General features: G+C 37.2%; 1 protein-coding gene and 1 pseudogene across 1 annotated transcript; both read left to right on the top strand.

Annotated features, from left to right (window-relative positions):
* The first annotated feature begins 31,749 nt into the window (after positions 1–31,749).
* Positions 31,750–32,900, top strand: LOC145007262 (putative mitochondrial protein AtMg00240). Its single transcript, XM_078966232.1, has 2 exons — positions 31,750–32,083; positions 32,845–32,900. The coding sequence occupies exons 1-2, from the start codon at positions 31,750–31,752 to the stop codon at positions 32,898–32,900; spliced, it is 390 nt and encodes a 129-aa protein (XP_078822358.1).
* A 29,484-nt stretch (positions 32,901–62,384) lies between these two features.
* On the top strand, positions 62,385–65,816 carry LOC145007261 (14-3-3 protein 7-like; annotated as a pseudogene).
* Positions 65,817–72,089: the final 6,273 nt, after the last annotated feature.

Raw genomic sequence — 72,089 nt, 5'->3', positions numbered from 1 at the left:
TACCATCCTCTCTTTCCTGATCTTTTTAGATCAACATGCCTCCAAGAAAGAGACCCAGTTCAGAGAACAACAACAACCCTCCGCCGCCACCTCCTCCACAATTTGATCCTGTTGTGTTCCAGGCAGCTATTGCTGCCGCAGTGGCAGCCACCATGTCTCACATACACCCCGGTGGTTCAGGGGGTGGTACCCAAACCCAAAACCAGGAAGGTAGCCAGGGACACCGGAAGGAGTGTTCCTATAAGGACTTTATGAACGCGAAACCCACATTCTTCGATGGCACAGGGGGTGTCATTGCTCTAACTTGGCGGTTAGAGAAAATCGAATCTATCATCGAGATTTGTGCCTGTTCAGAATCCAACAAAGTGAAATTCGCCGCCTGCACATTCACCGATAAAGATCTGACTTGGTGGAATGGCCAAGTCAAATCTTTAACCCTACCTGTAGCCAATGCTATGGGTTGGGAAGTCATGAAGGAACTTCTGTTCGTGGAGTACTGCCCTCGGGACAAAATACAGAAGCTGGAGCATGAACTCTGGAACCTGAAGATGAAAGGTTTTGATATCGCCACTTACACTTCAAGGTTTGACGACTTGGCACTTCTTTGTCCGGGGATTGTTACCCCGTAAAGAAAAAAGGTTGAGAGGTTCATCTGGGGTTGACCCAGCCAACTGAAGGGAATGTCTTGGCTGTGAAGCCAGACACATATGACAGCGCCAAATGCTTAGCGCAAATCCTGATTGGCCATACTGAGGACACAGAGGAAGCAACCACCACTTCTGAGTTGGCAGAGAGAAGTGGTGAGAAAAGAAAATTTTAGGAGATAAAGGAGAAAAGTCAGCCTTCACACGAATTCTCAAAGAAACAGCAGATAGTGGCAGTCCACGCCGCCATTACACCTGCTGCTATTTTTGTCGTCGGTTTCCCAACCCAAGCACCTATCACCGGATATGCCAGTATTCTCCCATGGTGTACCAATGCAGTTACCACCACCGCATCCCCGGTCCCTTTCGTGTGAAATTTTGCAAAAATTATGGCGAAGAGGGTCACCTTGCGCGAAGTTGCAGAATATCAACCAATCAAATCTCCGGAGCAGGTATCAGTCAAGCCTGCTACGGTTGCGGAGATATCGGGCATTATAAGAGAAACTGCCCCAAGACAACAACAGTTGGCAACACTGGAAGAGTCCTGGGTATAGGACAAGGTGAAACGGCTGCCGATCCCACTGTTGCCACATGTATATTCCTCTTCAACAACCCTTATGCTTGCAATCCTTTTTCAATTCGTGTACTGAAAGATAAATTGTTAGCTATTCATTCAAACATCTTCACAATCATAGTCCTCAACTAGTAACCGAAATGTTTACCATTGAGATAGCTAACGGTGAGAAAGAAGGCATGTTAGATTCTGAAATGCGTATCCCGAGGTACATAGAACTTTTCGAAATCCTCATTAGGATTGATGATGTAGCCTACAAACTCCGACTACCCCCAGAACTTAGCAGCATCCATCCGATATTCCTCGTCTCTGTCTTTAAGAAGTGCCTATTCGACGAAACCCTAGTAACTCCTTCGACGAGACCGAAACCAACAAAAGTCTGAACCCCATAATAGAACCAATTGAAATCATAGGTCGATGGATTAAACGTACGAAACAAAGTTATATCCCAACAGTGAAGATTCGCTGGAAAGCCACACTAGGACTCGAATTCACTTGAGGGCGCGAAAATCCAACAAAGTAGAAGTATCCATATTTCTTTCTGAATCCATAAATTGTATCTAAAGTTTGAATTTCGGGACGAAATTCCCTCTAACGGGGGGGATAATGTGACAACCCGATGTTGTTCCATCGCCGTAACCCGTTCCGCCCGTAAAACCCATCTTTAGCAATTCGTTCAGATTCCGTTTTTGGGCTAAGTTATTTAAATTTATATGTTTATTATAATCTCATGAGTGTCAAAACTCCCTAGAAACTCATGTAAACGACGCAAATTATTAGTTTGAAAATTTTTAGAATTGGTCCCGCCGGGATACGACAACTTAATCGGGTGCGACCAAAAGCCCCATTTAACATCGGTATCGGATAGAATTCCACCGTGTCCCAAACCTAAACCATATATAAAGTTGATTAAGCCTCATTTGAAGCTTTTTCACTCTCTCTCTAACCTCTCTCTTCAAATCCAAACTCTAATTCCAAAATCATCAAATTAAGGCTCCAGATCATCAGGGTAACTATCCTAGTTCCTAGTATAACATCTTTAGCTTTCAAATTCGTGGTTAATCTATGAAATAGGACCATTATCATGATTTTACGGCCCTAGAACAGTCCTAGGCCGTGAACTCACATAAAATGGGTTTTGGAGCCCAAAAACCCTTCCAAACCACCTTTGGAGCTTAGATATGGCTTAAGGACTTATTGGAATGGACTTAGAACACCTTAAACTCATTTTTTAGAGGAGTAAAGATGAGTTTACTGCCCAATATCATGCTTGGGCCGTAAACACCCATTCATGGGTAGTAAACTCTTTCTAAAGTGTTAAATTGCCACTTACACACCTCCTAAGCCTTGGATTAAAGTCTAGAAGCAACCAAAAACGAGTTAGAGGCCTTAAACTTAATGAAAACCACCACCATAGGAGCTTACGGATGTAAACCCCCCAAGGATGGGTTGCTAGGCCGTAAACTCCTATAACTTAGTCAAATGGTGCCTTAAATTCATTGTATGGCTTGTAGATTTAGCTATAAACACTTGTAAATAACCTAGGATCACCAAAACATCAAGGGAAGGTGTGTGGGGGAGCTTACGGCCGTAAACTCTTAGTTTACTATCGTAAACTCCATTAGATGGTCCATATGATGGTTTAATCCATTCCTATACCTTAGATTTGATCCTAGCCAATCTTCCCAAGTGATATAAGACCATTTAGCACCATAGAACACCCCACCATCAGTTTATGGCTGTAAACTCATGTGGAGTGGGTCATTAGGGCTCTGAACTCCCTTATGAGTTTACTCTTGAATGGTAAACTCCATATCCAAGTCATACACGTCCCTAGATGTCACCCGGGTCACTCCAAACACTTATTTTGAAGTGTTTTCGCGACTAGAAGTGTATATCCTCAACTAATTATTAGTACATAGCCTAATTAGATACAAATGTGTACCTTTTTTTATATTACATAGGTACCTCACATGCGTTCAAGGCTCGAACAGACGTTTAGGACCCAAACTGACACGCTTCTCGACTGGTGAGTTCATACCGCTACCCTTTTTCAATGTTTTTCAAATGTTTTCAGGGGGTAATACAAGCAAAAGTACAAGAAAATCTTGTACTTAAACTTATTATTTTTAGTTCAAATGTTTCATAAATTGTATGTTGTTATTACCAAAAAATGTATTAACCAATGTTCGAATTGCAGAGTGAACTTTCAGACTAAATGTAGATTCCTTTAGAAAGTGTTATAATCTATGTTATATTTCATAATTTACAAATAATTTATACTAATCATCAATTAGGATTGATAAGAATACGAATAAGAAAGTACAGCTAGGAACAGAGCGAATACGAAAGTACAAGTAGGAACAAAGCGAATATGAAAGTACAAGTAGGAACAAAGCGAATACGAAAGTACAACTAGGAATAGAGCGAATACGAAAGTACAACTAGGAACAGAGGGAATACGAAAGTACAGCTAGGAACAGAGCGAATAGGAAAGTATAACTAGGAACAGAGCGAATACGAAAGTACAACTAGGAACAGAGCGAATATGAAAGTACAGCTAGGAACAGAGCGAGTAGGAAACTTCAACTAGGAATAATACGAATACGAATACGAATATGAATACACATAGGCATAGGAATACGAATACGAATACGAATGCGAATACGAATACGAATACAAATACGAATACAAATACGAATACGAATACAAATACAAATAGGAATAGGAATAGGAATACGAATACGAAAGCACGCCTCCAGATACATTCAAGTGTAAAATAACTAGGATATCGGAATACCTAGCTAATACAACAAGTATGTTAGATAATTGTACATTACTTTTGGATTCCACAACTGAACTTTACTTTTAAGGAAAATAAGGGTTTTTTCATGGGATAACGAAATGTTTCAAATTAAAATATAGGATAACCAAATAACTAAACTTTACTTATAAGAAAATATGAGATTTTCTTGGATAACAAACTTTTTCAGAAAACCAAAGGAAACTTGTACATTTTCAGAAAACAAACCTCTTATGAACTCACCAGCTTTATGCTGATTATCAACCTGCTTGTATTCTCAGGTCCATATTAGACTGGTACATCGCGATCTTTTGGAGAAGACGGAGCGTATAGAAGACTCGTCTTAACTTTTGTTCATATGATATATGTATAACCTTTGTAACACTTTGCTTTCAAACAAATGTAATTATTCATATGTAATGTAATTTTTTGTGGTTACTATGATTACTATGTACATTGGTTGCGATATTTATGACGTCCTCCACCTCGGAACGTTTCTGCCTTCGGTTTTGGGGTGTGACACCTGATTCGCTGGTTATATGTTATCTAGGTAAATGCATGTTATTACATGTACCTGTTAGTTGTATATTTATCTCTACATATGTCGACATAGTTTGGATGGGTTGAGGCATTACTGCGTTATGTTGTAAGCCAACAAATCCGAGGCAATCCAGTCGGGAGATTGTGGGCCAATGGCAATTCAATCGGGAGTCTGTGGGCTAGATGGGCACTACAGTTGGGAGACTGTTGGCCAGGGCCAATTCAGTCGGAAGAGTATAGGCTAAGGGAAATCTATTCGGGAGACCGTGGGCTAGGTTAATCCTGTCGGGAGACTATGGACCCAACATGCATTATGTGTATATGTTCTGTTGTCTGGATTACTTTGGGGAACCCACTAAGCTTTGACTTACATTTTAATTTTATAGTTACAAGTAAATCACAGGACAGGGGCAAGGCGAAGACATGATTGTGCACAACATTCTAGGTTTTCTTTGACTTATCATGATTTGTGCACATCATTCTAGGTTTTATTTGACTTATCATGGTTTGAAAAACTAAAAATTTGTTATGATTTTTGGGATATTACACGTTGATTACTTATACTTGATGCTTTAAGAGTTTTACCAAAATATATTCGTATGTTTTTAATTTGTTTGTGAATTTTTTGTATATTTACAATATTTTATGAATTAGTTTTATATGTTTTTAGTTAATTTGTATTTTTTTTAAATTAAAAAAAAAATTAAGTGAGTTTGGAAAGATGTGAAAGTTGGGTTTACATGCGTTGTGAACTAAGAGAGATGAACGAGAGATTATAGAGAAAAATTAATATGGCAATAATATAAGAATTTACTTTGAAACGAGCAAGAACCTACACCAAAAAATCATACTCTTGTATTTAAACACCTTTCATAATTTAACTCATTGAAGAAATGATAAAAAAAGGTTTCTCATATTAGCATCAAATTAACCCCATAATTATTTTATTAGCTAACGTTTGCTAGGCAGGACTATATAGGATAAAACATAATGTACCAACTTCATGACTGTTTAGTGGTCATAGAACATAGACAATGATATAACATAGACTAGGTGAAACAATAACCATGCCCAATGAGACTAAAATTCTAAGTTTTAGTTCCACTAAAAAACATGGAAGAGAGTGCAACAAACAATTATTAACTAAAATGCCATCAAATGAAAACCAAATTAATTCTTACATACTTGTCTTCAAATATCAATAATCAACTTAAATAATCAACTTAAACACATGTTTTCCATCTTAAAATCAAACTTGAATCTAATTCTTACTGGGATTGCGGCAGTCTCACATAAACGTAACCACACACACACACACACACACACACACACACACATATATATATATATATATATATATATATATATATATATATAGCAATGATCAATAAAAAATGCATAAACCTTGGAAACCTTAAATTCCTTATAAAGTCTAAAATAAGATTAGACATGTCAAAGTATTTTTTATATATTTCCAAGTCTTTTTTGTTCTTAGGTTTATACGATTTCTATTGATCCTCCCAATATATATATATATATATATATATATATATATATATATATATATATATATATATATATATATATATATATATATATATATATATATATATATATGGGAAATCTCCAGAAAAGTCCCAAAATTTTAGTCCAATTTATGAAAAAGTCCCAAAATAAATTTTATTTACAGAAAAGCACAGAATACCGGTTAAAACTTCGAAAAAACCCTTTTCCAAAAATTACATAATAACCAAAATATTGGGACTTTTTTGAAAATTACCATGAAATTAATGGATATTATTATTAACAAATCTTTTATAAATTACATAATAACCAAAATATTGGTGGCCTAAGTACTCCTCTATTGTTTCCTGACCACTCAAACTCTCTATGTTCTTCCTATGCATTGTTGTGGGTATGATGGTGAGATGAAGTTAGTTAGCATTCCTATAATGTTGGTGTTCTTCTTATGTTGTTTAACCTAACTACCAACCAACATTCATACCTTACATGTTAACAATCATCGACTAACACCCATCTATAAAAAGTGAAAACAAGTGAAGGGTGATTATCTATTTAAATTGTCATTCAAAGTTTACTTTTCACTCTCGATAGATATGTGTAATTTTATGGTTGTTACCTGGTAATGTTTGGAGGTTAGGTGGTAGTTAGGTTAAAGAACATAATGAAAGATCTATATGTTCGTGTAATGACATTTTCTAATAACACATGATCATATAGCATCATGCTTAATAGCAAGTAGAAATTTATTGATTGTGTATTAAGAAATATTATCAACTCTTGTATTGGTTACGCCTAATAGATTACTTCTCACTATATCACCCACAACGATACATATGAAGAATATAAAGACTTTGAAGTGGTCAACAAACAATTGAGAAGTACATAGTCGACCATTCTATTTCTAGAAATTAACAACAAATGTATTTCCTTTGTTTATAATAAAAAAATATTTTTTATGTTTATAAATGATTTGTTAATAATAATATCCATTAATTCCATAGTAATTTTCAAAAAAGTCTCAATATTTTGGTTATCGGGTAATTTTCAAAAAAGTCCTAATATTTTGAGCAAACTAACGAAAAAGGACAGAACATCGGCTAAATCTACGAAACCGGCCAAAAAGGGTTTTTTCGAAGTTTTAGCCGGTATTCTGTGCTTTTCTGTAAACAAAAATTAGTTTGGGGCTTTTTCATAAATTGGACTAAAATTTTAGAACTTTTCTGGAGATTTCCCTATATATATATATATATATATATATATATATATATATATATATATATATATATATATATATATATATATATATATATATATATATATATATATATATATATATATATATATATATATATCGTTCTCTAATTGTCCACTTGGCAGGGGTGAAAATTGAACTAATTTTGATAAAATATTAAGATAATTTTTTTTCTCAAAATACCCCTATTAAATTGATAATTATTTAAACGTAAAAACACATACTTAGGACAATTTAGTGAAATATAATTGATGTGTTGGTTGAGTTTTTCTTAATATTAAAGTCTTGTTGCAAAATATTTCCAAGTTTTTTTATTGCATCCAATATTATTAAATTATTTTGAAAATCTTTTTAAATCAGTAAATATAAATTTATAATTTAGCATTAATTAATATCTCTATAAAAACATTTTCGATACCATCATAGCGAGAATACTAAACTACCCATTGTTTAATATAAATAGATTTCTATTTCATTCGAAATATATTTTTATCGAGAATCGTAATGATTCTAGATTAACACAATTGCTTTGGAAATCGCGGAATTTATATTTAAATTGGAGTACACGAGAATGTTTGACACGGGTCCGGTCATAAGTCGGGCTGCCAGGAATCGCCGCCCTTTCTCCAAAACCTAATTTTACCACTTTGGTCCGAGAAATGCTCGAACCCACCACCTCCAGGAGAAAACCCCACTAGGGGAAAAACCTCGTTGCATCACACACCTGAGCTAGAGATCATTTTAGTATTGGCAATTGATATTTGGTAGGTGAGATGTTAAGGTAATGGTGAGTAAACCAATTTTTGTCAGCCAAAATCAACTTCAATGCCATAAAAAAGAATCAATTGGAGAATGGGAAAATGTTGACGGACAAACAGGAATCAATGATGTCTGTTCTTATCAAAATAGTTTTTAAATAACACATTTGATAAAAGATTATATGTATTTCATAATTAGGATATGTTTTTCTGAAAGGTAACACATAGCCTAGTCAAAATTTTGTTTACATCATTCCCTGGTGTTAATTTTATATTAATTTTAGTTGAGTAAGGTGCACTGCGAATTGAGGCATTGTGGTTGACAATACGGTCGATACCATCGACGACACATTTACATCGGAGCATTAATCTCGCAAACAAAGAATCTAGCAGGTTGATATACCCGCCCCTTCCCTCTCTCGCTTTTCTCTTGTACATTGTGCTTGTTTACTTGTAGCATATATTGTTTTGTGTGTTTTTAATTTACTTCTTTGGGAAAGATAGAGTGTTCATGTGCTGTGAGTTGGGATAGATGAAAAAAATGATGAAAGAGAAAAGTTGTTATGGGGTTGAAGTGAAAAGTGAGTTGGAAATGGTCTCTTCCCTTCACCTTCAGGGTGGACAACATCCAGTTAGTTTTGATATTAACATCAGAGGGACCATGTGTAACTTTATCATGATGGTTCCTCCTTATTATAGTACCGCTTAAATGATAATTTCATAAGGTTCTACAAACCGATCCATTATTTTAAGACCATGCATCTTATACTTGCAAATCATGCTTATATATTTGCACCAAATCAATTTTTGTATGTTTTTAATTAGTTTGGTATGTTTTTGTTAATTAAATTTTGTATGAGTTTAAATACTTTGTATTTATTTCAAATTTAAAAATTGAATGGTTATGAGGGTTAAGAAAGATAGATTTCTATGCATTAAGGGATGAGGAAGATGGATGAGAGAGGAGAAAAAAACTAATATGGCATTGATGTGAAAAGTGGTTTGAAAGGGAGGAATACCCTTACGGTTAACTCAATCTAAGGGTGAGGGGACTTTATTTTAAATTTAAAAATTGAGTGGTTTAGGAAGGATGAGAAAGATATGTTTCTATGTGTTATATGATGAGAAGGATGAAATATAGAGGAGATAGAAAAAAGTAGTGTAACATTGATGCTAAAAGTGGGTTGAGAGGAATGAATACCCTCACCCTACGGGTTGATGGTATGACATGCGGCTTGAAAGAATTTTACGGAGGTACCACAGTACCTCCAGGCAACGAAATCTCCTTCAATAGGGTGAGGATGGTGGCTTTGCCACTTACATAACTGCTCAAACACTATGCATTATGTAACATTTGGTTTTGAAAAGTCTCTTATTTAGGGATTTTGGACATATAATGGATCATGTAAAGGCATTACGCTTCATGGGAATGGGTTTTAAATGTTATGTGATGATGATAATGTTTGACAAGTTATTAAAGCATAAAAGGGGCGTTGGAAGAAAATTGGTAAAATGGGAAAACTATATTCTCGGATTTAGTTCAACATGTATTAAGTCGAAAGTAATTAGATAGAGTTTTGGGACTCATGAATACCTTTCCGTTCATATAAAGATCAACGAAAACGGAGTAGAAACAAAGAAAGTATGATTGTTTGAAGTTAGAGTGGAATTGGGTGAAAACCCATCCTCACAAGGTAAGAATATATTCTCATGACGTGAAAACTGTACAACACAATCCCACGAGTTTTAAGGGTTTTCAAGGTATTTAAAGGTAAGGATTCATGTTTTAGGGTATTTTCTTAGCATCCATCATATCTAGAACCCCATTGGAGAACCATAGCCTCCATTTTCAAGATTTGAGCCTCCCTTCTCGTCTCTTAGCATCCATCATATCTAGAACCCCTTAGGAGAACCATAGCCTCCATTTTCAAGATTTGAGCCTCCCCTCTCGTCTCTCATTCATCTTTTCGTGTTTTTGGAGCAATGTTTTAATGTAGGATTGATTCTTGAAGCATGGTAATTGAAGATCTACACTTTCATCTACCTTTTATACCTTTGTCAGTTATAAAGTTTCAAGCTTTATTATATATTCATCTTGGATTTTAGTTTATTTAGTATTTAGGCCCAGTTTAATGAGTTTATACTCAGAGTTTAGAATAAAGTTTGCAATTTTATTACTCTCTTATGTCCCAAGAACATTGTATGTTTCATATATGGACTCCAACAACTTTTGATCAATATAAAAGAATTTCTTGGACCTCAGGGACTAGGAAAGTTTTGATCTTTTGCCTTCCCTTTCAACCATGCAAGTTATTTTGGTTATTTAGGTCATTTTGTTATATTAAATTTTAGATCTTGAAATCTTGAGAAATTATGATGGATAAAGTTGCAAATCCATCTATACTTCATGTTGATTCAAATATGAAGTTTGGTGACTTGGACTTAATGGATTTAGCTGAAAAATATGTATTAAATATTTGGCTTTTGACTAGAAGTCTGATGTGACATAGGATGTGACATGAAGTGACTGTGCCCATAATTGTAATTGTTTTGTCGTTGCATTCTCACGATGTAACCAACGAATGGACTCGATGTGATGTTGACTTTGACTAAGCTGATTGTTGACCTCATTTGCTTTGACCATTAAATTTTTGACAAGTTTGAGTTTTGGTGAAACTTGGGTAGCTTTGGGTATTTGACTAAGGATTGGCCTTAGTTTGGTGTTAGGAAATTTAGTTGGGTAGTTCTGATGCTAAGGTAGTTATTGGGATTTTATTGAATAGTTCATGTGAGTTTCATTGTTGTACTCATAAATCGAAGGCACAAATGTTGGCCTACTAGGTTAAGTATCTTGTTATATAGGATAATGTTACATTGGTTAGATGTTAGACTAGTAGATCTGTATGATTACCCAATTCGCTGGTTATATGTTATCTAGGTAGATGCATATTATTACATGTACCTGTTAGCTGTATATTTATTTCTTGCATATGTCGACATAGTTTGGGTGGGTTGAGGCATTACTGCTTTGTGCAGTAATCCATCAAATCCGAGGAAATCCAGTCGGGAGATTGTGGGCTAGTGGCAATCCAGTCGGGAGATTGTGGGCCGGACGAGCACTACAGTTAGGACACTGTAGGTTGGGGGTAATCCAGTCTGAAGACTATAGGCTAAGGGCAATCAATTCGGGAGACCGTGGGCTAGGTTAATCCAGTCGGGAGACTGTGGACCCAACATGCAATGTGTGTATATATTCTGTTTTTTTGGATTACTTTGGGGGAACGCACTAAGCTTTGACTTACATTTTAATTTTATAGTTACAAGTAAATTACAGGACAGAGGCAAGGCGAAGGCGTGGTTGTGAATATCATCCTAGGTTTATTTGACTTATGATGATTTGGGATACTCTGATTGATGATATGGTATTTGGAAACTATGTTTTTGTATAATTTAGGAATTTTGGAATGGTTTTAAAAACTAAAAATTTGTTAGGATTTTTGGGATATTTCATGTTGATTACTTATACTTCATGCTTTAAAACTTTTACCAAAATATGTTCATGTGTTTTTAATTTGTTTGTGAATTTTTTTGTATATTTTTTAATATTTTATGAATTATTTTAAATGTTTTTAATTAATTTGTATTTATTTTAAAATAAAAAATTAAGTAAGTTTAAGAAGATGTGAAAGTTGGGTTTACATGTGCTGTGAACTGAGAGAGATGAACGAGAGATTAGAGAGGAAAATTGATATGGAAATAATATAACAATTGACTTTGAAACGAACAAGAACCTACACCATAAACTCATACTCTTGTACTTAAGAACCTTTCACAATTTAACTCATTGAAGAAATGATAATAAATGTTTCACACATTAGCATCAAATGAACCTCATAATTATTCTATTAGGTAACGTTTGGTAGGTAGAAATAAATAGGACAAAACATAATGTACCAACTTCAGGACTCTTTGGTGGAATGGTTTTAAAAACTAAAAAATTGTTATGATTTTTGGGATATTATACGTTGATTACTTAATTATACTTCATGCTTTAAAACTTTTACCAAAATATGTTCGTATGTTTTTAATTTGTTTGTATATTTTTAATATTTTATGAATTAGTTTTATATGTTTTTAATTAATTTGTGTTTATTTTAAAATAAAAAAATTAAGTGACTTTGAGAAGATGTGAAAGTGGGGTTTACATACGTTGTGAACCGGGAGAGATGAAACAGAGATTAGAGAAAAAAATTAATACCATAATAATATAACAATTGATTTTGAAACGAGCATGAACCTATACCATAAACTCATACTCCTATATTTAAACAACTTTCACGATTTAACTCATTGAAGAAATTATAATAACGGTTTGTCACATTAACATCAAATCAACCCCATAATTATTCTATTACATAACGTCTGCTAGAAAGGACTAAATAGGACAAAATATAATGTACAAACTTCTTGATGGTGATGGAACATAGTATGTGATGTAACCTAAACTATGTGAAAAAATGATCATATCCAATAAAACTAAAATCCTAAATTTTAGTTCCACTAAAATAAATGGAAAATAATGGAACAAAGCCATCATATCAAAACTAAAATAATTCTTACATAGTTGTCTTTAAATATCAATAACCAATTTAAATAATCAACTTATACACATGTTTTTCATCTTAAAATCAAACTTGAATCTAATCAAATTATTATTTCATAAACATTCAAACCTACACTAATGCGTGATTGTGTTTTATTATGCAATCCACGTCGATATTTTTAAGATTTTATTAACGAATATGATTTAAATCATGAACGAATTGAAACAATTATATCCCACCGTCATTAAAGATATAAAATTGCATTTAAGAATCATCCAATATCTAAGAAGATATGGATCTTCATTTGTCAAACCCACACCACTTTTATATATATATATATATATATATATATATATATATATATATATATATATATATATATATATATATATATAAAGAGTAAATAGAGTTGTAATTAGTGGAAGGGTTTCATGTCTTCGAATGTACTGAGTCTTCATATCTTTTGTAATCTATTTTACTAAGGCATTGTATTCAAAGCTTAACACTTAGTCCTTAGTATATTTTTTGTACGCTTTCATCTCCTATAAATAAGAGTGTTTACTAGAGTCATAGATACGAGTCTTTACAGAATTGCCATTTTGTACTCTGTAAAACTTGAAAGCGTAATAGAGCTTAAACAAGATCATATTTACATTTGTGTTCTAATCTAGCAATCTTACATTGATCGTTAAACTCTGATTCATTTCATACTTGATTCATTGCTTCTTCATTTGGTATCAGAGCAGGAATCATATCTCTGATCTGATTTTCATCTTTTGAAAAGTTTTTAAATCAACTTTTTGGTTTAAGAAATTCCGCACTTTTTGAAAGTGAAAATTTCATTATATCTAAGTCTGTAATTCGATTTTGCATTTGAATCATTGAATCGAGTGTTCTACTAGTGATTCTAGTTTGAATCATATAGTTTGTTGTCAAATTATCAAAGTTTCTTAAAAAATTCTCAAGGTTTTATTCCGTACATCAATGGCGCCTTTCAATCTAAATTCCATGACTTTATTTTCTCATCTTCTAGGATCATCCACCAAAATTCCTATGCTAATCCCTGAGTATTACGATCAATGGGTTGATCGTATGCAGGATTATGTCAACGGTTTGATGAAGAACTGTGGAATTGCATTTCTGATAATCTCAATCCACCAACGAATATTCAACCAATTGGATCATCTTCTGGAAGTTTCGTAGTTGAGAATCAGTCTGATCGTTTGAAAAAGCTATAGAAGAGATGCGTGAGAGAGCTAAGAGGAGCTTTGCCTCCAGTTGTTTACAACTATGTAAGGAGTTGTACAACTACAAAGGAGATTTGAAACAATCTCAAGGAGAAATTTCAAGGAAGTGAGAAGACGAAAGTTAACTCTGTAAAGCAATGCTTAGTGGAACTGAAGGACTTCAGACAGAAAGATGGTGAAACGATTGAAGTTTACTACGATCGTCTTAATGAATTAATCTATCGATGCAATCGATATAGAATCACCAGATCGGCCATGGAGTTCAATTTAACTTTTGTTATGGGTCTTCGTAAGGAATGGTGTAGTGTGAGCATGATGGTTAAGAATTAAGAGAGCTTTGGGAAAGCGAAGTGAATGAAATTGCTGAAGTATCATGAAAGCGAAGTCTCATGAAAGCGAAGTGAATGAAATTGCTGAAGAATCAAAGGCAAGTTTGGGAGGGCCACTAGCTTTGGTTTCAAAGATCTCTAAAAGGGAAGTTGAAAAAGATGAATCGGACGAAGATGAAGGGTTCATCATGAGCTTAGATGATGAGGCAATCGCTATCTATTCAAACAATCATGTGAAAAAGTTCTTCAAAAAGCCATTCAATTTGAAGGCAAAGTCATCTGAGATAAAAGGGAATTTTGTGAGTAAAATTTTTGGGGATGAGAAGAAGAAGGAAGAGAAGAAAGATATCAAGGTTGTTGAGGGCAAAACAGAGAAAAAGTTGAAGGGAGATGCTGGGATTGATTGTCATTATTGCAATGAGGCTTATCATTTAGCTAATGATTGTAGGCTGAGGAAGAGAGATGAGAAAAAGAATAAGATGAAAGATGAAGCATAATATGTGGAAAAGTTAGAGGAGGTGCATGCGAAGGAAAGGAATATTTCATTAGTTGCTCATAGTGAACAAGAAGAAGATGGAACTTATCAAATTTGGTCATCTGGATCAGATGATGAGGAGATGCGAAATCCAACCCACGGAGAAATGTATGCGAAGATGGAGGAAGAATTAGATGAGGAGGCATACATAGTTCATGGGAGATGCTTCGTATCAAAAGTCGCTGACAAATCTCAGATGACTACAAAGGTACGTAATATTCTTGAATCTTTCAATATTCCAGTTCATGCTTATAATTTTGAATTAGTATTTTTCGATGAAACCGTTACTTATTTTGATTCAATTATGATATCTGCTAGCAATGAGGCTAAGAAGCTGTATGTGCAATTGCTAGAGACACAAAAGAAACTAGATTCGAAAATTACTAAGATAGATTGTTTAGAACTTCAAATAACTAATATAATTGATAGGGATAATTTGTCGAGTGAATCTAAATTGTTGTTAGCCTAGACGAACATTTACTGTAATTCGGCTAAAAGATTGTATGGGAAATTAACTAAACTACATCATTTATGTGAACTCAGTAAATAACAACATAGAAAATTGTTGCCATTTTTAGCTTATGAAACAGCTACGGTAGATAACATTTCGTATGACTGTGAAAAAGAAATAGTTTATTTTAACAATGTTCTTAATGATAAGTATAGATATGGAATAGTCAAAGTAGATGAATGTCTTGATTCAACTGAATTGGTTAATATTGTAAAAAACACTTTGACTAAGTCTGAACAAATTCACATCTTGAAAAAGATTGAGAATTTAACATCTGATTATCAATCTAATTTTGCTGATATTGAGGATTATTCTGACAATATAAGTGAAATCAGTGATATAGAGGATGTTGATTGTTCTTAGTTGTCTATTATAAATGTTGCATCATCATTTAAAGGAAAAGAAAAAGGTAAGTATTTGTTGGTTGAGATTGACACTGATCAACCCTCAACTTTGAAAGTTTGTGATGTGGATTTTGTGGAAGTAAAAGACAGCCTAACAGATGATAGTGATGATGAGAAAGAAGAAAAACAAACAAAGAAAAAGGAAGTTACAAAGGAAAAAGAAATTCCTCGTATAGTTGTTAACCAAGTTTATGGAGATACACAAAAGTTCGAAAAAGTGCTGACTGAACTAGGTGCTCATTACCTAGAAGCAAATACGGTAGTTTACCCGATTTTCAATTGTACTGATGATGTTGTTTTTTCCAAACCAAGTCTTCGTAACAACTGGAAACGTTGAAAATGTCAAACCGGAATTCAAGAAATTGGTGGAATAAGACAACCTGAAAACCTCAGAGGATGGGTTCTTTGCAAATCCAAGTACAACTGAAAACAATCTAACAAAAAATCCGTATGTTTTTCAACGACAAAAACCAAAGAGAAAATGGATTGAAATATCAAAATTTGAGAAAGAAGTCGTTAAACCAGTCGTTGAGGAAATTAATGATGAAGTAAAACTAAATTCAAAGGAATTTAAAGAAAAAATTGTCAAATTTTCGAAAGAAAAAAATGTTTCAAAAAGACAAGCACGAAAGAAAATATTTTGGCAAACAATTGAGTCTCGAAAAATGTCAACTCAATTATCAAAACCATCTTTTTCAAACAAAAATGTGTCTGAATCAAAGTCATCAAAATATATTTTCAAAGTGAAAAATTCATCTTTTTCAAAAGTAAAACAAGTTTATCGTCCAAAAACACATACGAAGTTTGAAGAGAAAACAGCCCAAAGTTTTTGAAAGAGTCAAAATCTAATATTTAAAACAAGATTTCTGATAATTCATTGAATTCTCATTCAACAAAGTTTTTTACTCCTCGTCAACATTTTAAATCAAAAGTTGATACTTCCTATGCTGAATCATATGTTTCAAAACCAAAAATTGATTTTGTTCCTCAAAAGCCAAATTTTCCTAAACATACGAAGAAACAAATATAAAAGGCTTCGCATGAAAAAGGCATAACTTCAAGGAAAAATATAGATCATTGGCTTGAAGGACGAGGAAAAGTTTATCAATCAAGCAAATACTCAGAGGAACAAATCGACGAAGCTTATGAAAAGTATGTTAATACTTCTTTGAATGGAAGTTCATCCTCAAAAGATTCAAACATCTCCATGAAACCTTGGAGACCAGTCACAAAAGCGAAGACAGTTCAGTCACAAACTCAAAGTGCAAAGGGTAAAGTCAGTGTCCTTCCGAAACCAACAAAATGTTATATTTCGGCTCCTACAAATGATGATGTGGACATTATTAATAGTCTCAAAACTAATGTTTGTGACTTGGTCAAAAATTCTTCATTTACTTCCATGTTGAATTCTAATTTCAAAGGACCCAAAAAGCCTTCGGTACCTAAATTCTTTTAATGATCGCAGGTACTATGTGATGAGCAATACGATAACAAATGGTTTACTGATAGTGGTTGCTCTTGTCACATGACTGGAAAGAAGGAGAATCTATGAGAATTTCGAAGCTTACAAAATGATGGAGTTGTCAAATTTGGAAACAATCAGAGGTGCCAGGTCAAAGGATATGGGAAGATTACAAATGGTCAATTTACTGTGAATCGAGTTGCTTATGTTGAATGTCTGCAACATAACTTGATAAGTGTTTCACAACTAGTTGTGGGCACTGGGAATCAAGTTCTTTTCAATGAAGAAGGAAGTATTATTTTTAATGTCAATACAAAAGAAGTTCTGCTCAAATCAAAGACAAAAGGTGATATGTTTACATTGGATATCAATCCAATTGTCGGCAAACCTGCTGTATGCCTTCTTTCGAAGACTTTCACATCTCAACTTTCGAAACATCAACGACCTTGTTATTCAACATCTGTTAAGAGGTTTACCTGTGCTTAAATATGGTAATGATTCTTTATGTGAAGCTTGTGAAATTGGCAAGCAACATAAACAAGGTCATCCGATAACAATTGACTCAAAGTTTGTTGAACCATTGGGACTATTAGATATTGATTTATGTGGTCCTTCGACTGTTTCAACACTCAACAACAAAAAATATATTTTAGTTATTGTTGATCATTTTTCTAGATTCACATGGGTTTATTTTATTAGAAAAACATTCGAAGTGGCACAAATCATGATTGATTTTATCAAGAAAATGGAAACAACATTGAAAAAGACTGTTCGCAAAATCATGGCACTGAATTTAAGAACAATGTTCTTGATTCATTTTTGGTGGAAAAAGGCATTTCACATAATTTTTTCTTCTCCATATACTCCGAAACAAAATTGTGTTGTTGAACGAAGAAATCGCTCACTATGCGAAGCAGCAAGAACCATGTTGCATATGCGAATTTACCTCAATATCTTTGGGCTGAGACAATATCCACTGCATGTTTTACTCAGAAAAGATCTTTCATGCACAGGCATTTTAATATTGCACCATACGAAATTCTGAATAATTGTAAACCTAATGTGAAATTCTTTCATGTTTTCGGATGTAGGTGCTTTATTATGAATCTCAAGGATCATCTTTCGATATTTCAAGCAAAAGCTGATGAAGGGATTTTTCTTGGATATTCCAACAATTCTGTCGCATATCGTATGTAAAATAAGCGAACACGAAAAGTGGAAGAAACTTTCAATCTCACATTTAATGATTACTATGTTAAAAAAAATGAGCATACATTTGCAAATCATCCAATTTTACAAGAAACACAAGTTGAAAATGAATCTTTACAAATGAATGATATTGATTATGATTTGATTTTTGGAATTTCAGATCATGTAGTCAATGCTGAAATTCATGCTCCTGATAATCAAATACCAGAACTTTCGAAGTTTACTGATGAATCAACATCAAATCCTCAAGAAATAGACGGACATATGAAAAATGATCCAGTGGTGGAGGAGCATGTGGATTCAAATACTCTATGTCACACCCCAAAACCTGAATGGCGGAATCGTTCGGGGGTGGAGGACGTCATGTATAGTATCACAACAATGCAATGTATTAAACAAGCAACAACATCATCCATTGCATTAATAATATAATTTCATACAAGTGTGTTCTGTCAAGTTATATAGATACCAAAAAGTACATCAAAATAAAATAGGAGTCTTGAAAAAGCTCCATCCTCTCAAAAACCTGGCACCGGTACCTGTCTACTAGCGACTTGAGAATACAATTTATTTTGAAAGCGAGTATCAGCTTTAAAGGTGGTGAGATCATAAGTATATTAGTGTCTGAGTTTTTATGAAAGCATTTGTAAGATGTTTGTAAGATGTAATGTATAAGTTTTGTAAAGTTTGTATTTGTTTGAACTATCCTAGAAAACCCTATGTTTCCTACTAAGAGTAGCCTTTTACCAAGGAATCTAGTAACTGTGTGCATCTCTTGTAAGAGTGTGTATTTTCCCAAATCCGACTATCATTAACCAAAAATATAGTTTTTACATTACCGTGCATCGTGTGAATGTTCACGAAGTGAATGTAATAGGAAAAATACTATAGTATTGTAGTGTTGTATTAAGTAACTACTACTGTACTAAACTACCTTAAACCAATTATTATGTAAAGTACCATGTGATTGGCCTGTAACCTGCTACCGATTCAGTAGTAAAACGACGATGTAAGACGCCGTAAGAAATGACATTTGGCACCCGTAGAATTGTAAGTCCCACTGTAGCGAGCAGCAAGGTGGAGGATAGTCAATCCAGTATAGATCTATACGCAAACTCATAAGCTCCCCAATTAAGGAGATTATGGACATAAAAACGGTCATGGTAAATAGTGCCATGACCCGTTTAATGGCTCACATAACTGAATGTAATGTATATGTAATGTATGTGCTAGCTGTATTGTGTGTTCTTTCTCTGTCTAGCCTGTATGTTTGTTTCTCATCACTATGTATTATGTTTGTTTCTCATCACTATGTATTATGTTTGTTTCTCATTACTATGTATTATGTTTGTTTCTCATAACTATGTATTAAGTTTGTTAATTATCAATATGTATTATGTTTGTTTCTCATCACCATAAGTTATGACTCATGTATGAACTGACTCTTTGTATGATTCATTATTCTAGTGTTAGTATTAGTAAAACGCTAAACTACGCCTATTGTAGTTTACTAGTATTATAACTTGTACATATGAAAATGGGAGTATATCCCTGCTACCCAGGGTATTGAATTGACTGGAAGAACCTTTATGTCTAAATATGTACACATGATATATAACTAATAGTTAAACGACCTTCGGATGGATACCCGATATCCTACCAGACCACATCCCAACGGGGAAATGGAAATAAGGCGGGTTAGCCTTCCAAAGTCCTTCAGACATTACTTATATAACTATACATATCTAGGAATGCAATTTACAAAATGAAAGTACAAAAGAATTTTCGTAAAAGCATTTGATATGTAAAAGAGTTTTTAAGACAGTTTGAAGTGAAACAGTTTGAAAGTAAGAGATTCACTTGTTGATAGTTATTAATCACATGTGATTGAGATAATAACTATCATAACATTACTTGTATTCCCCCCCATAAAGGTATTTATAAACATTTGAAAACATTTAAAAGGTTAATTTAGGGGTGTGAACTCACCTGTAGTGAGTGGATTGGATTAAAGTGTTGGATACGATGCTTGGTGACAAGTGGAGACTTGTACGCACACAACAAGCCTAGTTATCATATAATCAATATATAAATAACTAATTAAGCACTTTATCTCTAATAATTTAAGTTAAGACACTCTAGAACTTGCTAACACTTTGTTTCAAGTGTTAAAGATCATAAGGGTTGCAACCAAGTGTTGTAGGGCATAGCTAGTGAGTGTAGGGTTCAAGAAAAACTCGCTAACGGAGTTTACGGCTCTTAGGCACTCAAAAAATGAGTTTACGGTCCTAAACGCATGAGTTTATGGTCGTAAGATCATATCGCTTTAACCATTTTATGATTTGATGCTTTATAAGGCCCTTAGAAGCATTACTAATTGATGGTTAAACCTTTGCAAGAGATTAGGGCACAATTCTCCCCCTTTGGAGAGTTCACATCCCTAAGACCATATTCTTTTGGTTTTACTACCATAAACCCTTTAGGGTTATGGTATTTTGATGTTTTCTAGTCCCTAACTTAACTAGGAATGAATCTAGGCTAGTGTCCAAGGCTTAGGAAGCATTTAAAGCACACTTTGGCACCTTTATTTGGTGTTCACGGTCCAAGAACTTCTTGGGCCGTAAACACCTTACTCTTGGTGTTCTTGGGATGTTTTCTTGGTGTTTAGCGAGGTAATAAGTTGTTCAATACACTAGGGTTGGAGTACTTAATAGTTAGAAGCTTGAAAAGATGCTAAGAGCCCAAGAACACTAGTGTGTGTTCTTGGTGTTTTGGAAATCTTATCAAAACACAATAATGGATGGATGAAAAGGTGTGTAATCACTAGTTGTTATGTTATATCAACTAATCAAGTCGAGAAAGACTTACGTTTTCAGGAAATCGGGTGAAAATTGGGATGATACTTGAGAGAGTTTGGAGGTTACTCTTGAGGTTGCAATTGAGAAATGAAGTGTTTTGGGGAGTAAAATCATGCTTAAGTATGACTTTATGGTTTTTGGGGTCCAAACATAAAAGTTTAGCCGCGAACTTCTAAGCTGCGTGGTATTCGCGATTTTGAAATTTCAAGACTCGAGGCGGCACATCTTTTCAACCGTTCGTTTAAAGAATAATTATTATAATAGTCAAACAAACTTTAAATTTGTTAAAAATAAATAGAAATGAAATTGACTTATAATATGAAGTGATTGACTTTTAGGGTTTGACCGAATGAAAATTTCCGGTTGTCACATCGTCCCCCTGTTAAAGGGAATTTTGTCCCGAAATTAAAGTTGAAGCAATTAAGTTATTACAAATAACTAAGTAAAAAGATGATGATATTTTAGTTTCATCTAATCCTCTCGCTCCCAAGTGAATTCAGGTCCCCGCTTGGCGTTCCAGCGAACCTTCACTATCGGGATACGGCTTTGTTTCGTTTGCTTGACCTCTCGGTCCATGATCTCTACTGGTTCTTCCACGAAGTTGAGGCTCTTGTTGATCTTACTGTCGTTGAGTGGGATTACAAGAGTCTTGTCGTACAGACACTTTTTCAAGTTCGATACGTGGAAGGTAGAATGTACATTACTGAGTTCGCGCGGTAAGTTAAGTTTGTAAGCTACTGGGCCGATTCTTGCGAGAATCTCGAAAGGCCCAATGTACCTTGGATTTAGCTTTCCACGCCTTCTGAAGCGTATCAAGCCCTTCCATGGTGAGCCCTTTCTGTCATTCTATGTAGGCTTTCAATCATTCACGGATCTGAACAATCCTCTCTGTCGTTTCCCGTATGATCTCTGGACTTGTGAGAGTGCTATCAGGAACTTGTCCTTTAGCTAACTGGTATCACTCACTTCAGCCCAGCACAGAGGGGATCTGCACTTTCGGCCATAGAGGGCCTCGAATGGAGCAACCTTTATGCTCTTGTGATAATTGTTGTTATAGGAAAATTTGACAAGGGGTAAATGATTATCCCATGCTTTCCCAAAGTCGATCACACAGCCTCGCAACATATCTTCCAAGGTTTGGATAGTTCTCTCACATTGCCCATCTGTCTATGGATGGTAGGTTGTACTCATGTCCAGCCTAGTTCCTAAGGAACTTTGTAGCGACTGCCAGAACGTCGAAGTTAATCTACTATCTCTGTCCGAGATAATGGATAAGGGAACACCGTGCAGTCGTATAATCTCCCTAATGTAAGTTCTTGTAAGCTTCTCCATCTTGTTTGTTTCTTTAATCGGCAGGAAGTGTGCAAAATCGGTCAATCTATCAACGATGACCCATATGGTATCGAGTCCACCCATTGTCTTGGGAAACTTGGTTATGAAATCTATAGTAATCCACTCCCACTTCCATTCCGGTATCTCCGGCTGTTGTAGTAGACCGGAGGGTTTCTGGTATTCGATCTTGACCTTGGCGCAAGTAAGGCATTTACTCACGAAGGTAGCAATTTCTGCTTTCATGTTTATCCACCAGTATAACTTTTTAAGATCTAGATACATCTTATCTGAACCCGGGTGCACGGAATAATGATTGGTGTGCGCCTCGTACATGACTAAGTCTCTGAAGCCACCTAGCTTCAGGGTCCAGATCTGGTCCATGAAATAATGAGCTCCTCCACCCTTAACCTCCAAGTTCTTATCCATCCCTCTTAGGGATTCACCCACCACGTTTTCAGGCTTCAAAGCGTCGAGTTGAGCCGCCTTAATTTGCTTGGACAAGTGTGAATGGATAGTCATAGTTAATGATTTGACTCTACGACCAGAATATTCTTTCCAACTTAGGGCGTCAGCTACTACATTGGCTTTACCCGGATGATAACGAATTTCGCATTCATAGTCACTAAGTAGGTCGACCCACCGTCATTGTCTTAGGTTGAGCTCCTTCTGGTCGAAAATGTGTTGCAGACTTTTGTGGTCTATAAAGATAGTGCTCTTTGTACCGTATAGGTAATGTCTCCAGATCTTCAGAGCAAACACAACTGCTCCTAGTTCAAGATCGTGGGTCGTGTAGTTGACCTAATGTGCCTTCAGTTGTCTTGAGGCATAGGCGGTGACCTTACCTCGCTGCATCAGAACACATCCGAGCCCTTGATTCGATGCGTCGCAAAAGACTACAAAGTCTTCTATCCCTTTAGGGAGGGATATTACTGGTGTAGTGCACAAGGCTCATTTGAGCGTTTGGAATTCTCTCTCCTGCTTCTCTTCATAGCCAAAGGCCACGCCCTTCTGGGTCAGTGTTGTAAGAGGTTTCGCTATGCGGGAGAAGTTCTGAATGAATCTTCAGTAGTAGCCAGCGAGGTGTAGAAATTGATGAATTTCTGTAGGCATCTTTGGTGCTGACCAGTTCTCAATGGCTTTGATTTTGGAAGGGTCCACGTGTATTCCCTCTTCGCTAACCACGTGCCCTAAGAATTTGACTCGTCAAATCCAAAATTCGCATTTCGAGAACTTCGCATAGAGCTTCTCCAAACGCAATGTTTCGAGGACTTGTCACAGATGTTGACTATGCTCCTCCTTACTACGAGAGTAGATAAGTATGTCATCTATGAAGACAATGACGAACTGATCCAAGTAACGACGACACACCCGATTCATTAAGTCCATGATTACTGCGGGTGTGTTTGTTAATCCGAACGACATCACTACGAATTCGGAGTGCCCATAACGAGTTTGAAAGGCTGTCTTCGGAACATCCTCCCCTAGCACTTGTAGTTGGTGATATTCGGATCTTAAGTCGATTTTTGAAAAGAATTTCGCCCCTTGAAGTTGATCAAATAAGTCGTTGATCTGAGGCAACAAATAACCATTTTTGACGGTAAGTTTGTTGAGCTCCCTGTAGTCGATGCACATACGAAACGATCCGTCTTTCTTCTTGACGAACAAGACTGGAGCTCCCCAGGGTGAGAAGCTTGGTCTTATGTAGCCCTTGCTGAGCAGTTCGTTAAGTTGACATGGCAATTCTTGCATCTCTGCAGGTGCTAGACGATAGGGCGATTTGGCTACGGGGGTAGCCCCTGGAACTAAGTCGATTCGGAATTCGACTTGACATTGCGGAGGTAATCCCAGGAGTTCTTATGGAAAGATGTCGGGAAGGTCGCATACTATTGGAATGTTCTGAATGTCCTTTTTTTCTTGGCTCACATCAACCACATGAGAAAGGAATGCTCGACATTCCTTTCACAAGAATTTCTGAGCTTGAATGCTCGAAATGATACGAAGGTTCGTGCCGGGTTTCTCACCATAAACTACTAAGGTTTCGCCAGACAACAGACTAAGGCAAACAACCTTTTCATAACACATGATATCGACACGATGAAGACTCAACCAATCCATGCCGATAATGACATCGGAACTTTTAATTGATACCAGCATGAGATCGATCGAAAATGAATGGCTAGCTAAAGTTAGGGTACACCCTATGAAAATGTTGCTAGTGCTCTTTGTGTTTCCATTAGCCATTTCAACAGTGAACGATTCTTTAAGTGCGTGTGATTTTTGCTTAAGTAAATAAGCAAATTTTTGGTTCATGAAACTTCTCCCCTGTCCACTATCAAATACAATGCATCCATAAGCGTTATTGAGGAGAAACTTACTAGTGACCACTGTGGGGTCAGCTACCGCTTCCTCATGACCTATGGGCAGAACTCTTGCCACTCCACTGGTATACCCTACCTTTGGGCAGTTCCTTTTGTAGTGGCCTACCTCGCCACATCCGTAGCAAGCCTGGCCCACTCCTGCACCAGGGACTTGGTTGATTTGCTTCGCCAGAGCTTTACAAAAACGGGTAGTGTGCCCCTTCCTATTGTAGTTCATATACTGCATTTCCCGGCAGGCGCCGACGTGATGGAAGTTGCATTTGTTGCACTCGGGTAAACTTCCCGCATACTGATTTACCAGAGCAGCAGTGGCAGGTGCTATCGCAGCATGTACTGCCACGACCTGATGATTTTTGGCAGCCTTTGCCTTCTTTTTTTCATCCCAAAACTTCCACTTGGAATCATCGATTCTTGTGGGTTCTGATATGGCCAGGGTAGTTGTTGTTGCGGATGGGGTATGAACCCCATGGTCTATAAGCCGTTGTGCCAATCGCTTGGCACTATCAAATGTAGTGGGGTGCGATGCCAAGACATTTCCCTAGTACGGTAGTACCAACCCCTATATGTATCTCGATCTTGATTCACTCGGTATGAACCATGTTGGGAAAGAGGGCCACCAGTTCGCAGAATCTAGCGGTATAGGAGGTTACGTTGGAGCCTTTCATGGTTAGGCTCCACAGTTCTTCCTCTAGCTTCTGTATCTCACCCCTCGGGTAGTACTCCTTAATCATGAGGTCTTTCAGGGTATCCCAGCCCACAGCATTAGCCACTATGAGAGATAGCGACTTAACCTTGCTAGGGCTTTGGTTTCAAAGGTGCAAGCAGCGAACTTGACCTTGCTCTCCTCTGGACAGGAGCAGATTTCAAAAACCGATTCGGTTTTCTCGAACCATTGTGAGAGTGCAATGACTCCGCCAGTCCCTTTAAAGGAAAATGGCTTACAGTTGGTGAAGTCCTTGTAGGAGCACTCTTTCAAGAACATCAGGATTTCACCATGAGTTGACAGGATAGGGGTTCCTCTTGCAGTGGAACCAGATGAATGATATTGAACCATGGTTGTAGCCACAGCCGCAGCTATGGTAACATTTAGACCTGTCGTGTTGAACTGAGAAGTAGGTGGTTGAGGAGGTGGAGGAGGTGGTGTCGATGTTTCGTTATCAAGGTTTCTCCTTGGATTTCTGCGAGGCGGCATCTTTGATCTAAAAATTTATTATGATGAAAACAATGATAAGAATTTAATGGAAGAATTGATGAGAATGACTCATGGACTAACTCCTCATAGCCCAACAATACGATTCAATGTAGATCTAGAAATAATAAATTATCACATTTGGATAACAATTCCCATAGGATTAGGTACCTGTCAATATTACTGGAATTATAGATTTAACAAGTTCGGGAAAAACAGCTAACAGTAGGACGCCTTACATCAACCAAAATAGGAAAATTTTGACAGAATTACAACCTAACCAAGACCTAACAGGCCTATAATTTACAAAGATAGGGAATTAGACCAAAGTTTTACATAGCTAGGTTATATCCAAAAGAGAGAAGTTGATGAGAATCTATCGGCGACGGGAACTACCATAGTGAGTTCTTGATCCTGATAGGAGACGTTCTATGTCTCTCATGTGCCTATCATCTCTTGCTTGCTGAGCTCGAAGTTCTCTGACTTCAGCTTGGGTTTCAACGAGTTCCCTCCGAAGAGCTGCATTGTGAACCAGAGCCCTTTCATGAGAAGACTCTAGTTGGTGAATGCGGACAGTGTTAACGCCATAATTGGCATCAATCTCCAAGACTCGATTGATAGTTGATTGACCCAATATTGTGCTCCGAGAAATCCTACGAACCATGACAGGTAGGACCCTGTCAGCAGAACCTCCCTCAGTGAGGTTGTAGAAACTTATGTCTCCATTGTAAGGAATGGCTTGACCCTGTTCCTGGCTCCATGTATTCAAGTTTGGTGCCCACAGAGGTGTGGGTCCTTGAAATGCCGGTCGGGGGTTGATATTCGGGGCTTGACTTTCTTTAGGTAGGTTGTTGACTTCGGGCTCAGAGTCAGATCCATCCGAGAAGCCTTCTGCTTGATGATCATCCAAAGGGACTTGATGCTCATCATCAGACTCTGCTTCAAGCCATCCATGATATCTATGATGATGGAATCCGACCATGATATCTATGCGAGAAAAAGGGTAAGGAAATAAATTAATAGACAAGCTAACTAGATAATTATAAGGTGATCTTTATCAGTTACTCCAATACTTGCCTACAGCATACCAATAAAGACCTTTAATTCTCAGATAAGTAATTATAGTAACACAAAATACTCCTATAGTATTTTAAGTTTAATGTGATGTTCTACTCTTCTTATTGTGGTAGTGTTGGTAAGTTTTTAGACTTGTTGCAACCTCACAACCATCCTTAGGCACATGCTAGTCAATCCTTGGATAATGTAGTTGATCATGCTACATCTTCCCAGGGTTGACAATATGTCTATAAGTCTACTTCTGCTGTCCAACAGTCATAATACATTTGTTCTGTCCTAGTGACACTGATTTTAGTATGAATGCAGGTATGTATACTTAGTTAAATATTTCATTATTTAAAAGTGTAAACTCTTAATCAGAGTAATTTAATCCCGCTTGTGTTTATAATTCGTATATCTTTTATGGGTTGATACACTCAATTCAATATAAACAATGCTCTGATACCAATCTGTCACACCCCAAAACCTGAACGGCGGAATCGTTCGGGAGTGGAGGACGTCATGTATTGTGTCACAACAATGCAAAGTAGTAAACAAGCAACAACATCATCCATTGCATTAATAATATAATTTCATACAAGTGTGTTCTGTCAAGTTATATAGACACCAAAAAGTACATCAAAATAAAATAGGAGTCTTGAACATGTTTCGTCTTCTCAAAAACATGGCACTGGTACCTGTCTACTGGCGACCTGAGATTGCAAGTTATTTTGAAAGCGAGTATCAACTTTAAAGTTGGTGAGATCATAAGTATATTAGTATCTGAGTTTGTATGAAAGCATTTGTAAGATGTTTGTAAGATGTAATGTATAAGTTTTGTAAAGTTTGTATTTCTTTGAACTATGCTAGAAAACCCTATGTTTCCTACTAAGAGTAGCCTTCTACCAAGGAATCTAGTAACTGTGTGCATCTCTTGTAAGAGTGTGTATTTTCCCAAATCAGACTATCATTAACCAAAAATATAGTTTTTACATTACCATGCATCGTGTGAATGTTCACGAAGTGAATGTAATAGGAAAATACTATAGTATTGTAGTGTTGTATTAAGTAACTACTACTGTACTAAACTACCTTAAACCAATTGTTATGTAAAGTACCATGTGATTGGCCTGTAACCTGCTACCAACTCAGTAGTAAAACGACGATGTAAGACGTTGTAAGAAATGACATTTGGCACCCGTAGACTTGTAAGTCCCACTGTAGCGAGCAGCAAGGTGGAGGATAGTCAATCCAGTATAGATCTATACGCAAACTCATAAGCTCCCCAATTAAGGAGATTATGGACACAAAAACGGTCATGGTAGATAGTGCCATGACCCGTTTAATGGCTCACATAACTGAATGTAATGTATATGTAATGTATGTGCTAGCTGTATTGTGTGTTCTTTCTCTATCTAGCCTGTATGTTTGTTTCTCATCACTATGTATTATGTTTGTTTCTCATCACTATGTATTATGTTTGTTTCTCATTACTATGTATTATGTTTGTTTCTCATCACTATGTATTAAGTTTGTTTCTCACCACTGTGTATTATGTTTGTTTCTCATCACTATAAGTTATGACTCATGTATGAACTAACACTTTGTATGATTCATTGTTCTAGTATTAGTATTAGTAAAACCCTAAACTACGCCTATTGTAGTTTACTAGTAATATAACTTGTACGTATGAACATGGGAGTATACCCCTGCTATCCAGGGTATTGAATTGACTGGAAGAACCTTTATGACTAAATATGTACACATGATATATAACTAATAGTTAAACGGCCTTCGGACGGATACCCGATATCTTAACAGATCACATCCCAACGGGGAAAAGGAAATAAGGCGAGTTAGCCTTCCTAAGTCCTTCAAACATTACTTATATAACTATACATATCTAGGCATGAAATTTATAATATAAACGTATAAAGAAGTTTCGTTAAAGCATTTGATATGTAAAAGAGTTTTTAAGACAGTTTGAAGTAAAACAGTATAGTAAAACAGTTTGAAAGTAAGAGATTCACTTGTTGATAGTTATTAATCACATGTGACTGAGATAATAACTATCGTAGCTTTACTTGTATTCCCCCCCCCCTATAAAAGTATTTATAAACATTTAAAAATATTTAAAAGGTTAATTTAGGGGTATGAACTCACCTGTAGTGAGTGGATTGGATTCAAGTGTCGGATATGATGCTAGGTGACAAATGGAGACTTGTACACACACAACGAGCCTAGTTATCATATAATCAATGTATAAATAACTAATTAGGAACTTTATCTCTAATAATATATGTTAAGACACTCTAGAACATGGTAACAGTTTGTTTGAAGTGTTAAAGATCATAAGGGTTGCAACCAAGTGTTGTAGGGCATAGCTAGTGAGTGTAGGGTTTGACGAAAACTCCCTAAGGGAGTTTACGGCTCTTAGGCACTCAAAAAATGAGGTTACAGTCATAAAAAAATGAGTTTACAGCCGTAAGCTCATATCCCTTTAACCATTCGATGATTTGATGCTTTATAAGGCCCTTGAAAGCATTACTACTTGATGGTTAAGCCTTTGGATGAGATTAGGGTACAATTCTCCCCCTTTGGAGAGCTCACGACCCTAGGACCATATTCTTTTGGTTTTACTTCCGTAAACCCTTTAGGTTTATGGTATTTTGATGTTTTCTAGTCCCTAACTTAACTAGGAATGAATTTAGGCTAATGTCCAAGGCTTAGGAAGCATTTAAAACACACTTTGGTGTTCACGGTCCAAGAACTTCTTGGGCCATAAACAACTTCCTCTTGGTGTTCTTGGGACGTTTTCTTGGTGTTTAGCAAGGTAATAAGTTGTTCAACACACTAGGGTTGGTGTACTTACTAGTTAGAAGCTTGAAAAGATGCTAAGGGCCCAAGAACACTAGTGTGTGTTCTTGGTGTTCTTGGTGTTTTGGAAATCTAATCAAAACATAATAATGGATGGATGAAAAGGTGTGGAATCACTAGTCTTTATGTTATATCAACTAATCAAGTCAAGAAAGACTTACGTTTTCGGGAAATCGGGCAAAAACCGAGGATGATACTTGAGAGAGTTTGGAGTTTACTCTTGAGGTTGCAATTGAGAAATGAAGTGTTTTGGGGAGTAAACTCATGCTTAATCATGAGTTTACGGTTTTTGGGGTCCAAGCATAAAATTTTGGCCGCGAACTTCTAAGCTATGTGGTATTCACGGTTTTGAAATTTCAAGACTCGAGGCGGCACATCCTTTCACCCGCTCGTTTAAAGAATAATTATTATAACCGTCAAACGAACTTTAAATTTTTTAAAAACAAATAGAAATGAAATTGACTTATAATATGAAGTGATTGACTTTCAGGGTTTGACCAAATGAAAATTTCGGTTTGTCACACTCTAGTCGAAGGGGAGCATTCATTCGAGGGGAAGAATGAGCAAATTCCTGATGTTGTTGAGGGGGAGCATGTTCAAAATGTTGAAGATTTTCAGGATCTTAACGATGTTTGTTCGATTTGCGGATCAAAAATGATGAAATGTTCGAAGATGCACCTTTGGACTTTGATCCAACATATCCTCCAATGGAAAAATGGACTAAAAGTCATTCGAAGGAACAAATCATTGGAAATCCATAAGAAGGAGTGTTGACAAGAGCTCAACTTCGTGCAAAGAATGAGGTATTAAATACTCATCAAGAATTTTTCATGTTTAATGTTTTTATCTCTAAGATTGAACCAAAGAAGGTTAAGGTTGCAATGAAACACTCTGCTTGGCTTGTTGCAATGCAATCTGAGCTTTCTGAATTTGAAAGAAACAAGGTTTGGAGACTAATTCCTAAACCTGAAAATTTTCAATTGTCAGATTAAAGTGGATTTTTAAAAAATAAAGCTGACAAAGATAAAAATATCATTCAAAACAAAGCCAGACTTGTTCTTAAGGGATATTCTCAACAAGAAGGTATTAATTATGAAGAAACATTTGCCCCTGTTGCAAGACTCGAGGCTGTTAGTATATTTTGGCTTATGCAGCTCACAAAAACTTTGATGTTTATCAAATAGATGTGAAGTGTGCCTTTCTTAATGGCGAACTTGAAGAAACAGTCTATGCGGAACAACCCCTAGGTTTTATAAACAAAGAACATCCTAATCATGTTTATATTCTAGATAAGGTAGTTTATATGTAAAAACAAGCTCCACGAGCCTGATATGCAACTCTTACTTCATTTTTGAAGCAATCTAAATTTAAACAAGGATTAGTTGATCCCACATTATTTCATAAGAAAATTAGGAATCATCTAATTCTTGTTCAAATTTATGTTGATGATATCATATTTGGTTCAACTGACCCTGCTTTGTCTAAAGAATTCGAAGACTTGATGAAGAGCAAATTCAAAATGAGCATGATGAGTAAAATTAACAATTTTCTTGGTTTAAACATTCTTCAGAATAGAGAAGGTACTTTTATAAATCAAGAAAAATATATGAAGAACTTACTGGAAAATTTTGGGATGATGAATAGCACAAAGTTACGAGTACCCATGGCAAATGGCATAAAACTAACTTCTTCGTTAGATAAACCATCTGTTGACCTAACTCTATACAGGAGCATGATTGGATCTTTACTTTACTTAACAGCAAGTAGACTTGATATCATGTTTTATGTGCATAATTGTGCTAGGTGTCAATCAAATCCTCGAGAACCCCATTTCACTGCTGTAAAGAACGTCTTTCATTATCTCAAAGGAACTGTTTCGTTAGGATTGTGGTATCCTTCGAAGACTGGGTTCTTTATTCAAGCATATTCAGATGTGGATTTGGGTGGTTGTACTTTGGATAGGAAAAGCACGACTGGAGGATGTCAGTTACTTGATGGTAAACTAGTGAGTTAGCAATCGAAAAAGCAAACATGTGTATCCGTCTCAACGGCTGAAGCTGAATATGTTGCTGCTGCTACCTGCACTTCACAAATAATTTGGATTCAAAGTCAATTACGTGATTATGCAATTAATGTGAAAAAGATTCCTTTATAATGTGATTCACAAAGTGCAATAAGAATTTGTCATAATCTTGTGCAGCATTCGAAGACTAAACATATAGCTCTTCGTTATCACTTCATCAAAGATCACGTGGAAGACGGAAATATTGAAGTACATTTTGTAAAAACAACTTATCACTTAGCGGATATTTTTACAAAAGCTTTGGATGAAAAATCATTTGTACGAATTCTGGAAGGAATGGGAATGATCGATGGAAATTCAATTCCATGCGAAAAACGAGAATAGTGACTGATCAAGAATGGTTCAGAGCCTCTGAATCAGTGATAGCATGTCATCATTCAGTGTTCAGAGGTTACTTTTCAAAGTCAACTCTTCGAACGCTTCGCATTCGTATGATTGTTACTTTTCAGGGAATTGATACAATGTCGTATGTCTGCAACAAGTACATTCGTTTATTTGAGTAATTTCATTTTCGAAAAATTCAAAAACATCAAAAATATTTTCATTTTTTTCTTCATTATTGAACAATCAAAAACATCAAAAAGATTTTCATTTTATTTTGTTCTTTATTTTTGAAAATTCAAAAAAACAAAAAGATTTTACATTTTTTTTCTTCTTTTAAGTACTTTGTTGCAGATCTTTCTGAACATATGAAGAGGCACATGCTTGCAGATATAGGGTCAGACAAATGAATCTCACAACTATTTACATTTTATTTACTTTGAACTAGCTAAGATTTCCCTAGAAGCATGTTAATACATGTTGTCTAAAGCCTCCAATGACTCAATGTGTGTGTATGAAAGCCTTAATGAACTTTTCATATGAAAATTTCTTCCCAATCAGGTTTGTATTCACATTAGTCTCATGAGCTACCTGACACTTCTCATATGAGTAAAGAGTTTAATGTTTTGTCCAAATATAACAGAAGTACACTTCAGATCTTCACCAGTCTTTTTCATCTAAAATTTCTTTGACGATCACACACGAAGACATATGTCCAAGAGGTCTCTGATCAAACTAATCGAGACTTAGACATATCAACAATCTATGTTAATGATCTGACATCATGAGACCGTGATGAAAGTGAAACCCAAATTTCTTGCAAATTAAGGAATTAACGGGGAACTATGTTTCAGAATTTATGAAACTTTTTGTTGGGTATTTGATGTTGCGTCTTGGGCTCGCCTCTTAGCCCATTTTGTATACGGTATGGGCCTGTCCATCCCTAACTTGTTTTATTAGGGTTTTACGTGTAATTACGGAGATATCTTTTGTAACCCTAAAATCCTCTACAGCGGAAGTTCTTTATCGAGCTCTGATGAGGATTGAACGTTCTAATCATTCGACTCATTCAGATCCATTCTTGAGTATTGTTTCATTGTTTTACTTTCATGATCTACGTGTTCCAAAGATCTAATCGATCAAAGAGTTTTTATATCTCATCAATTGGTATCAGAGCAGGAAGATGTGTAATTCATACACATCTCTTCTGTGAAAGAAGCTATTAGGGTTTATTCCTCATTAACTAATATTTATTGAGCCGTCACTCCATAATTGACGTATCTCATTACTTATTCGTTTTGCCCTAATATTATATATTACAAGTCTGATCTTTCAAACAGGTTAAATAATCAAGCATGGACGATTCTCAATCAAATCCTATCAACATCTCAAATAGTATTGGGTCAACAACAAAGATTCCTATCCTTTACACCCATGATTATGAAGTATGGGCACATCACTTTGAAGATTATATCATTGGATCTGAAGAAAATGGATATCTTATTTGGGAAGCAATCGTGTCTGGACCATTCGCTCATTCAACAATATCAAGAATCATTAAAACTCAGAAAGAGTATAATGATCTGTTGAAAGACGTAAAAGATGTTGCCTAAGACGAAAAGGATAAATTTCAGTGCAATATTAAAGCATTGAGACTAATCAGATTCACTCTTCAATCTGACACTTTCAGGCTGGTGAGTTCGTGTAGCACTGCTAAAGAAATATGGGAGAGGTTGCGAGAGCTATATTCCACAGACGAAGATCTCGAGCATTCAATTCAAACCTTACTTTTGTCTGAATTCGGTGAATTTAAGCAGAATCCTGAAGAAACTGTCACTCAGACGTTTGATCGCTTCAATCATCTTCTCAGTAAGATAATTAAACACGATATTGAAAGGAAGTTGATTGAACAAAAGGTTACGTTTTTAAACGGTCTTAGATCTGAGTGGAGAGCAGTTGTGTCCACTGTTAAAGCACATGAGCAATTCAAATCTTACTCATTAGCAAAGCTGGTAGGGATTTTGAAATCCCAAGAAAAAATTGTCTTGTAGGAGAAAAATGTGGTTTCGAGCTTCGGGTCATTGGCACTTCTGTCCAAAAGCAAAGGCGTGATGGAAGATGAAGATCTTAACTTAGAAGACCATGACCTTACCTCTGAAGACTATGCAATGATGGTGTCAAACCCGAAAAAGTTCATCAAGAAAAGGTTCCCTATCAATAGGAATCGTAATTGGCAAGGAAGTTATAGTTCTGAAAAGTTCAGGGAAGAACCAAAGACAGAAGAACCAAAGAAAGAACCGAAAGCTGAAGGAGATTCAGGAGTGAACTGCTACTATTGTGGAGGAAAGAACCACTATGCCAAAGACTGTGTCCTAAAGAAAGTGGCAGAAAAGGATGCGGAGAAAGATGAAGAAGCTATGTTAATGAAAAAGCTGGAAGAGATAAAGAGAAATAAAACCATCACTAACCCTTCAATGAATGCTTTAATTGTACAGGGTTCTATAGCGGATGATGAGTTCGGTGGCGTGGAGGTCTGGTCAACCGACTCTGAGGATGATGAAGTCAGGAAGCCATCTCATGGAAAGGCTTATGTTGCGAAAGATGAAGGAAGCGGTGGAGAGTGCTTGATGGTGTCGGATGTATCCCAAATGAGGGGATACAACACAGACAGTGGGAATAGAGACATGAAGGAGCGAGAGGACTTGTGTTTCACAGCAAAACCTCGCAGCGTGCAGTTAAATGAGCTTGATGAATTAATCAAGAAGGTACAATCTATTTTTGTTTCATTCAAAGTCCCACAAAAATCATATGAAAAGGAATTAAAAAATGTAAATTCAAGAATCTCTCATCTAGATAGCAGTTTAACTCAAACACGGGTCACCAATTCTAACCTAACTGGCCAAATAAGCAGGGTGTCTTCAAAGAGTGAAGAACGGAGGATGTGGATAGAGCTGAAGCAGGCGGAGCTGATCATATCCAAAGACGAAAACATTTATTTGCAAAGAGATAATTTAAAACTTTTGAAACAAAGAAATGTGTTTTGTTTGATTGCTAAGCGTCTTTATTCTAGCATTACTCAACTACATCTTAACTGCGAAATAGGACAGAAAATTCATCGCATGATTCTGCCCTTCCTTGAGTTTCAGGAAGATGAAATCGATGCTGAAGCATATAATTGCGAAAGTGTAGTTTCATCTGAGGATGTAAATCTGGCTTATATGTATGGCCTAGACAAAATTGAATCTTTCATAAAGTCCAAGGACCATAAGGACATGCTGAAAAACCTTTTGGATGAAAATGATAAACTGAATCTAAGGACCGAAACCATACAAAAGTTTGACTCATTGAATGTCAATTTGAGCTTAGAAAACAAAATTAATGTTGAAAATGCATCTGAGCTTAATGAGGATGATGATATGAGTGAAATTTATGTAGAGGATGAAGTTGACTGTTCTGAGTTTGTCAAGAGCGAACCCGAAAACCACAAAAATCTTATCTCAGAAAATTCTGTGGAGTTTGCTCGGTTGTCCCAACAAAAGTGCCCGATTCTTGAAGAAAAGGTTGTTGTATACCAAAAGGTGAGGACAACTCCAAATCAGGTGTATAAGGTCACCGGTGTAACCGAACATCAGACAGCCGAACTCACAGCCATTGTAAACGAAGATAATGCTGATGGTTATGATGAGTTCTTCTGGTCAGCCCCTATCGACAATGCTGATGAAACGGTTCGTCTATCAGAGCGAACATCCTAGAAAACAAAAGGAAGATATATTCCAGAGCCACTGAACAAGCCTGATAACTTTGACGTGCGAAGCACTAGTGGAACTAAAGAAATCCCATTAGATGAAGTCACCCCTTCTACCGAAAACTCATCTACAACAAACGAACCTATTGTTCAAAAGCCAAAACAAAAGGCGAATATTCACAGGCAACCCAAACAGGTGAAAAACCAAAAGCAACAGAGGAATCTGAGATATAAGAAGAATCTCTCAGAGCGAAAACAGTTCTGGCAATCTCAAAACGATCATTTTTTTTATCATAATAGGAAGTCAGAGAAAAGGGATGTTAGACCGCAAGAAGGTATTCACAACAGAAAGCATAGGTTCGGCTCAGACCACACAAACAACCGAAAGCATAGATTCGACTCAGAACACACAAAAAACCGAAAGAATAGGTTCGGCTCATGTAGCAACCCGAAATTTATATCCGTAATTGTAACCCTTTTCGCGACTCGTTCCGATCACCCAATCGCCGTTTCCGATTTCGTTTCCGTTTCCGACCTTTTATTAAGTCATTAATGTGAATATTATTTTATGACTTAATAAGTGTCTTATTACCCTTAGAACTCATTCTAACGTCTCATATTAATGATCAGAACATTTTTAGAACCAACCATATCGGGTTACGGCAAATTGGCCGGATGCGACCAAAAGCCCCGTCTAACGCCGGTATCGGCTAGAATTCTACCATGTCCCGAACTTGGACACTATTTAAAGTGACTCAAGTCTCCATTTTGAAGCTTTTTCTCCATTTTACAACTATCACTCCAACCTCTCTCCTCAAACTAGATTTTAGGGTCAAAATCTCAAGTTTAAGGCTTCAAATCACCAAGGTACCTTCCCTAACTTGTTATGCAACATCTTTAGCCCTCAAATTCGAGTTCAAACCATGGAATAGGACCATTAACATGAGTTTACGGCCCTAGAACAGTCCTAGGCCGTAAACTCACATAAAGGGGGTTTTGGAGCAACAAAACCCTTCCAAACCTCAATTCGAATTTGTATATGGCTAAAGGACTTTATGAAATGGAAATAGAATGCCTCAAACCAAGATTTGAAGCCTTGTATATGAGTTTACAGCCTTGGAAGGTGCCTAGGCCGTAAACACATATCAGGAGGGTTTTTAAGCCATTTAACCCTTCCAAATCTCAAACAAGACTTAGATATGATTTTTAGAATATTGGAATTGGACTTAGAACACTTCAATCATAAATTTTGAGAGGTTTATATGAGTTTACGGCCAAGGCATGTGCTTGGGCCATAAACTCCTCAAAAAGGGGTATAAAATCAATTCTAAGGTGTTAGAAAGCCATCCAACACCACCAAAAGCCTTGGAATAAATCAATGGACCAACCAAAAATAGTTTTAGGGCTTTGAAAACATCAAAACCCGACATATGAGAGTTTACGGCCATAGAACATGTTTCATGGCCGTAAACTCATAAAATGGTGTCAATTGGTGCCCCAAACTCATTTCTAGGCTTGTTGGAATTTTTAGAATCACATGTGATTAATTTTGGGACCTTAACAACACTTATACTATTAGATATGTGAGTTTACGGCCATAGAACCCATGCCTAGGCCGTAAACTCCTTTAAGTGTTGCATTTGATGATTTTAATTCAATCCAAGCCTTAGTTAAAATTATTCCAAGCATTTCCGAGTGTCTATACCCCTTTGTGAGCCATTAAACACCATAAACCACCCCTCTATGAGTTTACGGCCGTAAACTCATGGGGAATGGGTGTTTAGGCCGTAAACTCAATTAGGAAGTTTACTCTTGTGGAGTAAACTCAAATCCCAAGTCCCACGCTTCAATTCCCGTCCGTAGATGTCACCCGGGTCACTCCAAACACCAGTTTTGAGGTGTTTTCGTTTGTTGGAGTGTAACTTCATATCTAATTAGAGTTGTAAATCTAATTAGATATATTTGTATGCCATTTCATTCTACATAGGAACCTCGCATCTTATCAGGCCTCGATTTGACATTTAACATCCGAAATCGACACATTTCTGCGTCCGGTGAGTTCATACCCCTACCCTTTTTCAATGGTTTTTCAATGTTTTCAGGGGGGGAATACAAGCAAAAGTACAAGTATATCTTGTACTCAATCACATGATTTCAATTAAATGGTTTCATAATTGTACACTTTAAGAATTGAAAACCTTTTAAACAAACCGTTTTAACTTGCAGAGCTGTTTGTTTTTAACCCGATTTTTAATTCTTATTATACACTGTTATATTGTGTACTTGGTAATTGATTGTTCACATTTAAACTGATAGAATACATAAACCATTGTAATGTCTGTAATAAAACACTAAGGTTTGAGTGTAAATGACAGACTCCATTAGAAAACATGAAACATCTATATGTCCTTAACAATACACCTAGGCTCGAGTGTGATAGATAAATACACCTAGGTTCGAGTGTAATGTCCTTAATAATACACCAAGGGTTGAGTGTAAAAGGACAGCCATCATTAAATAACACCTAGGCTCGAGTGTAATGTCCTTAATAAAACACCTAGGCTCGAGTGTAAAGGACAGGTACGTAGAATAAAGTCAGTTGTAAATACTACTTTCCTAGTCGAAAAGTAAAGAGTAATCTTAATGATTGGAGACACGTCCTTGTAACACTTCCATGGCACGAGATAGTGGGGGACTAACCCTGTAACCAGAATCTCCGTTCGTAGGAGAGCGTGGCTTGAGTGTATAGATCTATACCGGACTGACAATCCCACACCTGGCTGCTAGCTACAGCCGAACCGAATGGTTCAAGGGTGACAAAAGTCATAAAAAGGATACTGACCATGGTCCGAGTCATATCCAGTCTAAGTATGGTTAAGGACTCGCAATCTAGATTATTAACGTTTCAGACTCATTTACTAGCTTTATGTACGTAGTAAAGCTAATGTACATTTAGGGATTGCAGATACACACACAGTCAGGGAAACATGGGGTTTTCCTGGGAAGAACACTGAACATAACCAAAACCAGTAAAGACACACACACACAGTCAGGGAAACATGGGCTTTTCCTAGGGAGAACACTGAACGTAAACAAAATCGGTAAAGATATACATACAGTCAGGGAAACATGGGGTTTTCCTGGGAAGGACATCAGACATAGTCAGAAACTAGTAACAGTTCACACACACACAGTCAGGAGAACATGGGGTTCTTCCTGAGTAATAGTGGTACGAAATTAGAGAAGTGTAATAAGTTAAACAATTGAATTACATTTCACAAGAACAATCATGTTTTAATTAAACATCGTTTACTTTACTTTCGGATTTGGAAACTAACTTTACATAAGAAAATATGGGATTTTCTTGGATAACCACTTTTCAGTAAAACAAAGGAACTCGTACATTTTCAGAAAAACTAACCGCTTATGAACTCACTAGCTTTATGCTGATTTTCAAACCGCTTGTATTCTCAGGTCCGAGTTAGACAGGTACTCGAAGATCCTTTTGTGTGAAGACAGAGTTCTCAGAAGACTCATTTTGTATTGTTCATATATACTATGTATCACTTGTATAACTTATGCTTTTGAAACAAATGTAAATATTTCATATATGTAATGTAATGGTTGATTTACTTTACTTACTATGTACATTGGATTTGATACTCTACGTGGAGTCAACCCCGGAAATGTTTCCGCCTTCGGTTTTTGGGGTGCGACAGATTGGTATCAGAGCCCTTGTTTATAGTGAATGAAGTATACCAAACCTTACATGGTATAAAACTATAAACATTAAAGGGCCTAAGTGCTCTGAATTAAAAGTATTTTCAAAACTATAAGTATTTTCAAAAGTATACAAGTATACCGACCCGTCGAAATCCGTAACTACAAGTAGAACAAAACATAAGTAAATGGTTGTTGTACACTGCGGTTAAACCTGGGCAGTTATGTAGTCGTGTCTAGGATCAATATGGCCTGGCCAACTATATTCATTCGAGACACGACCAACATGTGCTTGGGAGTGACTATAGTACGCAGCATGCCTAAAACTTACCTAATATCTCAAACAACGAATCGTCGCTGCAGTGAACCATGAAATACTATGGGAGTATTTCTCGAGCCAATCCTTCGTAGAAAATCCTCGTATATGCGATGTTACTTGAACATTCCTCTAGCGATAAAATGTTTTGTCTTGATAACTCTTTCCTACTTTATCGCTTAGTATGATGCTATATCTGTCTTGATGAGATATCCCCTGTTCCATATCTCTTGATTCAATTCAGAGGACTTATGATCCTCTCTTTCCTGATCTTTTTAGATCAAGATGCCTCCGAGAAAGAGACCCAGCTCGAAAAACAACGACAATCCTCCTCCGCCATCACCTCCTCCTCAGTTTGACCTAGCATCACTCCAGACAGTCATGACAGCTGCAATGGTGGCAGCCATGTCACAAATGAACCCTAGCGGTTCAGGAGGTGGTCCTCAATCCCAAAACCCAAAAGATAGCCAGGGACGCCGGAAAGAGGGTTCCTATAAGGATTTCATGAACGCCAAAACCATGTCTTTTGATGGCACTGGCGGTGTCATTTCCCTTACCCGATGGTTCGAGAAGATCGAATCTATCTTTGAAATCTAGGCTTGTTCAGATTCAGACAAGGTGAAGTTTGCCGCCTGCACCTTTCTTGACAAAGCCTTGACTTGGTGGAACGGCCGAGTCAAATCCCTAACCTTACCTGTACCCAACGCCATGGGTTGGGAAGCCATGAAGGAACTTCTGCTGGCTGAGTACTGCCATCGGGGAGAAATGCAGAAGTTAGAACATGAACTGTGGAACCTGAAGATGAAAGGTTCCGACATTGCTACTTATACTTCCAGGTTTGACGACTTGGCACTACTTTGTCCGGGAATGGTTACCCCGGAAAGTAAGAAGATAGAGAGATTTATCTGGGGACTGACTCAGCCAACGAAAGGAAATGTCATAGCTGCGAGGCCGGATACGTACGACAGCACCAAATGTTTAGCACAAATCCTAATCGATCACAGTGATAACCTTGAAGAGGCAGCTACCACTACTGAACCGACGGTGAGGAGTGGCAAGAAAAGAAAACTTAGGATGAAAGAGAAAAGCCAAACATCACACGAGTCTTCAAAGAGACAGCAAACGATGGCAGTGCATGCTGCCACTTCCCCTGCGATTGTTTCTGTTGTTGGATCATCAACTCGGAAACCTACCAGTAGGTATACTGGAACTCTTCCTAGTTGTGGCAAATGCAACTATCATCATCTTGCTTCCGGTCCATGTGTCGAGATAATTTGCAACAAATGTGGCATAAAGGGTCACATGGCGAAAAACTGTAAGACACCAACTCAATCAACAAGTCAAACTTCCGAAGCGGGCATTGGTCGGGCCTGCTATGGTTGTGGAGAAGTGGGACATCTCAAGCGAAACTGTCCTAAGACTGTAAAACCTGGTAACATTGGAAGAGTCCTAGCGATAGGACAAGAAGAGACAGCCACCGATCCCACTGTTGCCACAGGTATATTTCCCTTCGTTAAATTTATATGCCTGTAATTCTTTTCGATTCTAGAACCGAAAGAAATTCGTTAACCATCCATTTGAACATTTTCTAAACCCCATCATTTACGAGTAACCGAAAATGTATGTCTTCGAGTTGGTTATCACATAAAAACGAGAACGCTTGTGTTGTATTCGTAGATTGTTTTCTCAATCCGAGTGATTATTCTTTTCCATTCGATCTATTGGTAAACTTTTATGAAATGCTTTGATGTCACCCTTAGCATGTAATGACCGAGCCTCATTCATGCTGTCTTTCCTAGATTCGAGAAAGCCATTTGTTCTAATCTTCCTCCAATTCGACTCTCATGATCTTCGTACATCAAAGCTTAAAAAGTTTACCCGTGTATCTCTCGTCCAAGTGATCATCGAGAAACAAGAAGTCTACGATCCTTTCCCGATGCTGTTTCTAAAGAATTCTTGAGAATTCTTTCCGAACGTGTAGTCTAGTCTCGCATCTATCTAATCCCGAGAATTTCCTCGTAACCGAACCTCAGTAAGCACAATGTGTGCAAGTCAGCAATCAGGGCATGATACGATCACTACGAGGAGGTAGTGGCGCCCTTCGGTCGAACCATTCTCTTGTTCATGTAGATAAGCAAAGCAGTTATACTCGTGGATCCTTTCAAAAGCTAAGGCAATAAAGAATTAGTCGACACCGAGAGCCCCCATGGAACCTGTCGATCCTTGGGTCCTGTCGGCTACGATCGTAGACTCACGTAGGAGTTGCCCTTAGAACCATTGGACCTTTAGTTACTCTGACATGTGAAAGCGTACCCACTTGTTGAAGGTTTTACACTGGAAAGACATAGTACATCTTGGAAAGTGCGGAAAACTTAAGTGGTGGAACCTTAGACCCTTCGAGATCTTCGTTAGGAATCGATTCCATAGCCCTCTCCGAGCTATCTTAAAGACTCAGTAACAATCATCTAGTAATCCGCATCTTTATTCGTAAGGCTTGCCGACCTGACGAAACCCTAGTAAATTCCTTTGAGGAAATAAAAATCTAAATTTTCATGTATGAATCAATTGAGATCGTGGATTGAGAGATTAATCATGCGTAACCAAGCCACATCCTGACAGTGAGGGTTCGCTAGAATGTTAAGCGGAGACCCGAATGCAGTAAATTCATCCCCATATATCTTTCCACTTCATGATCTGTGTTCGAATCTTTGAATTTCGGGACGAAATTCCCTCTAACGAGGGGATAATGTAACAACCCGAAATTTATATCCTTAATTGTAACCCTTTTCGCGACTCGTTCCGATCACCCAATCGCCGTTTCCGATTTCGTTTCCGTTTCCGACCTTTTATTAAGTCATTAATGTGAATATTATTTTATGACTTAATAAGTGTCTTATTACCCTTAGAACTCATTCTAACGTCTCATATTAATGATCGGAACATTTTTAGAACCAACCATATCGGGTTACGGCAAATTGGCTGGATGCGACCAAAAGCCCCGTCTAACGCCGGTATCGGGTAGAATTCTACCATGTCCCGAACTTGGACACTATTTAAAGTGACTCAAGTCTCCATTTTGAAGCTTTTGCTCCATTTTACAACTATCACTCCAACCTCTCTCCTCAAACTAGATTTTAGGGTCAAAATCTCAAGTTTAAGGCTTCAAATCACCAAGGTACCTTCCCTAACTTGTTATGCAACATCTTTAGCCCTCAAATTCGAGTTCAAACCATGGAATAGGACCACTAACATGAGTTTACGGCCCTAGAACAGTCCTAGGCCTTAAACTCACATAAAGGGGGTTTTTGGAGCAACAAAACCCTTCCAAACCTCAATTGGACCTTGTATATGGCTAAAGGACTTTATGAAATGGAATTAGAATGCCTCAAACCAAGATTTGAAGCCTTGTATATGAGTTTACGGCCTTGGAAGGTGCCTAGGCCGTAAACACATATTAGGAGGGTTTTTAAGCCATTTAACCCTTCCAAATCTCAAACAAGACTTAGATATGATTTTTAGAATATTGGAATTGGACTTAGAACACTTCAAACATAAATTTTGAGAGGTTTATATGAGTTTACGGCCAAGGCATGTGCTTGGCCCATAAACTCCTCAAAAAGGGGTATAAAATCAATTCTAAGGTGTTAGAAAGCCATCCAACACCACCAAAAGCCTTGGAATAAATCAATGGACCAACCAAAAATAGTTTTAGGGCTTTAAAAACATCAAAACCACACATATGAGAGTTTACGGCCATAGAACATGTCTCATGGCCGTAAGCTCATAAAATGGTGTCAATTGGTGCCCCAAACTCATTTCTAGGCTTGTTGGAATTTTTAGAATCACATGTGATTAATTTTGGGACCTTAACAACACTTATACTATTATATATGTGAGTTTACGGCCATAGAACCCATGCCTAGGCCGTAAACTCCTTTAAGTGTTGCATTTGATGATTTTAATTCAATCCAAGCCTTAGTTAAAATTATTCCAAGCATTTCCGAGTGTCCATACCCCTTTATGAGCCATTAAACACTATAAACCACCCCTCTATGAGTTTACGGCCGTAAACTCATGGGGAATGGGTGTTTAGGCCGTAAACTCAATTAGGAAGTTTACTCTTGGGGAGTAAACTCAAATCCCAAGTCCCACGCTTCAATTCCCATCCGTAGATGTCACCCGGGTCACTCCAAACACCCGTTTTGAGGTGTTTTCGTTTGTTGGAGTGTAACTTCATATCTAATTAGAGTTGTAAATCTAATTAGATATATTTTTATTCCATTTCATTTTACATAGGAACCTCGCGTGTTATCAGGCCTCGATTCGACATTTAACATCCGAAATCGACACATTTCTGCGTCCGGTGAGTTCATACCCCTACCCTTTTTCAATAGTTTTTCAATGTTTTCAGGGGGGGAATACAAGCAAAAGTACAAGTATATCTTGTACTCAATCACGTGATTTCAATTAAATGGTTTCATAATTGTACACTTTAAGAATTGAAAACCTTTTAAACAAACCGTTTGAACTTGTAGAGTTGTTTGTTTTTAACCCGATTTTCAATTCTTATTATACACTGTTATATTGTGTACTTGGTAATTGATTGTTCACATTTAAACTGATAGAATACATAAACCATTGTAATGTCTGTAATAAAACACTAAGGTTCGAGTGTAAATGACAGACTCCATTAGAAAACATGAAACATCTATATGTCCTTAACAATACACCTAGGCTCGAGTGTGATAGATAAATACACCTAGGTTCGAGTGTAATGTCCTTAATAATACACCAAGGGTCGAGTGTAAAAGGACAGCCATCATTAAATAACACCTAGGCTCGAGTGTAATGTCCTTAATAAAACACCTAGGCTCGAGTGTAAAGGACAGGTACGTAGAATAAAGTCAGTTGTAAATACTACTTTCCTAGTCGAAAAGTAAAGAGTAATCTTTATGATTGGAGACACGTCCTTGTAACACTTCCATGGCACGAGATAGTGGGGGACTAACCCTGTAACCAGAATCTCCGTTCGTAGGAGAGTGTGGCTTGAGTGTATAGATCTATACCGGACTGACAATCCCACACCTGGCTGCTAGCTACAGCCGAACCGAATGGTTCAAGGGTGACAAAAGTCATAAAAAGGATACTGACCATGGTCCGAGTCATATCCAGTCTAAGTATGGTTAAGGACTCGCAATCTAGATTATTAACGTTTCAGACTCATTTACTAGCTTTATGTACGTAGTAAAGCTAATGTACATTTAGGGATTGCAGATACACACACAGTCAGGGAAACATGGGGTTTTCCTGGGAAGAACATCGGACATAGTCAGAAACTAGTAACAGTTCACACACACACAGTCAGGAGAACATGGGGTTCTTCCTGAGTAATAGTGGTACGAAATTAGAGAAGTGTAATAAGTTAAACAATTGAATTACATTTCACAAGAACAATCATGTTTTAATTAAACATCGTTTACTTTACTTTCGGATTTGGAAACTAACTTTACATAAGAAAATATGGGATTTTCTTGGATAACCACTTTTCAGGAAAACAAAGGAACTCGTACATTTTCAGAAAAACTAACCGCTTATGAACTCACCAGCTTTATGCTGATTTTCAAACCGCTTGTATTCTCAGGTCAGAGTTAGACAGGTACCCGAAGATCCTTTTGTGTGAAGACGGAGTTCTCAGAAGACTCATTTTGTATTGTTCATATATACTATGTATCACTTGTATAACTTATGCTTTTGAAACAAATGTAAATCTTTCATATATGTAATGTAATGGTTGATTTACTTTTCTTACTATGTACATTGGATTTGATACTCTACGTGGAGTCAACCCCTGAAATGTTTTCGCCTTCGGTTTTTGGGGTGTAACAGCTCAGAGCACTCAAGCAACCGAAAGCACAGCTTCGGTCCCGAGAGGATAGGTTATTAAGGCTCAAGGTTCGGTCTATCCCATGACCACCAACAAAAAGGTCACCTAGAATATCAAGTCAAGCAAAATTCTCAAACTAAATTCTCTCTTTCTAACTTTTCTCAACCTCATGCTAAATCCAATTCTGTTCAAACTCAGAATCCAAAATCTTTAACAGATTTGAAAGGAAAATCGAAGGTTTCCTCGGTCAAGAGTGATCAAAAGAATCCCAAAGTTCAAACAACTGAACCTAAATCAAACCAACTGCAACAAATCCCAATAAAATTAAAGTTTACACCATTCAAAAGAAAAATGAAACAACGTTAATAAAAAGAACATATTTCGTTGATATCTCTCTCACTATTCCTGTTCCTGTGAAAGGCTCACGTGGACCCAAGAAACTTTGGGTTCCTAAATCTTCTTAATTTTTGCAGGTTATCAGTGACAAGCAGTTCGACGAAAAATGATATATTGACAGTGGATGCTCGCGTCACATGACAGGAAGGAAAGAAGAGCTGAGGGAATTTCGATCTCTTTCAAATGGTGGAAATGTCAAGTTTGGGAACAACTCGTATGGCACGATTAAAGGGTATGGTATGATAACGAATGGAGACTTCACAATAAGAAAGGTTGCATATGTTGAAGGACTGCAGCACAATCTCATCAGTGTGTCTCAGCTTGTTAGAGGTACTGGTCTTAAAGTTTCATTTGATGATAAGGGTTCGGAAATCATAGAGAAGAAGACAAAAAGGGTAATTCTCAAATCAGAGCGCAAAGGCGAAATGTTTCCTCTCAATCTCAAACCTATCAAAGGAAACCCAGCTATTTGTCTGTTATCCAAAGCACATTCTGATGAAAGCTGGCTCTGGCACCGAAGGCTCTCCAATCGCAATTTCAAGGATATTAATAAACTCGTCATAGGAGGTCATGTTAGAGGTCTTCCATTGCTTAAGTTTGATCGAGAACATTTGTGTGCTGCATGTGAAATGGGGAAACAAAGTCGTCAAAGTCACCCATCCATCATAAACACAAAGGTTGTTGAACCACTTGAGTTAATTCACATTGACTTGTGTGGTCCACCTTCTATTGAAATCATAGGCGGTAACAAGTATATTCTCGTTATTGTCGATGAATTTTCATCTTTTACATGGGTGTTCTTTCTGAAGCACAAATCTGAGGCAACTCACAAGCTGAAGCTGTTTATCAAGCAAGTTGAAGTGCAGCTGAAGAAAGTTGTACGCAACATTAGAAGCAACAATGGGCTGGAGTTCAAAAATAAAGAATTTGAAGACTTTCTAGCGGATAAAGGAATCAGTCACAACTTCTCAGCTCCCTACACCCCTCAGCAAAATGGAATTGTCGAAAGACGAAACCGATCTTTGTGTGAGGCGGCCAGAACAATGTTAAGTTCCGCTTCCTTACCATTATATTTCTGGGCTGATGTTATTTCTGCAGCTTGTTTTACTCAAAACAGGTCCTTTCTCAATAAGTGTTTCACTCTCACCCCTTATGAGATCATCAACAACTGAAAACCGAATGTCAAATTCTTCCACGTGTTCGGCTCACGATGCTTTATCTTCAATTCTAAAGAACATCGTAACAAGTTCGACGTAAAACCCGATGAAGGAATTTTTCTAGGATACTCTCTCACATCAAAGGCATATCGAGTCTTAAACAAGCATTCAAGGAAGATTGAAGAGACGTATTATGTGACTTTCGATGACAGCTTCGTCAAAAGGATAAACGCTACTGCAGAAGCAATTGGAGAAATTTTCACTCAGACAAGTCATGTTACGGCCTCGATTGCTAATTTGTTTGAGCAGTTTGTGGACTTATTCGATGAACCTGAGAAAGCTACTCTCTCTGAAGCCCAGGCAGCAGACAACAAAATCAACCATCTGAAGCAAATCGTCGATGAAGCTGCCAAACGACTGGGTGACGGAGAATCAGCTCCAAATAAAACTTCTCAGCACAATGCACCAGTTGAGGGGGAGCACTCTGATCCACTAGCACCCGAAGATACTATAGCACCCGAACGCTCCACAGCACCCGAAGGTACTGTAGCACCCGAAGATACTGTAGCACCCGAACTCTCCACAGCACCCGAAGGTACTGTAGCACCCGAACACTTTACAGCACCCGAAGGCACTGTAGCACCCGAAGGTACTGCAGCACACGAACACTTCACAGCACCCGAAGATACTATAGCAACCGAAAGTTCAAAATCGTCAGAGAGAACAACTACACCCGATAGTCCCACTGCACCAGAAAGCTCATCATTCGAGGGGGAGAATGCCTATACATTTTATGACGAAGATAGTCAATCAGAATTGGAAGAATTGGTGAACGCTGAATTGGATCCTTCTTATGATCCAAATTACCCTCCTCTTGTCAAATGGACTAGAGATCATCCTGTTTCACAGGTTGTGGGTGATGTATCTGAAAAGGTGTTGACTAGATCTCAACTGAAGGCTAAACAAACTTCTTTATTTTCCAAAGTTGAGTTCTGCATGTTTAATTCTTTCGTCTCAAAGGTTGAACCAAAGACAATAAACACTGCTCTTGATCACTCTGATTGGGTTCAAGCTATGCAAGATGAACTTAATGAGTTCGAAAGAAATAAAGTTTGGCATCTCATTCCAGCTCCTCAAGATGCCTCCTTTGTTGGTCTCAAATGGGTCTTTAGAAATAAAATGGACAAGGAAGGTAACGTAATAAGGGACAAAGCTCGTTTAGTGGTGAAAGGATATTACCAGGAAGAAGGAATTGATTATGAAGAGACTTTCGCTCCAGTTGCAAGGCTGGAATCTGTTCGAATATTTCTTGCCTATGCAGCGCACAAAACCTTCGAGGTCTACCAAATGGACGTCAAATGCCCTTTTTTGAATGGAGAACTTGAAGAAACAGTCTACGTGGAACAACCTCCTGGTTTTGTCAATGAGAAGTTCCCAAATCACTGCTATATTCTAGACAAGGCGGTTTACGGTCTATATCAAGCACCTAGGGCCTGGTGTGAAATGCTAACTAAGTTTTTAAAGATGTCCAAATTCAAACAAGGTTCGGTTGACCCAACCTTCTTTCGTAAGAAGGAAGGTAACCACCTTATGATTGTACAAATCTATGTCGATGATATGATCTTTGGCTCAACGAATCCCAGCTTAACAGCTGAATTCAGAAAGCTGATGGAGACTAAATTTGAAATGAGCTCCATGGGTCCGATTAATTTTTTCCTTGGTTTAAATATTAGACAGGGACCCGAAGGCATCTTTATCAACCAGGAAGCATACACCAAAACTCTTCTTGCCAAATTTGGTATGATGGGAGACTCAAAGGTCAAAGTTCCAATGGCATTCGACACCAAACTCACACCTTAGCTGGAGAAACTGGCAGTTGACATTACGCTATACTGCCAGATGATTGGGTCCTTAATGTATCTTACTGCTAGCATGCCTGATATCATGTTTTCCGTATGTTATTGTGCTAGGTTACAAGCGCACCCTCGAGAACCAAATATGCTTGCAGTGAAAAATATACTCAGGTATCTGAAGCGAACTACCTCTCTCGGTCTATGGTATCAATCAAACTCAGGCTTCTTCGTTCAAGCCTTCTCTGATGGAGACCTTGGAGGATGCGGTTTAGAATTCCTTGATGGGAAGTTGGTCAGCTGGCATTCAAAGAAGCACACCTACGTTTCCCTTTCTACAGCCGAAGCAGAGTACATCGCAGCCGCCTCTTGCACATCTCAAGTCATTTGGATCCAAAGCCAGCTCAGAGATTATGGACTCAACATGAAAAGGATCCCACTATATTGAGATTCAGAAAGTGCAATTAGGATCTGTCATAACCCAGTGCAACACTCTAAGACCAAGCATATAGCACTGAGGTATCACTTCATTAAGGATCATGTGGAGGATGGAAATGTCAAAATTCACTTTGTTCGAACCACTGATCAACTGGCCGATATCTTCACCAAAGCCCTACATGAAGCAAGTTTCAATAAAATCCTTCCAGGTCTAGGAATGATGGAATCAGAATCGGTACCAAAAACACCATCTCAAAGTTAAAAGTTAGAAGCGAAATGAACCGAACGCTCGGTCCATTTTGGGTTCGGTTCACATGGGAACTGAAATGAACCGAACGCTCGGTGTATTTCAGGTTCGGTCCCATTGCACATATTTTCGTTCAATCTCAAAAAGGTGTTTTCTATGGTTGTAAACTTTTGTAAAGTTGTTTTCCAAAAATCCAAAAATATTTTTTAGGAACCGAAATGAACCGAGTGTTCAGTCCATTTTAGGTTTGGTTCAATTTTTTTTTTATTTTATTCTGTTTGGTTTTTCTCTTTTCAAAAACTTAAAATCTCCAAAAAAAAAATTTCTTTCATTCTTGTTTAAATATCGATGGGACAGGTTTCGTTCTCACACTTTTTCGTAGTTAAGCGTCCCTAGAAGCATGTTGTTGCATGTTGTCCAAAGCCTCAACTGATTTTGAATAAAAGCCTTAATGACTAGGTATATACAAACCTTTTCTTTCCAATAAGGCTGCTCCATTTATTCTAATCCTGAGCTACCTTACTCTTTTCTCATATGGGTTAAGAGTTTACTGCTTGGTCACTATTTTCAGCAGAGGTACTATAGTTTCTCTTCACCACCTCAATATTTTTCTCCATCATATTTCGGTCTCATCTCATAACCCTTGAGACTCTCAGAATTAACCACTGAGGTTTATGGTTACCCAATCTCTGTGTTTATGATCTGAGCCTCGTGTCACTACGTGCTTAGTGAAACCCAAAATTCAATACCTAACATGATTGGACGGTAAACATGAAATCTCTTTTCGTTGTGAGATTCTTATGAAATTATTATTTACCATAACATTTCTTCCCTTAGAATATAGTTTTAATTTTTTTTTAAGACTTCACTATCACACATCTTCAATAAGTCACTATATACATAATCCAACCTACTTGTTCAACAGACCACATCGGTCTCACAGGTACTTCATTTAGTCTCGGTCTTATGTCAAGGTCCGGGATTCTAAACTGAAGCGAAAGCCACCCTTTTAAGCCTTATAAAAAGATGCCTTTCAATACTTCTTAGAAAGTGATTGATCGTAATTCAACGGGAATCCATACAGACACTTTAAGGTCTCTCGTGACCTTGAAGAAAGTGCTTCGTGCCCGGGATCAACTGTTTTGTGTCTATATTGACATCACAAATTCCCACATACATATTACTTTATTTCCTTTTCTTTGACACTCTATGCACGAAAATCTTTGATTTTCCAAAAATCTCGTTCAGTTCCATAATAATCCTGTGTTTGGATGACAACTATTTAACAGATAAGATGCTAACTCAGCCGACAGAGTAACGGCTTCAATAGTGAGTTGACGGGCACGCGTGCAAAACGGAACAATCTTTCTCTCTCATGCATAATCGTCGGGGGTGCCAACCGTCGCGCTTCTGTCACATCCGAAACCGTTTCGTGTATCAAGAAGATTTGGGGGATGATTTTTCTCTTTCCTCTATCCATAGTATAAAAGGAACACCTCTGCTTCATTCCATACTTACAGAAATCAAAAATCAAACGAGCAAACTCAGGCGATTTATACTCTACTGTTCATCATCTTCCACATTCAACAATGGCGGACTCTTCCTCTATTCAAGAAACCTCTTCCCGCACCAACAGTCTTCCCATCCGCGCTCAACAAAGTCTGGTGATCGACTTAAACCCTAAAGCTTACGAGAATTATATGTATCCCATGGTGGAGTGTCTCAAATACTCTCCATTGGTGCTAGCTCTTTCCAAGGTCGAGATTGTGCCCATGGTATGCCTTTCCCAGGTCTTCTCCACTGCCCATTATGATAGATCAGTGGATCGAATCTACTTCGACCTTCTTTCTCACAAGACCTCCATCTCCAAGCAACGATTCTGTTGGCTCCTAGGTTTTGATGCCGATGAATCTAGGGTTAATCCCGATTCCATCACAGTAGGACAGTTATTTTCGATGTTCTACAACATGGGCTACACGGAAATTCTCATAATGATCACTAAGTTCAAGAAGTCGTGTCTTCCTCCACCATGGAATGGTTTCTTCACCATTTTGTTCAAAGGGCTTTCTGAGCGTAGTTCTGGTTTTGATGGGGCCAGCAAGTTGTTCATGACCATTCTCTATGGTCTATATCATGGCATCAACCTCGAGTACGGCTCGGTTCTCTGGCAACAACTCATTCAGAGCCTAGCCTCCTCCTCTCGCCACACTAAAGTGTCCTACGCTAGATTTTGGACGCTGATCACCAAGTAGGCAATGGATAAACTTCATGTTCCAACAGTTGCAGATTCCCTTCTCTCCTCCATCAGTGTCTTTCATACCACCAAGATCATCGTTACCGATCCGACCAAGTTCTCCTTCATCGGATCCATTCCGGATTCTATGTCCGCTGGGGTGTCCAAGGAGAGCGTTATAATGAAGGCCTACAAGGACTTTCGTCCTTCGGGTCCACGAGAACTTTCTGTGGAAATGGTTCAGTCCATTAATGATGTAGATAAACCAGCTGCTAGAGGGAAGAAACCCGAGAAAGGGAAGATCAAGAAAGCAACAAAGGGGGCAAAGGGTCCTTCTCCTAAGAAGCGAAAACCCTCAAAGATAGATCTTCCCCCCCCCCCCCCCCCCCCAGCGAAGAAGAAGAAATCACAGCCAAAGAGGAAACTTATTCTCTCTTCTTCATCCAGCAATTCAGAAGATAACCAGTCTGACTCAGACGAGTCAGCTAGAGGCGAAACTCCTCCTCACTCGCCTGCTCATGAGGTACCTGTTTCATCAAAACCTCCTTCCCCTTCTCCTATCTCCACCTCTTCCATTCCCACGATAACCTCTTCCATTCCCATCATAACCTCCTCCATTTCCATTCCCTCAATATCTATCCTTATAACTACCTCTACTACCCTTTCAACCACAACTACTTCCATACCCCCACCACTCTTCACAGATGCCACCAAAACCACCACCAATGAGGTTCCAACCAACGTATCTGATACGGGGGTTCCACCGGCCGCAGCCTTATCTCCCACTCCATCTGTTGAAATCGAAACCTTTTTGGGAGGGGAGGATATGGTTTTTGATTCCATCTACTACAGCCCCTACCAACTTCAAAGTGATGATGATGATGATGCTCCAGTTACTAAAAAGCACATCAAGGAACTTCACGAGAAGATTGACAATCTTATGGCTTCTTCCTCTTCCTCAACATCTCACTTTTCGGAGGCTGCCATTCAGGGAATGGTGGAATCTCTCTCCAAAGCACACGAAGCCTCCATCAGCTCAGCTGCTGCTGCTATTGATAAATCGACAAGGGCTAGTGCTGTTGTGACCGAAAAAGTCGAAAACTATTTCAAGATGCCCAGATCTGGCTGGAGTCTTTGTAGGCGGCATCAGAAACAAACACCAAGAAGATTCGCACCGTTTTGGAGAAGCTGGTCCATTCTTTCGAAACCGAAAAAGACCAATTTGCCAGCTTCCGCCAGAAACTCAAAGAAGACAATCAATATTTTCAATCTTCGGTTGCGGATCGTCTTGTTTCCTTTCAAGCCACTCTTGCCGCCGAATCCACAACAAAGGACGAGCTTGCTCGAAAATCTTCCGAGCTTACTCTAGTAACTCATCAGCTCTCCCAAGCCGAGAAGGAGATCGATTCTCTTCAGTCTGAGAAAGTTGTGGTCAAGAGTTGTGTTTCAGATGTCCATGGAGCTCTGTCTAACATTATTGAAGCCCATGATCCGATTCTTAACTATTTGGTGAGGCGTACTCTTGCAGAGAAGCTCGCTCCTGCTCTTGCCCTGCTTAGCCTCATTGAAGGCATTCCTGAGCAGGAGGACCATCCGAAACAAGGGGGAGAAAAGAAGCCCACAGCTCAATCAAAACCCTCTCCGAGTTCCAAAGCTCAATCACTTCCATTTTCATCACTTGTCCCTCCGAAAGCACCCAAACCAACAACTTTTCCTGCATCAGGTTTGAGTGCTCAAAGCAAAGACAAACAAATTATTGATGATAGTGATGAAAGTGATGATCAAGAACCGATTGTCAGCTTAGTGAGGAAACAGACCAGAGAGAAGGAGCTGGATGAAAACGCTCTCATTGTCAGAGAAGCCGAAGCCAAGGAGAGGAAGATAAAGGAGGCTCATGATCTCCTTGAAAGCAGAAAAACTTTATTTCCTCCTTGGACTCTCGAAGTGCTTATCAAAGAAGCCATTAAGTCCCCCTTCACTCTTTGGTTAGAAACGGTGATCTCCTTAGACCGGGTCAATTCGGTCGATTCCCAGTTTGACATGCCCCTGACCCGAAAAGCTTTTATCTTCCATGCATTCGCTCACATAGCTGAAGTTCCTCATCCTCACCCAAAGGTTGATAGGGAGCTTATAGACTATTATCTGAGGACCGCTCAACCTCAGTATCAGACATGGAGCGCACAAAAGATAATCGACGTTCGGGTTCTCAAACCTGATAGTGAGGGAAACTTCATCAAAGTCAGATTCAAGATCTTACGGGGATCTGACAAATCCGAGCATTCCATCTCTCTGGCTGATCTTCCCAACTTAAACCCTCATGATTGGATTGTCTTGCACAACATTCTTCTTGTCAATGAAGCAGAATATGGTCCGATCATAGACCATTTCAAGAGAATGTTAGTTTGTTATATTTTGGAGGTGGCTAAGCTGGATCAAGAGGTTGCTAATGTTCTCAGGAAGAAGCCCATCATCACTCTAGTCGGTTCTGCAAGCGATATAAACCGAATGAAGATGGGAAAGATTGATCCGAAACAAAACTCAGTCATGTTCACCAGGGTAGAAGGTCAGAAATGCTTATTTGCTTTGGCTGACAAACATATTTTCACCACTTCCAGCTTGGAGCATGTTCTGGGTATCATCAATCGGTGCAAACAGAACTCGGAAAGTGATAAAAAGTACATCAACGATATGATCAATTGGTACATTCAGTTCCGACAAACACTTCTTGCTATCATTCCCTGCCTGTTTAAGACTGTAAAGAAAGCCAGTGCCGCCGGAGTAAGCAAGCTGGAGTGAGGTCTCGCCCCAATTGACGCAAAGGGGGAGATTGTTGGGTATTTGATGTTGCGTCTTGGGCTCGCCTCTTAGCCCATTTTGTATACGGTATGGGCCTGTCCATCCGTAACTTGTTTTATTAGGGTTTGTGTATTAATAGATGCTTGCATGCATCTTTTTGAAAACTGATAGATCGTTTGTTTTACGTGTAATTAAGGAGATATCTTTTGTAACCCTAAAATCCTCTACAGCGGAAGTTCTTTATCGAGCTCTGCTGAGGATTGAACGTTCTAATCATTCGATTCATTCAGATCCATTCTTGAGTATTGTTTCATTGTTTTACTTTCACGATCTACCTGTTGCAAAGATCTAATCGATCAAAGAGTTTTTATATCTCATCACTTTTATTTCCGTACCTATTTTTAAAACTCCAAATCATATTCATTTCATTTGAGTGATCTTGATCAAACATTCGAAACCCACGGTGTTTGTTACCCAACAAGATCCATCACAATTTTTTTTTGATGAATATGATTTCCGTGTGAGTTACTTCGAATCCCAAAGTCACATTATACATTTTTTAAAGCACACTTGTCACTGACTACACTGGTCAAACAAGTAATTTTTGTTACAGTGACTCACCTTATGTTAAGGCTGATATGTAACGAAATTTATTAAGCCACCTATATAGCCTTACAAAAGATACCCTTCGAAACTTCTCTACAAGTTTTTGATTGTAATTCACGGGAACATACACAAGCTGTTGATCATCTCTCTTGATGATTAACGAAGCAACCTTTGCTCGGGGTTTAACTGCATTTGTGTCAAATTAAATTTTTGATATCACAGAATCCCAAAAATTTTATTTCATTGTTTCTTGTCTTACTTTCTTTGGAACACTGCACTCACGAAATCCTTGAGGTTCTGAGTAACACCAACTTAGGCTGATGATTTCGAACATCTGGCACACGGCTTCACTTTTCATCCCAAAAGTGAAAGAGTCTAACTTCCATCCGAAGGGGTCAGATAGTTACAATTCTCTTCGGGCAAACAAAAATAGGCTGTATTTTAATGACGTATGATATCGTGTTCGGGTTTTACGGAGATGGGACAGTTAATTTTTGACGCATGGCTATTTTTACGCAGTATGGTCCGGTTTTCAAGGTGCCCCATCAGTAGTCATTAAATGTACATCCCGCTTTTAATTCAAACAGGAAGGTTACATATAAAAGGGGATTCAAGGGTCTTTTATCACTTTACGCATTCAAAGATAATTCTCAATTCTCTCTGAATTTTCAAGCTTTCAAAACCCTAACAATGGAGACTACTGCTAATGTTAATGCTGACCCTTAACAAACTACAGAAGATATTACTTCCATGCCGATTATGAAGATCCATGGTACCAATTATAAAGTTGAAGCTAATGTATCTAAGTACCCTGAAGAGTTGAAGATGCTCGTAATTGCCTTGAAGAGCTCCATTTTATCCAAGGCCATGTTTCATTCTTTCTCTGTACCGATTTCTTGGTTATCTCAGGCAGGATCAACAACTTTAGTCGCTAAAACCTTTGATGCAGTCACGTTTAACCTAATTAATGACAAGAAGGTCAGACATACACAGAAACTCTTCTGTTAGATTCTTGATATTCCAAATTCTCCACCATATGTGGATTTCACTTATCCTCAAATTGTCCATATGTTCAACGACATGGGACATCAACCACCATTGTCCAAAATCAGTGATTTCAAGAAATCAGGTCTTCCTACAATTTGGAATTTTCTTTTTGGAATCTTTTTATGTTGCTTAATTGGAAGAATAGTGGGCTTAGAAAAAGGAAGAATGGAGGTATACGCCATGGTTGCAGGTCTATACTATGATTTACCGGTGAATTATGCTTCACAATTATGGAAGGAGTTCGAGAACAGTGTTAACAACACGGATGTTGTTCGTGGTATTTCATGTGCAAGATACTGGAGTTAGATTTTGCAGTACTTCTACCACAAAGAAGGTATTTTATTAGACAATGATAATAAAAAAGCCACTTTTCATGTCTATAGCATTCCAAAGGAGGTGATTGATAATGCTGATGAGTTCCCAAGTGTTGTACGTATTCCTGATGTAATGCTAAAATGGGTTGATCCTATGAACTCCGTTTTGTTGTCTTATTTACAAACAATAGATACAACAGTGCAAACTGATGTTCTATTAGAAAAGGAGACGAAGAAATCGAAAAGGGGGAAGAAGAATGATGCTGGTTCTTCTGAAAAAACGGTGAAAGAAACGAAGCCCAAGAAATCACCTAAGATGAAACCCAAAGAAATTATAAAACATGATGTCTCTATTGCTGTTACAGAACTAGTTCATTCCCCTACTGTTTAAGAAACCCAAGAAAAAGAAACAATCACTTTGAATATTGGGGGTTTTTTGTAGATTTAAAATGAAGTGTCGGAAATCTTCACCCGAAGTTGTTCGTAAACCACAACATACACATCAAGGTGTATTATTCAGGGAAATTCCAGTGCCTGTTTATCCATCATCAAAGAAACGAAGGGTTGAAGATGTGGCAAAATAGTTGACGCAAAAGAAGAAGAAGAAGTCTCGAAAACTTGTCATTGTCACTACTTCAACAGAGGACGAGGAAAGAATTCCTAAAACTCCGGAAGATGATCTTGTCGAACAAGGTTCGATTCCTGAAGACATAAGTGTTATTCCACCCGAAGTTTCTCATTTCAAATCATCTAATGAGGCGACACGAATTTCTGACATCACTATAGACGTATCTAATATGGATACAAATGTTAATATGGGTGAAGAAGGTGTGAAGACTGCTGCTCAAGGTACTCTTAATGTCACTTCTGATATTATTCTATCTTTACCTCCAGTAACCTCTACAACTTATTCATTCACATTCCACAACATAATGAACACCCCTTTCACTTCCATATTTTCTTCACAATCTACTGATCCACCCAAACCTACTTCATATGTTGATGATACAATGATGCTGGAAAATGCAACTGATAACGAAGGTTTTGGAGGAACCTTTGAAGATCTAAAGTTTGATGAAGAATAAGAAATTTTTCCAGATCATATGTTGATGACTATGAAGTAGTAGAAAATTTTGAATACGAAGTTGAATGTTATCATTCAATCTCAAGCTGATTTTGGGGAAGGTTCATCAGTATCAAGTCTAGAAGTTGATACTATGTTAAAGTTGATGGAATCAAGGATAATCAACAAAGTCTCCAGCATGGTGAAATCTTCTGAGTTAATTATTTTGGAGAAGGTTGACTACACTGATCAGTCTAATGAACTTCGTGTTAAATCCCAGAGATCTGATTTTATGGGTGAGGTCAAGGACCTGAAAAGAATAACAAAGAAATGATTATCTTTTTGTTCAAGAAGTTAAGAAGGTACGTGAAGATGTGAACATGAAAATTCGTGAACTTCGTGAAGACATGCAGAGAGAAGTTCAAAGTGTTCAACAAGATTATGCTTCAATCAATAAAAAGGTTGACATTATTTGTGAGGCTGTCACCAAATATGTCAAATTATATGAAAGCATGAGTCCTCAACTTACTCATCTTTCTAAATTAGAAAAAAAGAATTTTGGAGAGTTGATTGTGTTCTTAAAAGAGCTGAAGCAGTTATCTGTAAAACCTGTGTCCACTTGGATTATCACTCCAAAGTTTTTATCTGACAAATTCATCCAGTTCGAAGCTATTCTTCACAAACAATTATCTCCTCTTACTCGTATTTCAAGTATTCTTCCCACAGTATTAGATGCCCCACCTTCTTTCGCATGGGTGCAAGGGGGAGAAAAGATTGATGAATTGAAGAAGACTGGTGAAGAAGTAAAGGTGAGCAAAGAAGATTCAAAGGTGGTGGGAAAAGTGTTCCCTTCGAAGATCCCAATTACAAAGCCAATCATTGTATCAGCTGGGTTAGCTACTTCAACTGTGGTCACAATGGTTCCAATAACCAGACTAGAATTGAAAGGTGTTGTGATTGGTGAAGGTACTGGAAGTGCTTTGAAACCAAAGATTGGAGTGGGAGAGTCTGTCACACCCCGCTAAAGAGGAAACGCAAGGTATGACAACGATAACGGTTTCATTGCAAAAGATAATGATACATCACCATAACAGTATTTAAAAGTTTACAACCCATAGCTTCAAAAGAAACAAAATACAAGTTTTTCCAAAATAACATTGCTCAAAATATAACTTCATAATAGCTTCAACACGATGCAACATGCTCTATGATGCTGAATCTTTACATCCACTTACTAATTATTTCCTCAAAAAGCATGTAAAACGAGCGTCAACTATGAAAATAGTAGGTGAGTTCACAAGTTTATAAAATCGAGCTTGAAATAAGGCTTTTCGTAAATACAAGTACATTGCTTTAATGATAAACAAAGTTGATTGCTATTAATGAGTACAAGTTTATTGCTATAACGAGAACGAGTTTTTTTTATGTGTATGAGCAAACAATGAGTCTCAACCAAACCTATGAATGAAGCCCTATTTCAGTTAAAATAAATTACCAAGAATATTAAATAATCATTAATTGAAGAAATAATATTAAACAATCCGGTTTTGGGTATTTATGTGAATTTAAGTATAATTAACATTAGAAATTAAGAGAAAAATACTTTACTGTGGAGAAAAATCCTAAAATTTTTTTTGTAACCTCCTACTATACAACATAATGTTTTGGTAAATTTTCATGAATTTTGGATAATCATAACTATTTTTCCTATTTTTAAACCATTATAATTACCAAAAATTGGGAAAAATAGCAAGACATGATGAAAAATGTTGAAATTATTTTTTTGAGTCACCATCGCATGTGAGGTATGCGAATATTGTTAGATAAAATTTCCACACTCTCTAAAGTGTTTTGTGATTTATTATATCCTAACAAAAAGAAAATCCGAAATCATACCAAATAGCAACAAAAATTAATGAAATTTAGTGAGAGGTCATTATCCATCATAAGGGTCATCCATGAATTTCTTCCGGATTTATTGACCTCTGGAAGTATTTTATGTGATTTATGCCCTTGGTTTCTAGCAATAATTTAAATAAATTAAAGAAATAATAAAAGCTTTTGGTATTTCACAGACTATCACATGCATGTGAGGGCTTTCAAAAGGAAAAATGTTCAAAATTTAATCAGAAGGGAAATAGGGGTATTGAACCCAAACAAATTAAGAAATGTTACATGCAATGGTGCATGAGATATAAATGTGGCTAAAGTTCATGAATTTATGTAGCCCATTCAGTGGGGTTTTAAGCCATGAAATTTCAACCATCATTCACTGGAAATGTTAAGCTTCAAAAGTATTTTTCCCCAGATTTATGGTTGCTTTAAGGCCATTGATCATGCAAGGCAAAAATGGTGATCATAGAAAAAGAGCTGTTTGCGCAACCATTTTGTAAAAATTGCCAAAAATCGGATATTTAATATTTTACAGTGAGACCAGTTGGGTTTGAAAGTTAACTCATGGAATTATCCAATACAAAAAGAATATCATGATTTGGTTAAGAAATTACCTAGATATGGTCGTTCAAATCTGAATAAAGTAATCTGGAAGATTCCATGTTTGCTTTGAGTGCATCCTTAGGACATTTTGACAAGAACATCATGCATGCCTTTGATAAGGTCCGATTTCTAGCACATGCATGGAGTGAATGAGCATCCAAGATGTACTAGAAATGGTTTAAATGCTTTTGATCATGCAAGAACACAAAAGAAATAGAGAAGAAGATGTAATACTTGTTTTTGAAGTCACATGAACATATGTGCATCATTTTCACTCCTTGCATGGGTTTGATCCCGGATTTTCACCATTTCAAACACATGCATTGTGTTATGGTGAGAATCTACAAACCACAAGGGAAAAATAAAGATTTCTAGCCATGGAAAGGCATAGAATCCGAAAAGAAGAGAAAACTAAGAAGAAAAGGAAGTAGAATCATGAAACTATGGAAGAAGATGATGTTGTTTACCTTGGTTATGATCTTGAGGGAAGTAAGAACACTTCAAGGTCATCTAAATCTAGAAATTTGGCAGAGGAATGGGGAGAATTTCGTGAGTTTGTGTGTGTTAGGAGGGTGGAGTGTGAGAGAGTGAAGAGAGAAGAGGCAGAGTGAGGGAGAAGTTCTAATGATTGAGTTCTGGGAAGATGGAGCATGGGGAGAGGGGAGATGGCTGGTTTTTGAGTGGATTAGGAGCCCTCTCTCTCCAAAAATTCAAATTAATAATTTCCCTCTTCATTTTTTATAAAAATCTAATTTTTATAAAAATGATTCTTTAAGTAATTTTTGATTTATTTAAAAAATCTTGTTTTTAACTAATTAATTATGATTAATGCATGATAATTTATATTTCTATTTCATTGGTATAATCCATAATTTGATTAATAAAATTTGATATTTGGAAGTTTATAGCCAAATTTTATAAAGTTTTTAAGCTTTAAGATTTATAAATTTGGATTTTGGGCTCTTTAGGGTTTTTGGAATATTGTTTGATGTTCATCATCATAATGAAGTATAATTAGAATATTTGAATTTATTTTTAGGGTTTTATACCCTTTTTCAGTTATAACAAAGCTTGAAAGTTTCATTCAAATTATAGCATTGGCATTTCCTATTGTAGTTAAGCAAGTTACTAGAATCGTAAGTGTCAAGTATATTAGTCCTAGGTCTTAGATGGATCCTAGTTTATGCAAGATTTTGACCTAATTTGTACTACAAGGCCATGGCATGTTGTGCATGAATGGTTTTTATAAAGATGCATGAGTCCGAGAATGACCTGAATTAATAGTTGTCACAGAGTCTGAGTCTAGAGATAAAGGTAAAGCCAAGATCATAGAAAATACTAAGGAAGAAAAGAAGGATGAAGTTAATGCGGAGTTGGAAAGGATGAGGCTTGTGCAAAGTGTTATGACTCTTCGTGCACAAGACCCTGTGGGTTTGGAAAAGGGAGATCCTTCGAAGCAATACAACTATGAAACAATTGAGGCAAAATTCATGTTTGATCACATGTGTTCATTTGAGAAGGTGCCAAAATAGAGTTATGTGGTTACAAACACTGATGCAAGTCAGCTTGACTTTCCTACAAAGGAAATGATGTTCGTCATTCCTCAGTTTAAAGCTAAAATTATGTGTAAAGACAAACAAGAAGGGAAGAAGCTGAAGATACGTTTCCATTCAGTGTTGGTGAAAGCACCTGAAGAAGTCTGGTCATTGTTGAAAATCAAGAAAGTTATACGTATGAAAAGAGACGTGGTCTTCGAAAAAGTTATTCAGAATCTCAAATACAAAGTGGCCAGATGAACTGGAAAAGTTTATGAGTTTACCATTGCTGATTTTCCAATAATGAACTTGTGTGATCTTTATTGAAAATTATTTTGAGTGTCTTGCTCAAACTGATGTGGAATTGGCTACTGCGAAGGGTATTGAAATTACAGCACCAATGGCTCCTACGCAAAACAAGTAGATCTGAAGAAATATGAAGATGGTGAAATCTGCTTAAAGCCATTGGGGGTTGTCTTCGCTGGGAAAGACAAAGCTGGTAGAGTAAAGCGATTATTGTTCCAAACTTATGAAGTGGAGAGATATGCAACTTCTCAGTTTACGAACTTAATTGTTCGTATGAACCAACGCAGGAAGAACAGTGAAGGAGACAAGAAGGAGATTAAAAAGGTCATTGCGTGGTACACAAAGATACGAAGGGTGATGATGTACTCAATTCAACTGCTTACAAATTGAAGACTTCGACATTGATTACAAATCGGGAGATTGTAAGAGTAAATAGAGTTGTAATTCGTCGAAGGGTTTCATGTCTTCGAATGTACTAAGTCTTCGTATCTTTTGTAATCTATTTTACTAAGGCATTGTATTCAAAGGTTAACGCTTAATCCTTAGTATATTTTTTGTACGCTTTCCTCTCCTATAAATAGGAGTGTTTACTACAGTCGTAGATACGGGTCTTTACAGAATTGTAATTTTTTACTCTATAAAACTTGAAAGCGTAACAGAGCTGAAACAAGATCATATTTACATCTGTGTTCAAATCTCGTAATCTTACTTTGATCATTAAACTATAATTCATTTCATACTTGATTCATTGCTTCTTCAATATATATATATATATATATATATATATATATATATATATATATATATATATATATATATATCGGGCTACGTTATAATATGGATAACAACTGTTGTACCGACGTGTGGATGATGTTATTCTATGAGAATTAGTAACAAAATGGGTTGTTTGTTAATGTGAATACATTCAACCTTATACAAGTATCGTCATTTTCATGAATTCTCACAAATTCTTATTCATTTTTGTTTTCACACATCGTTTTTTTTACTCATTATCATTCTTACAAAATACGACTCAACAAACATTCTAACAACATTCTGATGGAATCAGAATTATAAAAAAAAATTATAATAACCTTATAGACCTAGTGACAATGCTTGATAATCTTAATAGTTATTTAATGTTGAACGTTTTCACATTACCAAAGAAAATATTTTATTTATCATTCTCATAGAATAACATTGTCTACACATCTGCACAATTTATGTCAATCCACATTTGAACCTAGCTCTCTCTCTCTGTATATATATATATATATATATATATATATATATATATGTATAGAGAGAGAGAGAGAGAGAGAGATAGATAGATAGATAGAGAGTGAGTGAGTAAGTGACAAAGCGAGAGAGAGAGGAAAGATCATTTGAGAATTCATCGTTTCCTAAGAACCTGTAAACTAACAGTGGAGGGTTAGATAAAAAAAATGAAGGCTATGATTAAACATCACATTTTTTGTAAATAGATTGAAAAAACAACTGATTGGGGCGTTAAAATTAAATGGCATTAAGGGAATTTTAGGGTTATGGAAATTGACTTCATACACATCACCTCATCACGATTCCTCATCAGATCTAATTCTCTCACTAAACACACATACATACGTCGTCATCACTATGTTTTAGATCTATATCTATAATTGATTCGGTTTTGATGGCCGTGGATCATCGATTGATGAGCGGTTCCTCCTATTCTGTCATCGTTTCCTCAATGGAGGAAAACGACGATAGAGATAAATTGCGCAAACCATCAACCATCTCAACCCCACCATCGCAATGCTACCACCAAATTAGAAGCTATAGCAAGACAGGAAGATAGGATGATTGCTCTGATCCCTAAGGTTTAATTTTTGATTTCCTTACTTTATTTTCAAAGTCGAAAATATAATCTTTGGTAGATGTATATTTGTTCCAACTGTCTAAGTTCCACACATAGACACCTATGTTATCGATGCTATTTACTTTGAGATGTAAATTAGGGTTACAAAATGGATCTTAAACACAAGTTAAAATTTTGACTTTATTGTTCCTAGACATATTCAGATCGATATTCATTTTTGAAACTTTATATGAAAGTATTGATACCTATGTTAATCTAAGTAAAAAGTACCAAATTATAAAACTTGAGGCTGTTTGTTGAAAGAAATAAAAGCTCTGATGTCCTTAACATATCAAATGTTGATTGTTTTAGAAACATAACTATTGGTAAGGAAGGTAAAAATTGAGGTTAGGAGGATAATTTTGGTTGATTTTAACTATTTATTTACATTGATTTTGTTTTAGAAATGATGGACACGATGAAGAAGGTAGCAAAGTTGCATATCGCATTGACTATTGACGAGAGGAATATGTTCTCAGTTGGATACAAGAATATTTTTGGTGGGATAAAAAGGGAATCATGGAGGATTTTATCTTCAATTGAGGAAAAAAGGGAATCCAAAGGCAATAAAGTGAATGTTAAAAGGATTAAGGAATACAAATAGGAGGTGGAAACAGAGCTTTCCAACGTTTATGGTGATATCATGACTGTGATTGATAAGCATCTGATTCCATCTTCATCTGTTGGACAATCCATTATTTTTTACTACAAAATGTAAGTATATTACATTGTATATATAACAATTAAGACAAAGAGTCCAAAACATCATTCTTGATGTGACTTTATTTATGGGATTTTATTATGGTATACAGGAAAGGAGACTACTATAGGTATCTTGTAGAGTTCAAGTATGGTAATGATAAAAAAGAGGCACCTAATCAGTTAAATTGTTGGAGGCTTATCAAGTAATTTTATTTTTATTTATAAAATTCTTCATAAGTTTTAAATTTTTTGATAAATGATATATTGACTTATTTACCCCCAGTTGTCATCTACTATTGTAGAGGATTTATCTCCTACTCATCCAATCCTATTGGGTTTGCCTTTGAACTTTTATGGTTTCTATTATGAGATTATGGATTCTCCCGTAAGGTAATGTTGGATTTTCAATAAAGTTGTTTATAATTTTTTAAACAAAACAAAAAAACTAAAATGTTGTTTTATCAAATGCTGGTGTTGTTAGAGCTTGCCAGCTTGCGACACAAGCATTTGACAAACCTATATCAGAGCTTGACTCCTTAAGTGATGAATCATACCAAGATAGCACTTTAATTATGTAGGTAGTGGATGTATTGCTAATGGGATTGGACCTCAAAAGTCATTCGAAAATTTTTCCATACTAATGATAATCAGTGCTATTAATATAATTTTATAATGTTGGCATTCCTAATAGTATCAAAACTATGACTTATAGTGCCACAACAGATGGACTTGGAGGTATGCCTTTTGGAAGGCTTCTTGTGGGAACAAAAATGGGTGATTTCCTTCCCATTGCAGCTTTGTATATTGTAGAGGTATGAAGGTTAATAAAAAAAATTTAGGTGTCTTTTTATTTACCTTTTATTATCAAAAGTTTGGTTTCACCGGCCATGTGTGAGGCACTTATAGGAGCTTCACTCAGACTGCAACATGTCTTGGACATATTGCTTGTTTCTTCATTGTAATTGATGGGTTTTGAGCATTCTAACACTTCCTAAGTGTACATGCAACCCTAATAACCTTGGATCTATGTTTGTCTAATTATCATGCAAAGTTGAATTCCAAGGTTTTATTCCTATCTAGCATACATGGGGAACAATTTTAACTTCAAGTATAGATAGAATAACTTACCTTGTTGTTGTTTGTGTTCCTTGAAACCTTGTGAGCCTAGCACCCCAAGTGTGATGCCTCAAATGCTTCACACAACACCAAATGCTCTTGGAAGAACTTATGAGAGAACACACACTTCTCAAAAATCAGCCAAGCCCTCTTGTTTCTTAGTGTAGCCGATTTTAGGTGGAGAACATGTTTCTTATATAGTGTTGACACATCTAGGGTTACACCCTAATGTGTCATGACTCTTCATTTCCATGACCCATGGGTTTGTAACTCCCATGGAGCATCCTATGGGTGGAACCCAACTTGATAGTCCATGGAGCCTTTTAGCCCACTATACAAGATATGGATGATTCAATTAGTTATCTTTTGATCACATAATTAATTCTAAATTAATTCTTGATCAAACTAATCAAATAATATTATTAATATATTAGAACTTATAATATATTAATAATCTCCAAGTGTTATTTCTCTCATTTAGTCTATCCAATTGCATGATGCCATGCAACCCAAATGGACCATGCCGGGTCGGGTCAAGTACATACCAGAAATAGTTATGCACTTAGACACCTTATCCAACAGTCTCCCACTTGGATAAGTCTAATAACTATTACTGCAAGTATGACTTCAGGAACCGATTGGCAATCGTAGCTCTTTACAAGGTTTCTCAAAACTGAAGATGATGGTACGCCATTTAAGATAAGTGATCATATAATCCTCTGTTCTAGATATCAGTCGGACAAATACACGGAACAATGTCTTACTTATTGTCCAACAGTTTGTTTCCCGATTTCCGATTTTTTGACAAAGAACTTCATTGAACACATCAATTTAGTTCTGACCGGGCCCGGTACATAGGTCAAAACAAAATCGTCAAGGGGCCCAGATATCAGCTTCTAATCCAAGAAGGAACAGATAAACTTCGACTCATATGTTTGTTCTACTACTCATTGAATTACAGACAAGAGCGCGATTTATAACATCGAGTTACCAATGCATTTTTCGTACAATCAATGCATAACCAACTTGTAAGTAACAAATCATATCTCTAGGTTTAAAGACTTATATGATATTACCGTCTCACGATCACTCGAGATAGAATTCCATGAAGTGATTCCAGTGAGTGTGGGTTGAGTCCAATGCTCAGAACTTTTGAGCACTCATGATTGCTGTAGCCTTGTCCAAGACCTCTACAACCAAACATGACAGTCTTGATTCATATCTACTTCCGACATATGACCGACTGTGGAGGTTTGAATAATATGTTATACCAAACAAAAATTATTCTGGAAGTCAAAACATGCAAAAGAAATATAGTAAACGATCGACAAGAGATAGCAACACTTTACTCATAAATAAAACACTTTTATTCATCATCAGATGTCAATTACACTTTACAAATTTCGAGGTTATCTAACTACTAAATCTAATATCATCCTTCAGCCCTATGCTCCGAGCATGCTGGAGATGCTTAACCCGAGTAAGTCCCTTCGTGAGGGGATCTTCCGGATTCTCATCTGATGATACGCTCTTTGCCACGAGGAGTCATTCTTTGATCCGATGTCTGATGAAATGGTATTTTCTGTCGATGTGTCTGGATCTCCCGTGATCCCTTGGTTTCTTGGCTAAGGCAACAACACTTTCACTATCACAGAAAATTTCCATTGGCTCTTTAATAGCTGGTACAACTCCAAGGTCTCCAATGAAGTTCCTCAGCCATAACGCCTCCTTTGCCGCCTCGCTAGCTGCAATATACTCTGATTCACAAGTAGAATCTGCCACTCTCTCTTGCTTGGAACTCTTCCAAGAAATTGCTCCTCCATTTAGGGTAAAGACCCAGCCCGACTGAGAGCGGAAGTTATCCCTATCAGTCTGGAAGCTAGCATCACTATACCCTACAACTCTCAACTCATCACTCCCACCGAGGGTAAGGACCCAGTCCTTAGTCCTTCGTAGGTACTTGAGAATATTCTTTACCGCAGTCCAGTGTGCCTTGCCAGGGTTCCCCTAAAACCTGCTAACCATGCTCAGGGCAAAAGCTACATCAGGTCGAGTACACGTCATAGCATACATGATCGATCCTACAGCCGAAACATAAGGTACTCGACTCATTTGTGCTATCTCAGCCTCAGTGCTAGGGCTTTGTGTCTTACTCAGTTTGGCGTTACTCTGGATGGGCAACTCTCCTTTCTTGGAGTCTTGCATTCTGAATCTGTTCAGCACCTTATCCAAGTAGGTACTTTGACTAAGTCCAATTAGTCTTTTACTCCGATCTCTCAAGATCCTTATCCCTAAAATATAGGCAGCTTCACCAAGGTCCTTCATAGCGAAACACTTTCCAAGCCAGGACTTTACTTCCTGCAGGGTTGGAATGTCGTTTCCTATGAGTAGTATGTCATCTACATACAATACCAAAAAGCTAACTATACTCCCACTACCCTTGACATACACACAAGATTCATCTTCACTCCTAGAAAAACCAAATTCCTTGACCTTTTCATCAAAGCAAAGATTCCATCTGCGAGGTGCTTGCTTTAATCCATAAATGGACTTCTCAAGCTTACACACTCTATTAGGGTACTCGTTGCTGACAAAACCCTCTGGCTGACTCATGTAAACATCTTCAGCCAACTTTCCATTAAGGAAAGCGGTTTTGACATCCATTTCCCATATTTCATAGTCATGAAATGCGGCTATGGCTAACAGAACCCGAATAGACTTAATCTTGGCTACCGGAGAAAAGGTCTCATCATAATCCACTCCAGGAATTTGAGAGAAGCCCTTTGCAACCAGTCTAGCCTTATAAGTGTGTACTTTACCATCCATGTCGGTCTTCTTCTTGAAGACCCATTTGCACCCTACAGTCTTTCGACCTGGTACATTCTCAACCAAGTTCCAAACTTGATTGTCATACATGGATTGTATCTCGCTATCCATAGCCTCTTTCCATTTAGCAGACTCGGGGCCTGCCATGGCTTCCTCGTAGCTGTTAGGGTCATCTTGACTTACTAGTGTCCCATCACTAATAAGTGTCTCACCTTCTGCAGTAATATGGAATCCATAGTAATGCTCAGGTGCACTCCTAACTCTCGTGGAACGCCTCAGAGGTACAGATTCGTCAATTGGCTCAACAGGAGTTTCCTCCTCAAGTTGAGGGCTAGAGTTTGAAGTTCCATCACCACTTGACTCTTGAATTTCTTCAAGATCAATTTGCCTCCCACTGTCTCCTTGGCTTATAAACTCTTTTTCTCGAAAGACTCCTCTTCTTGCTACAAAGACCACATTGTCACTAGGTCTGTAGAAGAGGTAACCAAAGGATTGCTGTGGGTAGCCGATGAAAATACACCTCTCGCTTCGGGGTTCGAGCTTATCATGAGTCTCGCATCTCACGAAAGCCTCGCAACCCCAAATTTTGATGTGGTCAAGTTTAGGTACTTTACCAGTCCACATCTCGTGAGGAGTTTTGGCAACTTTCTTTGTAGGGACTAGATTAAGGATATGGGCAGCAGTCTCTAAGGCATACCCCCAGAATGAGATGGGTTTTGAGCATTCTAACACTTCCTAAGTGTACATGCAACCCTAATAACCTTGGATCTATGTTTGTCTAATTATCATGCAAAGTTGAATTCCAAGGTTATATTCCTATCTAGCATACATGGGGAACAATTTTAACTTAAAGTATAGATAGTATAACTTACCTTGTTGTTGTTTGTGTTCCTTGAAACCTTGTGAGCCTAGCACCCCAAGTGTGATGCCTCAAATGCTTCACACAACACCAAATGCTCTTGGAAGAACTTATGAGAGAACACACACTTCTCAAAAATCGGCCAAGCCCTCTTGTTTCTTAGTGTAGCTGATTTTAGGTGGAGAACATGTTTCTTATATAGTGTTGACACATCTAGGGTTACACCCTAATGTGTCATGACTCTTCATTTCCATGACCCATGGGTTTGTAACTCCCATGGAGCATCCATGGAGCATCCTATGGGTGGAACCCAACTTGATAGTCCATGGAGCCTTTTAGCCCACTATACAAGATATGGATGATTCAATTAGTTATCTTTTGATCACATAATTAATTCTAAATTAATTCTTGATCAAACTAATCAAATAATATTATTAATATATTAGAACTTATAATATATTAATAATCTCCAAGTGTTATTTCTCACATTTAGTCTATCCAATTGCATGATGCCATGCAACCCAAATGGACCATGCCGGGTCGGGTCAAGTACATACCAGAAATAGTTATGGACTTAGACACCTTATCCAACAGTCTCCCACTTGGATAAGTCTAATAACTTTTCTCATTGGCAGGAAATGTGATGCATGCTTATATTCACTTATACATTTTGATTAGTCACGTGGATTTGTAATAATTCATATGTGGTTCACATGTAAATCACATATGAATTATATGTGATTCACATGTAAATCACAATTGAAACACATATGAAGTACATGTGTTTAACCTATAAATTACATGTAATTCAATATGAATTACATGTGGTTCACATGTAGTTAACTTGTAATTCATATGAATTAAATGTGATTCACATGTAATTCACATATGAAGCATATGTGATTCACATGTAAATCATAAGTGAATCACATATGAGTTACATGTGATTCACATGTAAATTACAAGTGAACCACATATGAATAACTGTTTAATTAGGTGTCTAAGCCCATAATTATAATCGGTATCTACCTGACCTGATATTAGCATGGTCCATTTAGGTTGCATTCACCAGAACAAACTGATAGGATGGATAATTGAGAAAGAGGTTATTTATGATTTAGTAATATATGTGACATCCCCAATTTCACGGCCAGAAAAGACCGATTTGTTTACGCTTTGTTTTATAAATCAGAGTAATTGTTTAAAGAAAATGGGTGCAGAATTTTTTCCCAAAACAAGATAAGATAAAACCTTATCAAAACATTTCTCAAAGAGAATGTATTTTCATTAAATTATAAAACCTCGGGATGTCATGTTTCGATACAGACACATACGCATAAACAGAACACACATTCATTTACTCTAGTGATTTACATCTCCTTCAGTACAAAGTAGCTTCCTATCGATACCTGTGATACAATTAAACTGAGAGGGCCAGGCTTAGGAGCCTAGTGAGCATATTGGGTTTTCAACCCACAATAATACATTTATTATATTTAATTATTAAACAATCAACCCAAATACTCATTCCCATTATCTCCTTTATTTCTTAAGGATTTACCCTAAGAATCAACTATCCTTTATCCATTTATTCCTAAGGATTGACCTCTGTAATTGACATAAAGTCCACCACTACCAAGGTCTACAAATTATGACTGGTAAACACTTAGTTCAACATACTTAACAAACACCTAGTTCTAACACTCCTAGTGAACAATTAATTCAAAACATCAGGTGAATACTTACATGAGTTCAAATAATAAGTGAACACATAGAGTCCAAAAATACCTAATGAACACATAGAGTTGAAACACCAAGTGAACACATAGAGTTCAAAAATACCTAATGAACACATTGAGTTCAAACACCAAGTGAACACATAGAGTTCAAAAATACCTAATGAACACATTGAGTTCAAACACTAATTGAACACATAGAGTCCAAAAATAACTAATGAACACATTGAGTTCAAACACCAAGTGAACACATTGAGTTCAAAAATACCTAATGAGCACATTGAGTTCAAACACTATGTGAACACATAAAGTAC

The sequence above is a fragment of the Lactuca saligna genome, chromosome 7, assembly GCF_052625555.1.
Source record: "Lactuca saligna cultivar CGN05327 chromosome 7, ASM5262555v1, whole genome shotgun sequence".
NCBI classification, from domain to species: Eukaryota; Viridiplantae; Streptophyta; class Magnoliopsida; order Asterales; family Asteraceae; genus Lactuca; species Lactuca saligna.
This window is presented reverse-complemented; position numbering and strand designations above follow the sequence as displayed.

Coding starts and splice junctions, on each gene's coding strand:
- LOC145007262 (XM_078966232.1), top strand. CDS start 31,750: ATGGCAAATGGCATAAAACTAACTTCTTCGTTAGATAAACCATCTGTT. Junction 32,084..32,844: donor AGGATGTCAGTTACTTGATG/GTAAACTAGTGA, acceptor ACTTTGTTGCAG/ATCTTTCTGAACATATGAAG.